At 37.2% G+C, this 72,089-nt stretch overlaps 3 protein-coding genes across 3 annotated transcripts; 2 read left to right on the forward strand and 1 right to left on the reverse strand.

Moving 5' to 3' along the window:
• The first annotated feature begins 23,413 nt into the window (after window positions 1-23,413).
• On the forward strand, window positions 23,414-27,248 carry LOC133802079 (cationic amino acid transporter 1-like). Its single transcript, XM_062240325.1, has 3 exons — window positions 23,414-23,573; window positions 23,855-24,275; window positions 25,728-27,248. Exons 2-3 carry the CDS (start codon window positions 23,867-23,869, stop codon window positions 27,104-27,106), a joined length of 1,788 nt encoding a protein of 595 aa, XP_062096309.1. The 5' UTR covers window positions 23,414-23,573; window positions 23,855-23,866; the 3' UTR covers window positions 27,107-27,248.
• Window positions 27,249-33,983: 6,735 nt separating this feature from the next.
• LOC133802080 (uncharacterized) lies at window positions 33,984-35,182 on the forward strand. The gene is made up of 3 exons (XM_062240326.1): window positions 33,984-34,127; window positions 34,202-34,707; window positions 34,795-35,182. The coding sequence occupies exons 2-3, from the start codon at window positions 34,223-34,225 to the stop codon at window positions 34,934-34,936; spliced, it is 627 nt and encodes a 208-aa protein (XP_062096310.1). The 5' UTR covers window positions 33,984-34,127; window positions 34,202-34,222; the 3' UTR covers window positions 34,937-35,182.
• Window positions 35,183-52,863: 17,681 nt separating this feature from the next.
• On the reverse strand, window positions 52,864-54,997 carry LOC133799486 (uncharacterized). Its single transcript, XM_062237500.1, has 2 exons — window positions 54,302-54,997; window positions 52,864-53,025 (listed from the first exon to the last, which is right to left on the reverse strand). The coding sequence occupies exons 1-2, from the start codon at window positions 54,995-54,997 to the stop codon at window positions 52,864-52,866; spliced, it is 858 nt and encodes a 285-aa protein (XP_062093484.1).
• Window positions 54,998-72,089: the final 17,092 nt, after the last annotated feature.

Here is a 72,089-nt window from a genome sequence, read left to right on the forward strand (position 1 = left end):
TAGAGGGTACTTATTCTTGATGGTCAACTTGTTAAATTCTTTGTAGTCTACACACATCCTCAAAGTCCCGCCCTTCTTCTTTACAAGAAAAACCGGAGCACCCCATGGTGAGTAGCTAGGCTTGATGAACCCCAAATCCAGAAGTTCCTGTAACTGTATCTTCAACTCCTTCAACTCTGCCGGTGCCATCTTGTATGGTGCCCTTGACACTGGTTCTGTCCCCGGTGCTAACTCAATAACAAACTAAACCTCCCTGTGCGACGACAGTCCTAGTAGATCCTCAGGAAATAGATCCAAGAATTCACAAACCAATCTAGTCTCTCCCAGCCCTACTGGAAAAACTCTAGTGGTATCCACCACACTAGCCAGAAAACCTATACATCCTCCCTGTAATAAATCTCTGGCTCTCAATGTTGATATCATGGGTACACGGGGTCCACATACCGTACACACGAACACAAAGGGATCCTCTCCCTCAGGCTCAAAAGTCACCATCTTTTTCCTGCAATCAATAGTAGCCCTATATCTGACCAGTTAATCCATGCCCAAGATCATGTCAAAGTCCTCCATATCTAGCTCAATCAAATCTACAGAAAGCTCTCTACTATCAACTATCACTGGCAATGCCCTAATCCACCTTCTAGAAACTACCAATTCCCTAGTAGGCAATATAGTCCCAAATCACGCAGTACGGTACTCACTAGGTCTACACAATCTATCAATCACCTTACTAGAAACAAATGAATGTGTAGCACCAGAGTCAATCAATACAATAAAAAGAGAGTCAGCGCTAGAAAGCTAATTTGTCACCACCGAGGGACTAGCCTCGGCCTCTGCTTGTGTCAAGGTGAACACTCGAGCTCGAGTCAAGCTATCCACCTTCCCTGCTTCCCCATTCTTCACTGTTGGGAAATCCTTCTTGAGGTGTCCCACTGTGCCGCACACAAAGCAAGCATTGGCTCGACACTAGCCCTGATGACGTCTTTTGCACATCGTGCATTCTGGGTAACTCCTCCATGCGTTATCACCTCCCTGACGGTCACCCTGAGTACCCCGACCCCTCCTCTCAGAACCAGGAGCAATCGAGGCGTCAGGGGTCTTCCTTTTCTTATCACTGGAGCCTCTGCCCCTACCAGACCCTGAATATGGAGGCATCGCTCTGCGCCCCTCTCGCCTCACAACACTCTCCCTCCAAATCTTATTCTCTGCTTCCTCATCGGTAAGAGCCTTCTCAACAGCCTGAGCATAGGTCGTTCCCCCAGGTACTGTTTTAATTCTCACATCCCGGGCTATCATAGCATTAAGCCCTCTGATAAACCTGTCCTGCCTAGCTGCATTTGTAGGCAAGAGATCTGGTGCAAACTTCGCAAGTCTGTCAAACTTCAAGGAATACTCAGTAACTGTCATGTTGCCCTGTACTAGTCCCAAAAATTCATTCACCTTTGCTGCCCTGATGGAAACATTATAGTACTTCTGACTGAACAAGTCCTTGAACCCATCCCAACTAAAAGTAGTAACGTCTCTAGTCTGTGATGCCACCTCTCACCAAATGCGGGAATCCTCTCTCAGCATATATGTGGCACAGGCCACTCTATCATGACCTCCTACCCTCATGTAGCAGTAATCATAGTCATCCACTATTCAGCCTTCAGTGGATCAGGTCCTCCCTCAAAGATTGGAGGATGCTGCCTCCAGAACCGCTCATATAACGGCTCCCACCTATTCCCCACTTCCACTGGCGGAACAACTGGTACCACTACAGGTGGCACAATGGGTGCAGCACTCCCTGACGGAGCCTGCTGCCTCAAAAGACGGATCTGTTCATCTTGGCTCTGAAGTCAGGCCAACATATCTGCCATAATTTGCTGCCAGTTCTCAGGGACTAGCGGAGGGTTCTGGCCCTAGTCATCATTTCTAGCCTCGGACCTGGCGCCGACTAACCGCATAGATTGCCTTGGATGCATAGCTATCCAAGTTAATCTGCAATCGACAACTTGGGGATCAAACTATGATGACAGGGTAATAGTCTTTCCATAATCCACCAAACACAAACAATCAAGACATAATAATTTATCCACATGCACCAGCAATGCTAATAAGCATGCCTCAGCATTATCATACAGCAATGAAAATATAAACATTTATCCATGTATTCATCCATATATCATAAATATGCAAGTAATCATTCCAGATATTCATTTACATGCATGGCAATGCTAATAAGCACGCCTCAATATTTTCACATAGCAGTCAAGGGCCAAGCCCTATCAGTATCTCATGCTCCCTATTAATCCAACAGATAATAACAATCGTAGCTCTTTCCAATCACTTTGGCATATAAACATTTACCAAACCTGAGTCGAGCTTGTCTTGAGCGGCGAATGTACAAGTCCAGCTGGTCTTCAGGAACCCTTAAACCTAGGACACTCTAATACCAAGTTGTAACTCCCTGGGTAGCCAAGACCATTACACTGTGTGTTTATAAAGGTACAAGACTTGCTAATCAAGTAGTTTAGTTGAAAACGTGCCACTAACTATTAATGAACTAGGGTTAAAAGGTTTTGGTCACAAAAGATACATTTCATTTAAATAAACGTGTTATACATGTGATCTCAAAATTAATTGAGTTTAAAGGACAGTTTACAAAATTTTCAGATATATACAACCACTGGTCGCTCTAAGGGCAAAACAAACATTTAAAGTTCTCCTGTTCTTGTCCATCCCTCGACCGTGGCGGCCGAGCAGTTGACTATGTATATTCCGCCTCTAGAGCTCTCCAAATTAGGGCTGATTAAACTTACCCTTGCCTTTACCTGCACCACACAGCACCCGTGAGCTAAGGCTCAGCAAGAAAACAATATTATCACAGCATGATGAATGCCAATAACCAGATAACTTATAAAACATAACCGTATACTCGATCATACATAACATTCACATAGTCAGACATTCGGCATACCCAAACTCATCAAATCAACATTAACAACTAAGTCATATAATAATCAGGGTCGACGTCCTTAGGCTGTACCCTCTGTTAACCCCACTGACTCTAGTCCTTTTAAACTGAGCTCAGTGAATATTAAGTTGTCCTCAGCTCCCAGTGACTGAGATGTGCCCTGTGCGCCAACATTTACTCCGGCACTCTTAGGCCATTTATTTTATATTCACATGGAGTAATACCATCATACAATAATGCATACAGGTATAGGGAACCCTTAGTCCCATCATAACTCACAACCGGGTGCAGTTTTCTTACCTTTAACTTCGAACGCTTTGATTACGAGAAATGACCCTTGAGCACGAGACCTTTCCCGAGCCATAGCGTACACCTAGTCACAACCAAGATAAGGAATTCCATCAATAATAATTAAATAAAGGTTTTCGGTCCAAGTTCTAGCCTTCGGAATATCGAGTTCCACCAAACACGGTAGTGGAATTGATCTCGAGCACCCTAGGTTAGGTCCTCGCACCTAAAACCTTCTCAAAGACAAAAATGCCCTTAAGAGCTGCGACCCTAAGCCCTCTGTGCCGCGGCCCAGCACTCCCCATGCCGCGACCCACCCTTCTTCTTCAACTCCCACCTGTTCTAGAGGGTCGCGACACACCAAGAACAGACTCGCGGCCCGACCCCTTCGAGCCTAGAAAAAATTACCATTTCTAACAGCCAAACCTCACTCAATTTAACCCAAAACCATCCCAATATCATACTTTAATTATCACAATAGTTCTAATATACTCCCAGCAACAAAACCCATAGGAAAACTAGCTTAAAAACTCATCAAAATCACATTTCAATCCTTAAAACCCCAAAGCTCAAAAACTATCTAGAACTGCCAAAAATTCCCAGAATTCAAGTGCTAAACCATAATTGGAGACTTACCTCTACTGAAGAACAAGTCCACTAAGTTGTTGCTAAGCTAATTCCCAAGTCCTTAGCCTCAATTCAATCTTTAATATCTAGAACCCAAGAAAACTTAATACCCAGCCAAAACTACAGAATTTAGAAAATTAAAATCGTAATTCAATGCTTACCTAAATTCTTGTCTGAACCTTCAATTTGCTACTGAGATATTCCCCAAAATTCCAGCTCAAATCCTTGAGTTTCTAGCTGAATCTTCCCTTGGTTTCCATGGTTTTCTTGAGAGAAAGAGAGTTGAGTGAGCTGAAAGAAGAGGGAAGGGTCGATTTAGGTGTTTCTACTGTTTTCCTTGGTTTTGTTTTTTCTATCCTTAGTTAATTAAGTTAATCCCAAGGCTCGGGGTACCAAAAACGTCCCCAAGGGCAAAATGGTAAATTTCCCCAATATTCCCTCCTAAACTCTCTAACTTCAAATATATCTCCAATTATTTATTTTCATAACCCGATAACCCAAATAAATATCTAATACCTAAAATACCCCTTGACTTGTTAGAGAATATATTTTATTGCCTCAATGGAATTATGGAAAAACCAAATACAACTCTATGCAAAAATACAATGGACAAGATAATATTGATTAAATAAGTATTACAACTCAATTGCTCAAAATACAAGTAAATAAAAAGATGTAGAAGAAGAAGATTACAAACTCAATACTATAACAATACAAGTAAATAAGAAGAACAAGAGGAACACAAGAATGAAAACACAAACAAACTCTCACACAACCAAAGTGTAGAGTAGTGGGGATCACCAACTTGAACAAGGTTCAAGACCTTTGTCCAAAAGCTTATTTCCCCCTATTCTCTAAGCACTAAGGGATCTCTCTAGGTTATAGCTCTCTGGAATTACCAAGCCTTTTGGTGTATTTTTCAGCCAAGTGCTTTGTGGATGAAAAATGGTGTGTCTTACAAGTGAGCATTAGGCTCCTATTTATAGAGTTTTGAGACACCCTTTGAATTTCAAATTCCACCAACCCCCATGGCTGTTACCAATGATTAATTGGATGTTTTATGGAATTAAAATAGAGATTTGGGAGTTACTTGGTTGTTGGAAACGTTCAAAATTGGATAAAAACCGAATTTGTATTAAGCTGTCAGCCACTAGCGCCACGGCCCTTGGTAATTTTCAGCAACCAATTTTTTTTAGTTTTTTCCAAAACGTTCCAATTTATTCCCACTTGATTTTGTAACTTCCATACACAATATGGGAGTTAAAATCACATCTCTATCAGTCATTTCTTGTATGGCTTTATGAAATCCAATCTCAAATGTGTAACATATAATATACACATTATTGGGTAATATTTGGGAGTTACAAATTTGTAACTGATTTTGTAACTCCAAAATATGTCACATTTGGACACACACATGTGCCCAATTTTGTGAATCTCAATAATATGTTACAAGGTGTGACAAATCACATTTTGTCACATTATTTAATCTAATATTATATTATATGAAATAATATAACATTCCCCCACTAGATTAAATAATCACTTTTTGCAACACTTATTTAGTCAATCAAACATTATATTAAAATATAATATTCCCCCATTTGATTAAACAATCACTCTCTATAGAAACCTTTGCATTGGTGCATAAAGTAAAATTTCTTTCGACTTGAATTTTACCTTAGTGTAATTATCACAAAGTTTGTTGAAATTTTGGTTGCCGAAGCATTGAACCACTATCCCTTGATAACAAACCGGTGATAACACACACACATTTGTTGTGTTCACTTGAGACCTCAATGTCTCGCTTTTGCACCGTTAATGGCCATGTGCACATTCCATTCATAGAATTTTCTTGAGAATGACTCCCAATTCTCATGAGGGGCGGCACCACCCCTAGTTCTATATAGGTAGAACTCTTACAGTATTTTTTTACCCTAAAATACTTGTCTTTTCAAGACTAAGTTCTATTAAAAAACCTTTCGGTTTTAACCCTCATTTTGGTAACACACTAGTACTCATATCTCAGATGGGACAAAATTGGAGTACTACTATCTATTCACTTGATTGACTTGTTATTACCTATTGAGCCTAATAATAGTTTGGTTACTAGTATTAAGATATGTTACCATCAACCGTGAATCTCTTTAGGGATTCTAAGTCCCACCCCTTGAGATGTAGAAATGATTCCATTTGAATAATTTCTTTTCTCATGTATGCATACTTAGACACTCTCATTATTTTATTCAAACTTTGTTGCTAGCCATAGTTTGATTAAGATAGTTACCCCTTTAAAATAGTGATTTTGACCATAGTCAACACCCCCACTATTTTATAGTTTTATATCCAAGATAAACATTTTCCTTGAATATTAATTCTAGAAATCTCTTTTGTTTCTAAAAATCTCCTTTATGTTTTAAATTGATTCATTCTTGAATCAAAATATTACAAATAGTAACTTTAGACACCAAGCATGTCTAGATTTATCAATTCTCTACATATATAGCCAATGTGATTTAGAATGTGGAATTCCAAATCACCTATTTGATAGGATGACAAAATTAATCAATTGATTAACAAGAAAATAAATTGATTAACTTTGGAGCATCACCCCCACATTTCTCATATAGTGACAATAAAATATCACTTTAAAATAGAAATCTCTTCATTTCTAATAAGTCATTTATTCTCCAAGATAAATCTAGACCTATGATTCTCAAAGTTCATCATGAGTCCTTAAGCTTCATGATAAACACTCAATAGATCAAGATAAAAAACCTCAATGTTTGTCTTGATTCATTTACTTGCTAAAGCAAGGCACACTTATTTGAAAGTAACTTTCACTTGGTTGCTTTCTTTTATATATTTCACAAAATAAAATGTGAACACAAGTGTAATGTGAGAATTTCTCAAACAAATAATCACATTATGAAACAATAGGTCTACACACTTACCTATTATTTTAACAAGTTCATTTTGAAACTTTGTTAATGTCTCACACAAATGTCTCATAGCAAAATAAAGAATCATCATAGAATAATACTTTAATTTCTTATGTTTTTTGTTTAAAATTATCTTCTCATTGAGATTAATTTAAACATATCACCATCTTTAACCAAAATGAATAAAGTTATCTTTTATTCACCATTGATGTAAAGATTCAAAATTGCTTCTCCAATTTTGAAAATGTCTCATCATTGAATATTTAAGAATTATTGTCACTAAATAATTCTCAAATATATTTAATTTGACCACACTCTAGACTATAAGTCTATTGAGTCAATATGTCATCCCACAATTTTTTAATCCACTTTGATTCATTTTTTTTGCAATGCCAAGACACTTATCATTAAAAGATGTAACCACCTTAGGTTTATCTTTTCTTATCTCATAAAATGAGATGGTCAACACTTAAATGAGAAATTTAATTTCTCAAATAATTCTCTTTATTTACCAAATAAATGGTAACTCATCACATTTCAATAATATATGATAAAACATATTTACATTATTATCACCTTAATAATCATATTATATGACATATCATAATAATCATGATAATTCTCATGTATAAATCAATATACATTTATATATTAACATAATTATGTCTCAAAGAAATTTCACACAATTTGTCAACATATATCCATAATATTAGCATGCATTGTTAATCTCATAATGATATTGTAAATATATCACAAATATCATACAATAATTCACATATCCACATATTGATATATTCTTTTGAAAAACAAAATCAATATATAGGCATGTCATATAAAACTCATAAATTGTCATCTCAATAATTTATCATTATCTCATAATAAGACAGTTCTATAACATGCTTATCATATTACCCAATAATCTACTAGATTATTTAAATATTAATCACATATAACAAAAACTCAAGATATTATATTATCTTCTAATCTAACCACTAAAAAACAAAGGAGATTAGAAAACAATGAATCTCATTTATAACTTTTCTTCTTCTCATTTCTATCACTATATGAAAACCATTAGATCTTCTAAGAAAACCAAAGAAGAGCATTACCTTATCTTACCATCTTTCCAAAGTTGGATCCTCATATGATCTCCATGGTTTCTCCTTCCATTGAAAAGGAAAATAAGCTTTTGATTGTTAGAGATTATATTTTATTGCCTCAATGGAATTATGAAAAAACCAAATACAACTCTATGCAAAAATACAATGGACAAGATAATATTGATTAAATAAGTATTACAACTCAATTGCTCAAAATACAAGTAAATAAAAAGATGTAGAAGAAGAAGATTACAAACTCAATACTATAACAATACAAGTAAATAAGAAGAACAAGAGGAACACAAGAATGAAAACACAAACAAACTTTCACACAACCAAAGTGTAGAGTAGTGGGGATCGCCAACTTGAACAAGGTTCAAGACCTTTGTCCAAAAGATTATTTCCCCCTATTCTCTAAGCACTAAGGGATCTCTCTAGGAAATAGCTCTCTGGAATTATTAAGCCTTTTGGTGTATTTTTCAGTCAAGTGCTTTGTGGATGAAAAATGGTGTGTCTTACAAGTGAGCATTAGGCTCCTATTTATAGAGTTTTGAGACACCCTTTGAATTTCAAATTCCACCAACCCCCATGGCTGTTACCAATGATTAATTAGATATTTTATGGAATTAAAATAGATATTTGGGAGTTACTTGGCTGTTGGAAACATTCAAAATTGGATAAAAACCGAATTTGTATGAAGCTGTTAGCCACTAGTGCCGCGACCCTTGGTCATTTTCAGCAACCAATTTTTTTAGTTTTTTCCAAAACGTTCCAATTTATTCCCACTTGATTTTGTAACTTCCATACACAATATGGGAGTTAAAATCACATCTCTATCAGTCATTTCTCGTATGGCTTTATGAAATCCAATCTCAAATGTGTAACATATAATATACACATTATTGGGTAATATTTGGGAGTTACAAATTTGTAACTCCAAAATATGTCACATTTGGACACACACATGTGCCCAATTTTGTGGCTCTCAATAATATGTTACAAGGTGTGACAAATCACATTTTGTCACATTATTTAATCTAATATTATATTATATGAATAATATAACATGACTTGCCCCGAGTCAAGTATTGGGTCTCGTTGTGACTTTCCCGCTAACTGGCTCCCTATGATCGCCTCAAGCCACATGCTGCAAATATATATCCACATAATAATGTGGTCTCCACAATTATAACATATAGTCACATAAGCATGCTTATCACAGAATCATGCATTAAAATCATTTAAATCACATATAAACCAATTATGCCCTCCCGGCACACTAATCAAGGCCCTTAAGCCTTATTAGTGAATTTTGGGTTGCTACACAACCTCTCAAATTTCAAGGCATATTCAATCACAGTCATATTTCCCTGAACCAAACTAGTGAGCTCATCCAACTTCGCTGTTCAGACAACATCATTGTAGTACTTCTCATTGAAAAACTCTCAAAATTTCTCCCAACTCATCAAAGCCACGTTCCGAGTCTGAGATACGTCATCCCATCAAATACAGGCATCATCCCACAACATATAAATGGCATAGGCCACCCTGTCATTACCTGCCACCCTAATAAAGTCAAGGATGGAGGTAATCATACTCATTCACTGCTTTACCCTGAGTGGATTCGAACCTCCCACAAAAGTTAGAGGGCGTTGTTTCTTAAACCGTTCATATAGTGGTTCCCATCTGTTTGCAACCTTTGGTTGTCCTTGAACTGGTATATCTACAGGTGGAGTGGGTGAGGTAGCATTCCCTAGTGGAACCCGCTGTCTCAGCTGCCTGATCTCTTCTTTCAGTCTCTGTAATCTTGCTTGCATATCAGCAAGGACCTGTTGCCAATCCTAAGGAGCGGGATGAGGGTTCTGGCCCTGATTATCATCTCTAGCCTCGATATTAGTGTTGTCTAGTCTGATTGACCGCCTTGGATGTATAAATTCCAAGTACGTCTATAATCAATGACTCGGCTTATCAACCAATGATAACATATCCAAAAACCGTCCCATAGTCCAAACCGAATAAACAATGTATACACATGCAACAACAATGCTAATAATCATTTCTTTTACATTCACATTAAATAACAATGCTAATAAGTATTTCTTGTTAGTGAAATATTGTTTTGCCTCAATGGAAATGATCATAATATTACAACTCTATGCAATAATATTACAAGTAAATATAGATTGATTAAATAAGGTTACAACTCTATAACTGAAAATACAAATAAACTAAAGAAAGGGAGAAGATGATGAAGAAGAAGAGAATAGTGAGAATACAACTCTAAGCAAAAGATTACAAGTAAAATAAAGTGTTTAGACCAAATGAAAAGATTACAACTCTTAAACAAAATATACAAGTAAATAGAACAAGAAAATAAGAAGAAAAGCAATAGAATAAAAAGAAGAACAGGAACACAATCAAACTCTCACTTACACAACCTAAGTGAAGAGGATTGGGGATCACCAACTTGAACAAGGTTTAAAACCTTTGTCCAAAAGCTTATTTCCCCCTAACTCAAGCACTAAGGGATCTCTCTCAGATATTGGAAAAGCTTTATGGAATTATCAAGCCTCAAGGTGTTTCTAACCAAGGGCTCTAGTGGATAGAAAAGTTGTGTCTTACAAGTGAGCTATAGGCTCCTATTTATAGAGTTTAGAGACACCCTTTGAATTTCAAATTCCACCAACCCCCATGGCTGTTACCAATGTTTAATTGGATTAATATGGAATTAAAAAAGAGATTTGGGAGTTATTTGGGTTTTTTGAGCCGTTCAATAAATGTTTTTTGGCCTGTGGCCGCGGCCACCCCGCGGCCATTGAATGTTGGTGGCCGCAGCCACTGACCAATTTCAGCACAAAAAATTGTGTTGTTTTTCCAAACGGTTCCAAATCCTCCCAAATGATTTTGTAACTCCCAAAACACATTATTGGGGTTAAAATCATATCTCTAACATCCATATCACATATGATTTTATGAAATTCATCTCAATATTGTGTAACAACAATTTTACACAATAAAGGGTAATATTTGGAAGTTACAAATTTGTAACACCAAATATGTTACATTATTTGGATATATCTCATATATCTAAATATTGTAACTCTCTATTATATGTTACAATATGTGACACACTTTGTCACATTTATTTAATCTAAAATATTATATTATAATATAATATAATTTTACATTATATTATAAAATAATATAACATTTCTTCCATATTCACCTAGCAGTCAAGGACCAAGCCTTATCAGTATATTTCATGCTTTCTATTCTAACATACAAATAAGGCATATAGCTCACTTAAGCTGTTAAACACATATTAAACACATTAGTTACCAAACCGTGAGTTGAGCTTGTCTTTAGCAGCGAGCGTACATATTCGACCGATCTTCAGGAACCATAAAGCCTTGGTAGCTTTGATACCAAATTGTAACACCTTACTAATTCAGGACTGTTACATTGTATGTGTTAAAATAATGCTTAACTCTTTAAGCGAGTCATTTGGACTCAAAAGTGTAATTAGAATTAAATTGAGGTTTAGTTGTTAAAAATTTTGGTCTAAAAGAATTAAACTCTTCATTAAACCTTTAAATATTTACATAGGATCCCTAAAAAGGTTTTTAAAAGTATAATTACATGCAAAGATACATAATAGTCGACCTAAGCGATAAAGTTGAACTTATAACCTAAGTCCTTCAAACTAACTCGACCGTGGCGGCCGAGCTAGCCGAACATGCAAGCACCACTCTAAAGTCCTCCAACTCATGGATGGTCGACTTTCCCCTTTCCCTTACTTGCACTATAGAGCATCCGTGAGCCAAGGCCTATCAAGAAAAGTTTCACAAGACATACATAATAACCACAACATGAACATATAACAATTTATATAAATAAAAAATTTCATAGCTCGTAAATCATAACCACATATATTCAATAATCATATTAGCATTCAATATCAACTATACCAAGTAATTCGCATCACCTATATCATATGTACGGTCAATGCCTAGAAGAGTGTGTCTCCCGGCAATAAAAATTATGGTAATAACTGCATAATTCGCATCACCAGCACCATATGTACGGTTGATGCCTAGTAGAGTGTGTCTCCTGGCACTAGGCTTACTGTAATAACTACATACTCACAATGAATCAATTACTAACAAGCACAACAACCAAAGTATGCAATAATGATACACAACCTTAGCTCATTTCAATTTATATGGTCATAATTGTTTCTAGGTACGATAGAGCCAATGGCCGCTCTATGTGAACTTTTCTTACCTATATTCCAGTAATATTGGCAAAGCCACACAAGTGCGATCCCGTTCGAGATTCTGTAGCCAAACCTAAACACAATCAATAAAAACCGATTAATACCAAGCTTAGCTTATACTTTCGTTTCCAAAATATTCACAACTAAACTTGTATTAGGTTATAGAACTATAGATCTTTTCACAAGCTTTCCAAAGTTATGATCTAAACACGAAATGCGAAAATCGTGACCTAAAACATGGTTGGGGCCTCGGCGCCAAAAAGAGACCCATTTTGAGTCGCGACGCCACAGAAGTTAGAGAGCGAACCTTACTCTCAAGGAAACATATCCACATCGTGGCGCTCACCCAGAGGCGCCACCGCGAAAAATCCCAGAAACTTGTGTTATCCCCTGCGATTTCTCATTCCCAAAATTGACCCAAACTCAATTCCAATAGGTTTCCCAGCAAGTTTTCACCACAATTAACCTCAATCTAGTCAGTATAACCCATTTATCACAAGAAATACCATCAAACAACCTAAAACACCTAAATACCAAAAATTGAAACTTTGAGTATTAAGTTTGAACCTTACCCTAAATCTGAGAATTCGAACCAATTTTTGGGTTTCAAATTTGAGTCCAAGCTTTAGAACAGCTAGCAATTTTTCTTCCACCACCAACAACAACATACAAACTCCCCAAACCTCAAGAACATTGAAGAACACCATAATTCCAATGAAAATCAGAGAATAAGGGGCTTACATATTTTAGTTTTTCGAAATCCCTAGCTTGTTGAAGAAGCTAGCAGCTCCTAATCCCTTTAAGGTACTTCACTTCTTCCTAGGAATTCCTCAAAATCCCAAGCTTTAGCCCTTGGCTCTAGTGTTTGTCTAGACAAGTTGGAAGAAAAGCAGAGGAAGTGTGAAAATGAGAGACTATGAATGGGAAGTGCTTCAACACTTAGTGTGTTTAGTCTAAAAAATGGTTAAATGACCAATTTACCACTTGCCTCATCTTAACCTCCAAACTAACTTCAAGGGCGTTTTGGTCTTTAGCCTAAACACATAATTATACCACTAATCTCTAAACTTATCAGCTAATCCATTAAACATGATTATTGCACCAATTTATTCCATTTACCAATAAATCCCAAAATATGCAAAATTCCCAAAATACCCCTAGGCTCGACCCAAGCCGGTCATTTATCCACATTTTGACTTTTTCGCTTAACCACTCGAATAGTTCCACTCATGTCGAAAATCACAAATATATCCACATAATAATGTGGTGTCAAGCACATAGCACATAATAATTACAAATATACCCCTAACGGGTAAAAATTACGAAAATGCCTCTTTTTAACAAAAGCGGCTCTTTAAACATATTTAATACACATAATCATGCATACTCAATCATATAATAATATGAATAGATTAATTCACATAATTATCTCACGTGTATTCCTGGCACGCTTATCAAAGCACTTAATTCTTTGGTGGCTCCATCGATTGTGTGTACAATGGCAAAGGAGCTTGGGAAGAAGAGCTAAATATGTAAGAACCTTTTAACTTGCATCCACAACCATAGTTGGGGCCTTGACGATCACCAAGCACTTTTGATATAACTTCTGACTCATCCACCCATGTATTTCCAGCTAATGAAGATAACACATTTTGTGTCTGAATTGCTTATTTTGGAAGCATATTTCCCGACAGTTTGAAAATAATAAGTCAATAGTAATATATTTAAGAGTTTCAATATGAAATTAAAAAATTTTTATAAAACTACTTACATAAACTTGTTGAGTAGCATCGTTCACAAATCCATCGACCTTATGATGCATGTCATGCCAAGCCTCGAGTAAGCTTGGCAATTTGTTAGTTTCAGGATTCATTTATATAATTCAAGTAAACATATATTAATGTAAAATTTAATATTTAAAGATATTTTAAACAAATTATTTATATTTACTTACTTTTTTCATGTTGAGTAGTAGCGTATGTTTTAGTTACATTAAGATTAAGAAATTGTTGTTTTGCTCAATTCATGTATTTTTCTTTGCGTGCTCCACATTCTTTGGATCAAGCTAAATCTCTATGCATTTTTTCCAAATCTCAGGATCCATGTCACAGAGTGGATTCTTCATGGCGTGCTCTGGGTTCTCATATCCACCCATTTTCACAAATTGTGCTTTCTTCTTCACTTTCCTGTCTTTATATTGATCGACACACTCTCTATCGATCTCGTTGGCAATCCAAGTCCACTCCGGAAGACTATGATCAAGAATGAAATACTCCTGCAACAACGACAAAAAATAAAGTGATAAATCATTTTTTTTCAAATTATATGGAAGTACAAATGAGTGATAAATTTACCTCAAGTTTTGGCATAACAACCATCTTGTACTCGGTAGGAACATCCTTCCAACTTTCATAACATAGAGCAATGTTAAAACCAATGATATTGCTTAATAGTCTAGTAAACTTCGTAGCAAATTTGCCAACAGGATAATATGTCCCATCTACTTCATCAAATAAAATGGAAAGAGGTTTGCCTCCATTCTCTTCAATATCCTTCTCCACATTCTTTGATCTTGATTGAGATCTTCTTTTTATTGATTGTGCTACATTTTAAAATATAAAAGTAATGTGAGTATAATATTAAAACAATGATATTAACACACATATCGATTGCAAGTATAGTACCTATCTCACACGATGTTAGTACTCGAGTAGATACTGGAGGGGGATTACAAACATCATCCAGTGAGATTGGACAAGAGCAACATACATAATTTCATTATTTATACAAGTTATTAGATTGAGAATAATAAAGAATATGTAAAGTAATTATATAAATTATTGCATTAAAAATTGCAAAAAAATATGAAGAAATGCATTTTATTATGAAAACAAATACAATTTAAAGTGTAAATCAAATACAATCACAAAATAACTAATCTAAATCAACATCATCATCAGTATTTTCTACATCATATAAACTTTAATCTTAAATAAAAAATATAAACACATAAACTATAATCCTAAAAAATATTCTTATTATCTAAAATTAACAACCTAATATAATATTAATTAATTTTTTTTTTTTAAAAAAAACACACACAAATCAATCAAATAAACATACCTATACTAATTCTTCAAACTTTTTAAACAGAAATTTGAAGAAAAATTTACATTACACAATTATTAAAAAAACATTAAAATATCCACACATATGTATATATTCATTTTTGTTTTCAAATTTTTTCTCCTAATCAATAACTAAATGAAATCAATATTCTCTAAATATATTAAGAAATTTCTTCAACAACAACAAAAATTCGGCAACTATGTCCATCAAATTATATATACCATTACAAAACCTATTACACGTATTCATCAATTGCAAAAAAAGAGTGAGAACAGAGGAAAAAACGACTCTAGACCATAGGCAAAATGCAGAAGAGTAGTGGGCACAAGTTTAGCAGCTAAAAATTTAAGATAGCAACCTATTTAAAAAAAACCGAAATATCACAACAATATCAATTGAAATTATAAAAACTTAATTGCCACACGCGGAATGGGGAGGAGGAACGCCTGTATACCTCCGGCGGTGGCTGAGATGGTGAAATCAGACAACTAACAGCATGGGGACAGACTATCTAAAGCTCTCTCTCTATGGAACTTAGAGAGATTTGGGGGAAAAAAGACGAAGAAGACCACGATTTTTGGGTTATATCAATAGAGCCTATAGCGACGATTGTTCCTATAGCCGCAACAACCATTTTGCTTTAGTGAAATTCACCTATATCCACGACAATGTCGTCTCTATAGGGTATTAAAAAAATCTGATTGATATTGAAATCTATTGTCAAATTTTTGGCGTTTTGTTTCCCAATAATTTTTTCAGAACTCTACAGCAACGACTTTGTCGTCAATATAAGGTAATAAAATAATTAATTAAAGTAAAATAACATTTACAGCGATGAAAAATTCATCGCTATAGGAAGACCAATTTTATGTGTGGGCCATTCCCACACTAATTTTATGCATTTATCAAAGTCGTCGCTAAAGCATAACAAAATTAAACAAATTATCGTCGCTATAGGTGAATATATTTTATTTTGCACCTTAGAATTGTGGGAACATTCCCACCATGGTGAAAGACTATGTTGTTTAATGTTAGCAATGACTAAGTCGTCACTATAATGATTTATTTGTAAAAAAAAATTAAATTTGTTGGATTCATGGTTTTAGTTGTCTAAATAAATTACCAAGTAATTGCCAACTTACATTACATGCGGAATTGTCTTAAGCAGATATGTCAAACATACGATCTGATTAATTGGACATGGATACCGATAGTTCATATTTAAACTAGTAATCACAAGAACAATAAAAAATCAACACAAGAGATTTTTACATGGTTCGATTACCCTAATCCATGGATCGACGCTTAGAGAAGAAACTCATTAGTAGAAAACACAAATACAAATGCAATGTCTTATACACAATTATACTCTCTCTATATTGTTGTCACACTCTTTTGTATCACACCACCAATCTCGTTTGTGCAATAGTCAGTGCTTCACTCGAACTCCCTTTGATGGTGACTGATACATTTCTTCCTCCTGAAGAAAGATTTACTTGGCTCCTCTCCCAAAGGCCTTGACGCTTTCTTCCTCCTGAAGAAAGACTTTACATCTTTCCTCCCGAGGACTGTATAAGTATCAACAATTGAAATTACACCTTAAATCCTAAAGTGTATCAATAAAACGTGCAACATGCACTACAACACAAAACTAAGTATTTCCACTCTTAATCTCACACAAATACAAATTTCACTCTTCAATAATAATAAAACAATATGGACTGTGAAGGAGGGAATTTTCCCTAGCTGCAAAGACTCCTATTTATAGCAGGCAGAAGACCTTCTTTGGTAGCTCACCAAATCAGGGAAGAATATCCCTATAAGGAAGTATGTCTGTGTAGAGTCCAAGAATTTTACTTAGCTAGTTAGACAGTAGTAGTAGTAGTAGTAATAGCTACTAGTAGTTATAGTATGTTTATTACTGTGGATTTTGGTTCAACCCGAGACCTAGTTGAACACTCGTAGCAACACTTACAGATTTTATAAGTTTAACTTGTAGTTGAAGAATATTAATTACAACATAAGGTTTGATTAATATAGCTGATCATGAAGATGATATTTATTATACTATAAGGTTTAGATAGAATTAATAAGATCATGACACTTGTCATGTGCAGGTTTATTGAGAAATTAAGTATTTTTATGGAATAGTTTTATAAGAGAAATATTTGAAAACCCCAGAATCTGCCAGCAGCTTTAAAATCGTTTATGACTTAGTCAAAGCTGTTTATTCAAATCAAATTAGGCTGAAAAAATGCAATTACGTGTATAATATTTTAGCGTATGCCGATATATCGCCACACAGGGAATACGAAAACACGTAACTTCTCATGAACACTTTGACGAGCCTCGGGAATATAAGCCCAGGCGATATATCGCCTACCATGGGCGATATATCGGCTCTAGGGAAGAGTTTCAGATGGTTTTGAAACTGAGTTCAATTCAACACATAACCTCTTAGCAAGCCTCTGAATCTTTTGACCGAGTCTTAAGCCTCTTCTGAACGAATATTCAAATGTTTTTCAATTAAATAGTCATTATTTTATTCAAGCTAAAAGAAGATCTTTTCATTCTTGAACTCTATAAATAAGACCTAGTCCCATCCATTTCTTTCATTCTTCAAGCTGAGTTCAGAGCCTTCAAGCTGCTAGGTTTACTTTAGAGTGTTAAACACTTGGGTTGGGGTTATAAGCTTTATCATCTTAAGCTTATTAAACACTTGGGAAGTAAGGTTAATAGTGTGTTTTTTGATATCAAGGTGTAGTTCGGTTATAGTGCATTCAAAGGTATTCCTATTCCTAGTTCATTTCTGTATGTTTCATTAGTTTCTTATAGTCTTCTCTACTCAAATCCTAACTCGTTGTTTTCCATTCTTGGTTAGGCATTTAAGTTCTTTGAACTTGAGGTTTCTTTTCAGTAAGCTCTTCTTCTCGGTGGATTAGACTCATTCCTTTTCATCTCCTTCTTTTAGAAATACTCACTTTTCTATTGTTGGTTTTAGGAGTGTTCCAAAATCCCGTCCTTGCTCTCACATCCCGGTATTGGTAAGGAAAATATGATAGATTCTATATGTTTATATATAATATGTTATGATAATTTTATGTTATGTTATGCTTTTATCTAGGGCTCATAGTTGCTTAGTTAGCAAGCCCTAGTGTTTATTATTTTCATGTTTAGAGTTATGATATACCCTACCTCAGATATTAGACAGGGGACCTAGATGGGTTATCATATACTATCATGTGATCTAACCTACCTCAGATATTAGACAGGGGACGTAGATGGTTTATCACATGTCATAATGGTCATTAATATTGTAGTCATATATGGTATACGTTTTTATAGTCATATGTTTATAGTTTATGTTTATGTTTATATGCTTTTAGTAGATTTTCCTTACTGGACATTAGACTCATTCCTTTATTTTTGTATATGTGCAGGAAAATAGTTATGGTGGCGTAAAGATTCTTGGCAGCCTGAGATTGTGTATTGAGGAAGAATGGATTTGGTGGACTGCGTGAACGATTCGAGGACGACGTTGTTTTTAGTCTTTTTAATTATGCTTTCTATGTATTTCCGCACTTGATTTTTTAACAAATTTATTTAAGTTAAAGTTATGCATTATTTTTCAAACAATGGGATCCCATATCATACCCCGCATTTATATATATTTCAACTTTTACTTTATGATTTTTTTTTATAAAGTTATGAATGTTTCGTATGTATGTTTTCTTAAGAATAATGTCTATTTATAAGAAGTTTTAATGGTCTAAAGTCTATAATTAGTTGGGTCATTACAGTCTGTCGGATCTGTCAATTACCTAATATGCTCAGTCAGTTAGACAATCTGACAGCTCAACATATACTTGGACAGACTAAGAAAGAGAAACATGCCACCATCCGTTGATAAGAAAATCACAAGGAATTTTGACATAATCAATTCATAAAAATCAAACATAAATATAGAGAATTGATGTATGAAAGGTGATATAAAAGACATAATAGAAATCACACTATTTAAATAAATAACCAAAGATATTTTATTTCCATAAAAAATCTTTAATTAAATAAAAAATTGACTTTGTGAGATTTCCATAAAATGAATTGAGTAATATAAAAAATTATCAAATACAAGTTTGCCCGCTTATAAATTTTACAGGTCTCATCACTAAAAGTACAGTTTCTTGTAGTGCCAATTCGCGCTTAGCAACAACCTTTTCTTCCACACCTTGCAACTCTTGCAGCGACTAACACTTCCTTTTGTTGGATTCCTAGTTCTTGTAATAAATCTACTAACTCTCTTGCCTAAACAAGTAAAAGTTGGAGCTTCTTTTTTAATCCTTTTTTAATTTTAATTTGTGTTGTCCTGACCACGTAAACCAACTTATAATAAATGAAATTCCATTTGCGTGACAAGCCAAAAGTTGTTTATAATCGGCTATACCTATACGACAATGTGTACATATAGAATGGTACACCTAGTTTTTCTATGCATATATCATAACCAACATATAATCAAAAGTCTAAAATAATTGTTAAAGAGTAGCTTTACAACTCCAAGGTTGGGACCTATCAAGTGGAACCTTTTCACATCTAAAGAGAAAGCAAACCCTCTACTTAGGAATTAAATCATGGCCGTTGGATTTGAACTCTTTTCACTTTTACAAGTATGAGAAAAAAAATATATGGATTATATGGATATGGCCAAATCCTTTTCGATGATGACATTTATGTTGACTTTTTTTATTTAGTTTGTTTTGGACTCTTCATAAATAAAGAATTTGAGTGAAAACGGCAAGGAATCATTTTCTTCAATCCATTCTAATTTTTTTGGTCTATAGTGCCAATAAAAAATAAGAAGTCTCTATATTCATTAAATAATTATGATGTGATAAATCATGAGTTATTAGTTTTCACATTATATTATATAATCAGTTACATCAAATGATATTCAAAATGTTTGTGTTTAAGAAAGAGCCATTATACTCTTTTCATAATATAGTTTAGGGTAAAAAGCATGTTTGTCATATGTTATAGCTAACCAGCTACCACTCGGTTAAAAATGTATTTATACTACCACTAGATACAAGATACAAGATACAAGATACAAGATACAAGATACATTTATTTAGTTTTATTTATATAATTTATTAAATATGTATTATTGTTATATAAATATTTTAAAAAAATAAACAATATTATATATATAAAAATAACATAATATATTAAATGAAAAATTAAACCAAAACACTGATTATGATTTTTTTTAAATATATATATAATATGATAATATTTTTAAATGATAATTTTTTAATAAAAATTAAGATTATATATTATATATTATTATTATAATATTTAAATTTATATTGATATAAGTATTAAATATCTAGTTTTATATTAAATATTATTATAATAATAATATTTTATAATATTTGAATTCATATTAATATAATTAATATAAAAATAAGATTATATATTATTATCATAATAATATTTTATAACATCTAAATTTATATTAATATCATTATTAAATATCTAATCTTGTATTATATATTATTATTATAACATTTGAATTTGAATTTAAATTTAAATTTATATTAATATAATTATTATTGTTATCTCCATTTCCTGCATGGGCTCGGGGCCTTCGTCCTGGCCCAGTGTCAGGGGCCAGGTCAGCACGCGGGCCCGGCCCAAGGCCTCTTGGTATGGAGAGTGCCCAAGGGGAAGGGTATGGACCGGGGATTCATGTCTGGGACCATTGGGGGGGTCTAGAATGTCCCTTTGGGTCTGTCCTCTGCGACGATAGTTCGGGCGACGTACAGGGCGTTCGAACTGCCGCGGCCTACGCGTCCCGATCCCGGACCCTTGGCACTGTCCGGGCCAAGGGTAAACGAAGCGGGACAAAGGTAAATGGACCCGGATCACCTCGCCCCCGGTTGAGGAGGCCAGGCGTCTAGGATCCTGACGCCACCTCGCTCCACGTGGGCGTTGTCCCCCACTTTTCACCTGCAGAAAAGGCCACCTTGGGATTGCACGCCGATGTGTCAGGACTGCGCAGCCAAGTACTCTGACTGGTCTTGTCTCCTGAATCTGCCTCGTGACTCGAAGTGATCAGACCAAAAGCGCCGTTTTGTCGGGCGAGACGTAGTTCTAAGGTCAACCTATTGGGCCTTAGCTGGTTTGGACTCCATGTATTTTGTATCTTTTTGTATTGGGCCTCCACTAGAAAGGCCACTTATATCCATTTCCCTGATGGGCCTGGGTCGGATCCGGCCCAGACCCGGTATTCCCATACGCCTATAAATATAAGCTACAGAACACTGTAAAAGGGGTCTCCTTTCACGAAAAAGACAGGAACTCTGTCAAAATATAGAGAGAAAACTCCATTGTAAAAGCTTCTTCAAGCTCTAATAATATAGACTCGTGGACTAAGGCTAGTTAACGCCCCAACCACGTAAAAAACCCCGTGTCGATCTTCTGTTTTCATTATTATTATCAGTAAATATTACTCATTAATAGAGTTGTCGAAAATCTCGGTTAACAATTATATATGTAATTTTATAATAAATATTATTATAATAATGATATTTTATAATATTTAAATTTATATTAATATACTTGATAAGTATCTATTTTTAAGTTAGTTTTAATGGTATATTCGGTTAAATATTTAGAATATTTTTTAAAATATATATAATATGATAACTTTTTTAAACATAAATGATAATTTTTTTAATAAAAATTAAGATTATGTATTATATATTATTATTATAATATTTAAATTTATATTGATATAAGTATTAAATATCTAGTTTTGTATTAAATATTATTATAGTAATATTTATAATATTTGAATTCATATTAATATAATTAGTAAAAAAATAGGATTATATATTATTATCATAAAAATATTTTATAACATTTAAAATTATATTAATATAGTTATTAAATATCTAGTATTGTATTATATATTATTATAATAATGACATTTTATAACATTTGAATTTGAATTTATATTAATATAATTATTATATATGTAGTCTTATATTAAGTATTATTATAGTAATGATATTTTATAATTTTAAATTTATATTAATATAATTGTTAAATATTTATTTTTAAGTTAATTTAATATTTAGAATATTCCGTTAAAGCTAACATACCAAATCTAAACTAAGAATTTTCATATCTATACACTTATTATATAGAAGGGATATAATCTCATCTAAAAAAGGAATCTCATCTAAAAAAGGAATCAGTGGCAGATCCAACATTTTTTTTATCAAAAATTTAAATAATTATATTGAATATATAATATATATTAATAAAAAATAATTAGACTAAATATTTTAAATATAAAAAATTATATGTAAAAACTAAATAAAAAAATTAGCAAGAAGATACACTATAATTATAGATATTATACAAACTAAAAATAATTTAGTTTGTATAAAATTGGCTACCAATACACTAGCTTAATTCGTATCCGGATCCTATGTTCATTCAGTCATTTATTTTGTGAAATTAAGTTATCACTGATTCAATTCCTATTTGTTTGTTTTTCATTTCTTTACAATTTGTTTAAGTTAAAATTATCACTATAATTTTAGTTAAAGTTTTTAATGAGCAATTAGAATGGTAATTATCTGGGCACCATACTTATTTGGAAAAAACAAAACAACTCCTCAGTTTAAAAAAAAAAGAGAAAAAAAGCCCTGATTATTATTCCAAAAAATTAATTAATCTTATTTGGGGAATAAAAACAAAAAAAATTAAAACAGTGACTAACTAACTAGTGTAATTGAGGAAAAGATCGAAAAAAAAAAGTTATGTTTCTAAATCCGTGATTAAATTCTCTGAATATTAATACGTCATTAATATAGGACGGTATAACAACGAATTAATAAAAAAGAAATGAAAAACGAGATTCCCGAAAAAAGAACAACAACCAGCTGTGATTGGGTTGTGACATACGGTTTTACTATTTTACCCCTTTGTTTGGAAAAAAGACGGTCAGATTCGGAATCCTCCTCTGATTCCGGTCAACATAATAACTGCCCGCACTTTCTCTCCTTGTATATATATATACACACGTTATACGAAGACTAGCACATATAGACTCCGCCCTTAGACACGTGGCTGCATAGCACACGATTTTTCCCGCCTCCCAAAGAGTCTCCCTCTCTTTTTCTTTCACTTTCTCGGAAAATACTAGCCGCAAACTCAGATTTTTCTCGGAGCTTAGCCGCTTCGTAAGTGTGACTGTATTTTTCGATTGTATATTTACTGTCCAAATATTTGTTTAATTTAACCAATTCAATGTTTCTTGATTTTATTTTCCTGAAAAACAAACGATTTTTAGTGTCTATATATGATAATTTTCATTTATATATATATACATATATCAATATATGTACAAAGCGCATCTATGTTTTCAATCTAAGAACTTATTTTCTTCATTTTCTAAGTAAAAAAAGGGTGTGGATTCAGAATGTTCTTTTACTTATATATTTCTATTTATTGAAATGTGAAGAGAGAAGTAAAGATGGGGGTGGGAGGAGAAGACGAAGGGTTGAGGAGAAGAGGATGTTCGTGCACAAAAGACGATTTTCTCCCTGAAGAGTCGTTCCAGAGCTGGGGCAATTACGTCCGAGCCCTGAAAGAGACTCCGACCCGTTTCATCAATCGGGTCACGACCCGATCATTGGACAGCGCGGAACTGGTTGACATGAAGGCTCGGAGCCAGCACGAGATGAAGAAGACGCTCACATGGTGGGACCTCATGTGGTTCGGAATCGGAGCCGTCATCGGCGCCGGAATATTCGTCCTGACGGGCCTCGAGGCCAAGACGGATGCTGGCCCCGCCGTCGTCTTATCCTACGTCGTTTCGGGCATCTCCGCCATGCTTTCTGTTTTTTGTTACACTGAGTTTGCAGTCGAAATTCCCGTTGCAGGTATGCTCTCTATAAATTAAAAAACATATATTTAAATATTCATTTCTATATTTTTTTAGTAATAATTTATTTTTTTGATATTCTGAAAGTAACAAAAAGATGGATTATTATTACTATTATTTAAGCTACTTTTGTTGATTTTGGACGTTTTAGTTTGAAGTTTGTTGTTTATTATGATATGTTGAAATTATTGTATGCATGATATCATGTATTGGACTTATTTATGCCTCATGTTAATATCATATATATTACATATATATTTCTTTCTTGACTTAATTTTTTAGATCTAAAAAATTCCTCGGTTTAAAATGTGAACTGATCTCTTTATGTGGATAACTACTTTTCTGTACAAATCGTAGGATAAAGACTGTATAATAGTCAAATGTATCAAGTGTCAAATGTATCTGTCCAAATCTCCCACAGAAAAATTGGATCAAGTCCCCTTTTCCCGTAGTAATGGACCATTAAACAAAAATTATCAATTTTAATGGATTTAATTAAAAAAAAACTAATTATCAATTGTATTCCGGCCATGGGCTTATTGATTCGCCTTATCTGAATGAGATTAAAGCACGTACATGAAGTCAAGGTCTCTATTTTAATATACAATTTGTAAGTAACTGGCCCATCTCATGGACCCCACTCATTTAAGTTTATCTTGAAGACTTTTCTTGAGTTTTGTCCAATATATAATAGCTGCTAGGATTTTTTATTTTTTAAAAAACAAAAATGTTGTCTAGTTTTTTCGCTCTGCTGTATGTGGGCATGCTCAATTTGACCGAGTGATCCTCAACCTCACCTATCTATGAAAAAAAAACAAAAATGGAGTGATCATAATAAATGAGTTAACTGACATAATTTTTTTATTACTATTTTCATCACCACAAACTAGAATAGGAATCATTTTTGTGTAAATCATGCATTAATTCTTTTCTGGTATGGTATATAATTGTTACTACAATTTCATATAGCTATCATTATTATTTAAACCACTATCATAATTCATATATATATATTTGTGATTTTTTTTAAATACACATTTTTTTTCTTTTTTTTTTTTTTTACTTTTTTTACAATTCTTATTTTAAAAAAAAATAAACATTCTAAATTTTCAAAAATAAGATTTTCAAAGTTTCATAATTATGAAAATATGATTTTTAGAAAAAAAATTAAAAAATTACAAAAATAATATATATCATAACAACTAAAAACAACCTAAAAAAACTTAAAAATCACTTGAAAAAAAAAATAGAAAATCATAAAAATATAAAAATTTCTCTAAAATCATAAAAATTTTAAAATTTTTTACGGTAAAAGTCTAATTTTTTAGCAAAAATTAGTATATATATATTTGAAGTTGATTAGAAAATACATAACTAAATTTCATATGGTTCCAAATTTTATTTTTTTAAATTAGTAATTATATTCCATGGTTTTAAAATTTTCTTTCAGGCGGCTCCTTTGCTTATCTAAGAGTAGAGCTTGGAGATTTCGTTGCCTTCGTTGCCGCAGGCAACATTCTCCTCGAATACGTAATCGGTGGCGCGGCCGTGGCCCGATCATGGACCTCCTACTTCGCCACCCTATGCAACCACAAACCAGACGAGTTCCGTATCAACGCCGTGGGTGCTCTCTCCGAAAATTACGGCCACCTTGACCCGATCGCCGTCGTGGTCATGGCCTGCATTTGCGTCTTGGCTGTGCTCAGCACCAAAGGCTCATCCCGACTAAACTACGTCGCTTCGATTGTCCACGTCCTTGTCATTCTCTTCATCATCATCGCCGGTCTTACGAAAGCCAACATTGATAACTACACACCGTTCTCACCCTTTGGCCCACGTGGTGTCTTCAAAGCCTCGGCAGTGCTCTTCTTTGCCTACGTAGGATTTGACGCTGTTTCGACCATGGCTGAGGAGACTAAGAACCCTGGTAAAGACATCCCCATCGGGCTAGTTGGTTCCATGCTCTTCACCACCGTCGCTTACTGTCTACTGGCTATAACCCTTTGCCTAATGGTACCATACCAACTAATTGACGAAGATGCTCCCTTCTCGGTTGCGTTTGAGACCGTCGGAATGGGCTGGGCGAAGTACCTCGTTGCGGCTGGAGCCTTAAAGGGAATGACGAGTGTTTTGCTAGTCAGCGCAGTGGGCCAGGCTCGTTACCTGACACACATAGCTCGGACCCACATGATGCCGCCATGGCTGGCCCAAGTCAACCAGAAGACTGGTACCCCAGTCAACGCCACCATTGTCATGATCACAGCCACGGCCGTCATCGCCTTATTCACCAAGCTGGATATTCTCTCCAACCTCCTCTCCATATCGACCCTCTTCATTTTCATGCTCGTCGCAGTCGCCCTTCTCGTCCGGCGGTACTACGCTACCGGCGTGACTACTACGGCCGACCGGAACAAGCTGGTTTTCTTCCTCGTAGTGATTCTGGGCTCTTCGGTTGCTACCTCTGCTTACTGGGGCACCAGCGATGGTTGGTACGGGTACGCCATTACTGCTCCGCTTTGGTTCTTGGGGACACTAGGTCTTCGAATCTTTGTTCCTCAGGCGAAGTTCCCTAAACTTTGGGGGGTTCCATTGGTGCCATGGTTGCCCTCGGCTTCGATTGCCATCAACATATTTCTTCTAGGGTCAATTGATAAGGACTCATTTATAAGGTTTGGGGTTTGGACTCTGATTATTTTGGGCTATTACTTCCTCTTTGGGTTACATGCTTCGTACGACATTGCCAAGGAGTTTGAAAAGGAGAAAGGGCTTGGAAACGACAATCATTTGAGAAATGCTGAAGAAGGTGGTGTTGCCGTACCCAATAATTAGTCCTTTAAATTAGAATTGTGAGGTTCTTTTCTTTTCTTTTTTCTGAAATGTTGTTTGTAGTAAAATTTTTGTTATATAGTTTGATCCAAGTATTTTTATGGTTTTTTTTTTGTTTGAATTAAAATGGTTTGTTTTGATATCATTTTATTAGTTTTTTCTGTTGTAGACACATATTATGCCCTGTCAAAAAAAGTTCACGCACACATTCGACACATGATATCATATCAGCAACCAACCTATTTAGCAAATTACATAATATACCTTTCAAGTTTATTTAGGAATTAAACATTTGAGTAGTCTCTTTACCCACCTAATATAGCATACTCCTTATATCTTTACCCCAAAAACAAACAAAGATTTTCGTTATAACTATAACAATGAACACTGGAATGAATCCTCTAAACCTTTTTGGTTTCCTTAATTTATTGAGCTCAAATTTGATTTTAAGTTAAATTACTTTTTACACAATTAATGAAAATGTCATTAATTTTACAAATAAATGAAATACTAAAGTTTTTTTTTTATATAAAAAATTCCCTCCTCGACTTTCCCTCTCGAAGACATGGCTTACCATTGTTGATAGAATACTCGTAACTCCATAACTGATCGATAATAACATGAAAATGTAGTTCAACTTTATACCAAAAACAAGAAATTAGAAAAAAACTCTTAAGATGAAAACACAAATTCAAGAGGTTGTTTTTTTTAAGAAAAAAAAGCCTAACTTTGAAAGAAAGAGAAGTAAACATTAATTCTGGACATTGAAGGTTTTTGCCTATTGCATTCCTCATACCTTTATGCCCTTTCAAACCATTGGCAAAGTTTACCAAACACTGCTGATCTCGATGCTTCGCAATATCAAATATATGCCATTTCCAAGGATACCCGCCTCTTTTGTCGCCCATGTTGTGAAAAATAACACAACTAATATGAATGCAATAGTAATTAGGGTTTATACATTTTTGGACCCTGTGTTTTTTTTCATTACCTGTTTGGATCTTGTGTTTTGACAAATTACTTTTTGGACCCTATGTTTTGTAAAATAGTTAAAATAGAACCCTAAACTCAATTTTGATGAAGAAAAAATAAATATAACAACACAATTTTTAAGCAGAATGATTTTATTTTTGTTCTGAATTGTTAGTTTGGTAAATTATTTGTGATTTTAGTTGAAAAAACATTGACCACAATCGGGTTTAGGGTTCTATTTTAACAATTTTACAAAACATAGGGTCCAAAAAGTAATTTGTCAAAACACAGGGTCCAAACAAGTAATGAGAAAAAATACAGGACCCAAAAAAATATAAACCCTAATAATTAAGTGCGTAAGCTTTTAAATATTGTAATACAAATGTAAATACTCTAAATAAGTCCCAACGCTAGTAAACCCACTATTTTTTTTTTAAATCATTACATGTTACAACAATGAAATATACCATGCATAACATGTCAATGATCAATCCCACTCTAAATACAATATATTGACTCCCAACTAGACAACAACCTACCAAAAATAATGCATCTTAATCATAATTTTGGGAAAAAAGTGTCGATCTTCTTCACAATGAAAGGATAGGTTATCTAAAAGGAGAGAAAAATACAAAATATCACAATAACAAACTTCAAACAAATTTATAAGGGAAATTTGACTTTTAATGCATTAAGTGACACTACATTTAAAAAATACCCTATCACTATATGACTCTCATTTTAGTGCTACTAGTGACCTTACTACCCAAAATACCCCTGGCATTTTTTCTCACAGACTCTCCGTATTCTCTCCCAAAGTCCCGAAGCAAGCAAACTTTGTAACACTTAAACCCGGTTGAACCCGCAGAACCCAACCATTGTCTTCCACGACCACGAACAAGGGCTCCCAAAGGGTCGGAGTTGACGATCGGAGAAGGGGAAGGAGAAAACGTCGAGCAAGCCGACCAAACTTTTAGGAAACAACCCCAAAGAAAGCGAAGGTGAGGGATTTCGTTTTTAATCTGCAATATGTGTATGTGCCTGGTTTTTTTTTTGTTGATTTTTGTTCATAGGATAGATCGGGGATGAGGAATGAAGAAATTTGGGTTTTTTTTTCGAGATTTTTTATGCACCTCGATAGAAATCGATAGGACTTTGTTATCCCCATTTCCTGATGTGGGCCTGGGACGGCGGTCTAGGCCCATGGACTGGGCTTTCGAATGTGGGCCTGGCCCAAGCCCGCTTTGTACCGGAATATCCAAGGGGCACGACCCTAGTTCGATTCTGGGCCCAGACGGTGTCCGGGATGGTGATCCAGGACAGTTGTTTAGGAGACAAACAGAGCTCATAATCCCGTTGAAGTATACGTAGAACGGTCCCGGAGTCTGGCAACGGTTCAGGCCTGTGGTAAACGAAGAGGGACAAAGGTAAACGAACCCGGATTAGGTCATCCCCGGTTGGTAAGGAAAAGCGTCCGTGACCCTGAAGCCGCCCCACTCCGCGTGGGGGTTTTCCCCACTTTTCACCTGCGGGATTGCACGCCGCTGTTTCAGAACTGCACTGCCAAGTACTCTGACTGGTCTTGTCCCCTGAATTTGCCTCGTAACTCGAAGTGCCCAGACGTTGACCTGCGGCTCCAGCTTGTAGAAATATAAGACTTCCGCAGGGGTCGGCTCCGTGATCTCCTATGCGGTGAAGAATACTCGCCATCCCGCGAGTAGCCGGTACGCTGCGGCAGGAGCTGGAACGGTGCGATTCCCACATACGTTAGGAACTGCACGAAATAGTCATGAAGCAGGAGCGTGGCTCCCGTGCTGATGTGGCCGGCGCTCCAGGCCCCGAACCCTTCTACGGACGTGTGCGCCCGCTCCTTGATCCTGGCCAGGCAGTTGTGGAAAAGTCCGGGAGTGGATTCGATGCCCAGACGCTTCTCCAGGAGGTACATCATCTGGTAATTCCGGAACAGGTTGGGCACCACGTCCATTTCCCACCTGTTGCTTGTAGGTGTCCGGGACCCAGGGATGACGACAGGGGCCCTATTGACTTCTTCCTCAGAGTGGAGTGTGACGCCCGTTGTCATAGTTGATGATCTGGGAACAAAGAAAGAAAGCCAAGCAGTCAGTACCTAAACCCAAGAAAGTCGGTTAAGGTACGGGGGGTCTCCTAAGGACTGCTTGGAGCCCCTTCAGATTGGGTCCGGGATCACTAAGGAACCACGAGACCCCGATTGGGAACAAAAAAAAAAAAAAGCTACTAAGGCTCCGCCATTTGTCCGGGAAGCATCCAGATACGGAGCAACCCAAGCCAGGCGGCCTTCCTAACAACTCCTAAACGTAATCAGATTCTAGCATCCTAAACATGCAAATTAAAAGAACAGCCTAAGTTCATATATTCATCAAGAAGGTCAGAAGGACTTACTGTGAGTTGTTGACCGTAGAAGATGGTGGTTGTCCGACGGTAAGAACGGCAGAACTTTGTTCTTGAAATGGTGAAGCCGGTTCAGCAATTTGTCCATAGGACAGACACAGGACGAGTTCTCAGGCAGATGGGCAGACGCTGGGGCCGTAGGGAATAGACGACGGCGTAGAGTTAGCAGACGATGGTGGATGTCGCCGGCGATATCGGACATGCAAAGCTTGGGCAAAGCTGATCAATTCTTGAGATGGCTCGAGAGTGTAAAATTGTCAAATGAGCGTCTGTGGGGTATTTATAAAGGCTCAAATCCTGGCCTCTGATCCAACGAACAAGTGTCTCCTCATCGGACTGTCCAGAATCGTGCAGGGGCATTTATAAGCCCTCTCGGGCTGGATCCTCGCCATCTCAGATCTGACGGCCCAGGAGGGACGGATGCCAAAGGTCGCCCCATCCTACGGTCCACCTCAACCGAGAAGTATTAATGATGGACCCCCGTGCGGATGGGACGCTTCGAGATCTGTGCTGACACATTAGCCTAGGCCTAGCGACCCTTGAGATGGCTAGGCGACCTTGAAAGGTCGAGACCCATCCATGCAGCAGTCACCTGGTGACACGTGTACCCCTATCACGAAGCGGGACAAAGGTAAACGTACCAGGACACTGGTAAATGGTCCGGGCCCAGCATACGACCAACGTCACTGCCATTTGTCACGGACCCACGATTCCAATCGAGAACTGGGAAGGCAACCGTGGATCATCCGGGAGCAAGGAAAGCCTCTACCTGGCGGCCCCAGGCGAAGGCTTGGGGGGTAAATGTTATCCCCATTTCCTGACGTGGGCCTGGGATGGCGGTCTAGGCCCATGGACTGGGCTTTCGAATGTGGGCCCGGCCCAAGCCCGCTTGGTACCGAAATATCCTAGGGGCACGGCCCTAGTGCGATTCTGGGCCCGGACGGTGTCCGGGATGGTGATCCAGGAAAGTTGTCCGAGAGACAAACAGAGCTCAGAATCTCGTTGAAGTATACGTAGAACGGTCCCGGAGTCTGGCAACGGTCCGGGCCTGTGGTAAACAAAGAGGGACAAAGGTAAACGAACCCGGATTAGGTCGTCCCCGGTTGGTAAGGAAAAGCGTCCGTGACCCTGAAGCCGCCCCACTCCGCGTGGGGGTTGTCCCCACTTTTCACCTACGGAAAGGCCACCTCGGGATTGCACGCCGCTATTTCAAATCTGCACTGCCAAGTACTCTGGCTGGTCTTGTCCCCTGAATCTGCCTCGTAACTCGAAGTTACCAGACCAAAAGCACCGTTTTGTTGGGCGAAATATAGTTCTTGGGCCACCCTGTTGGGCCTTAATTAGTCATGAATCTATGTATGTTTTATCTTTTATATTGGGCTTCCACCAGAGAAGCCAAGAGTATCCATATCTCTGATGGGCCCAGGTAATACCCGACCCAGACCCAGTGTTCCCATGAGCCTATAAATACAGGCAATAGAACACTGGGAAAAGGATCTCTTTTGGACATATATACAGTTACTTTATCAAAGCATAGAGAGAAACTCCATTGTAAAAAACTTTCGAGCTCTAATACAACTGACTCGTGGACTAAGGCTCATTAACGCCCCAACCACGTAAAAATCTTTTGTTAATCTTCTATATTTCATATCATTATTCTTAGCTAATATCTATTAATGTGGTTTTCGAAAATCTCGGTAAACAGACTCGATAGTATATGCTAGGGTCTGGATTTGACTGTGCCTCGATAGGCCTCGATGGGACTCGATAGGACTCGATGAAATTTTAGGCTTATAGAAATTTTAGCATATACCTTGATAGGCCTCGATAGGACTCGATGCTATTGGCCATATGGCCTATGTAGCCTTTGCCTCGATAGGAATCGATAGGCCTCGATAGGACTCGATGATACGAGGCTTTGAGATTTTTAGGACCTACCTCGATAGGAATCGATAAGCCTCAATAGGACTTGATGATACGGGGCTTTGGGATTTTTAGCACCTACCTCGATAGGCCTCGATAGGACTCGATAGTAACCAGATGATATCTTGCTTTGGGATATTTAGGACCTACCTCGATAGGCCTCGATAAGACTCGATAGTAACTCGATGATATGATTCTTTGGGGTTTTTAGAACCCACCTCGATAGGCCTCGGTAGGACTTGATAGTAACCCGATGATATCATGCTTTGGGATTTTAGCACCTACCTCGATAGGCCTCGATAGTGACCATATTGTTTTACAATTTTAACATTTTTTTTTTCCAGATGTCTGACCTTATTGTGCTGTTGGAGAAGCATTTTCCTGGCCGTGTCACGTATAGGGGTAGTGCCTACTTGTGAAGGCCTCCACAAACCTAGAAGATGCATTTAAGTTGGGTTTGTGCTATTTGATAGAGGGGGTACTGAATGCCCCAGAGAAGAAAATGACGATATGGGGAGATTCCCTGAGGATGGTTGAGGATCTTGATTACTTTTTCAAGTATCCATGGGGGAAGTTGTCATTTAATAAGGTTAGCAGAGGAGTTCAGAAGGACATGAAGAAGCAATTGAAACACTACGAGGAGAAGAAGAAATAGGGGTCAAGCAAAAAATAGAAGATGCTTAGCTGGAGTAAGTTCGGTGAGAACAGTGGGAACCAGATACCGAGGATGCTTAGCTGGGCTACGAAGACTGATATCACTATTTTGATAGCTCAGTTGGTTCCTATATTCGCCAACTGTCGAGTAAGTTCCATTTTGTCTTGTTAAATGTCACAAATTAATTGATTAATGATTTATTTTATTAAAGTTTTCCTGACACATGTTATTCAACCATGTAGTTAGTGGTATTTTCCATGCTGAAGCCACGTCCCGGTGAGGAAGTCTACTACAATAGCCTCCCAGAAGTTGATTTCAGGTTATTCCCTGAGTTGGAATCAACTGTTGGGGAGACTGGGACTGCAACAGAGGAAGTAGTAATACATGAGAAGGAGGCAGAGAAGCTGGCAAAAGTTGCAAAGGAAGCCTCTATTTTTTACGAGGATGTCCCAATGGTTGAGGAGGGCACTTCACAGGCCTATGCAGCTTCATTTAGTCAGGTTGCCCAGCCTGATTATGAGCAATTGATGCAGAGGCTTAAGAGGTTTGAGGAGGGCCAGGCAACCTTACTACAGAATCAGACTACAATCATGGCTCAGTTGGCCTAGCTGCTTTCAGTGGTCTCAGGTCGATCCACCGACGTAAAATCAGATACAAAGTCTGATATCTTGCCTGCAAACTACGAGCGTGGTAATCAACCCTCCACTCCACAGGCCCATACATCTGTAGTTGCCAGTGATGCTGACAGTCCCAGTGTGCGAGTACTGCAGCCCGAGGAGGCAGCTGGCCTTGAAGTTGTCAGGAAGAAATGCAGGCCCAAGCGTTTTGATGACTTCACCAACCCAATGAAGAAGATCAGACAAGATAAACATGGGCTAGTTGCTGAACCATTGAGGAAGTGTGACCCACAGCAGGAGAAGAGCTTCCATAAGTGGATCATCGGGAAGATCAACAACAAGAGAAACTGGAACGTCTATACTGGGACACACTGTGTGGCATGGTTCTTTCAGTTGCACACAGTCCAGACTTTGCTTTGGGATTCAATATGTAAATTACATTCATGTTTTAAATTCAATCTTAAAATATATTGATGGTACTAACGAATTTTCATATTTTTTCAGCATATTGATGCCGCTTTGCACATGCTACGTCGCCGGCGCCACTTTTATCATGCTGCATTTCAGCTGGATGCTGCGATCATGAACACCACCTTCCCCCAGGCGTGCCTAGGTCGTTGGAATCATTTCATAGAGACCGTCACTAAGTATACATGGGACGACAATGTGCTAAAAATGTTGAAGGGCGATGATAATCAATTCCTTGTATCATGGCAAAATGTGAGTGAAGTATATTTTGCATTGCACGTCGAGAAAGCCACACATTGGATCGCCATTGAAGTCTCCATTCCAACGTGGTGCATAAACATTTATGATTTTAACCATAGCGTGCTCAGTCCCACTCTGATGGAGGAAGCGATAAAGCCCTGGTGCTTATTGTTGCCTTCGTTGTTATGGTGTTTTGGCATGTTTGACGACCATGAGGACCTCCAGGTATCTCCTGAGCAGAATGCAAAGCCTTTTTCATATTGTCGTATTCCTCCAAAGGAGTGTCCTCAGACTAAGATAAGGTATTCCTCTATTTAATTAGTGTATTTTGAAATCTGAAAATTAAAGTTATTTTTATCTTCTATTGACACAAAATCGATTATATGCAGTGGGGATTGTGGTATGTTTGCCATCAAACATATTGAGCATTTGGTTGTCAGGCTACCACTCAATACCGTTATCGATGAGAACATCCAGCATTTCAGGACCAGGTGGTGTGTGGACCTATTCTATCAGAATTTTTCCCCGTGATGCTCTTTACATTTTCTTCATACACATCTTGTATAGTATAGCATATAGTTAGTTTTGTATATTATTTTTTATCAAACAATATTTTTTGAAAAAGTTATTAAATAAAAAAGTACTAAATTCACATAATGTGTCTGCCTCGACATCCAAACCAACAAAGTATTAGAAGAAGTACTCCATATAATAAATGCAGCAAAATCAATTAAATAATTACATAACACAATATTTTAAATCCTAGCCTTACATGACTTCCTATTGTGCTCACTACCACCACATCTGCTACACTTACGTGGCTTGAAAATCTTTTCCCCGCGTGAAGCATGGCGATTTGTCTTTCGCCTACCCACTTTCTGCTTCCTGGGCCTTCCTACAGGGGTTTTCTCAACGGGGACGCCGACAACCGTATCTCTGATATGATCAGGGATTACCCATTCATCCTCATTCCAAACAGGGTAAATAGTATCTTTATAAGTGTCCTTCAATGCCTCGATTCTATAGTAAGGGGAACACAGTAAGTAAATGTTTATGCTTCTTTTTCTGGCTGCAGCAAAAGCATGTACACAGGGTATCCCAATGGTTTGGAACATGCCACAAGAGCATGATTTTGTGGCCAAGTCCACCTCACCATCACCATTACCATCGACCACAAGAAATTCGTGATGACCAAAGACTTGGACATCAAAAAAAATTGCTTTATCACCTATTTGCTTCAAATCCTTTTCCATCTCAGATGATAACACAGTTGTTGCTTTTGTAGCTTTTTCCCATGATGTCTTGCACGTGGCCAGTTTTGAATTTTTCCACAACATTCATACATATATGATGGTAACATGCACCGTGATATGCATCTGGGAACACAAGCTCCAAAGCATGATTAATGCTTTTATGCCTATCCGATACAAAAGCAAGGTTCTCAGCGTCCCCTATGGCTTCCTTCAATTTTCTCATGAAATAAGTCCAAGAGTTATGGTTCTCATTGTCCACCAATGCAAACGCAATTGGAAACAACTAGTTGTTTGCATCCAATGCAATAGCACAGAGTATGTGGCCACCATACTTATTCTTCAAGAATGTGCCATCCACACAAATTACAGGACGACAGTACTGGAAACCACGTCTAGAAACACTGAGGGAAAAGAAGCAATGCAAGAAATGACCATCTTATGCTACAAAATCAATAATTGTACCTGGGTTCTTATGCTCCAACTGACACAGGTATCCAGGTAACTTGGAGTATGATTCCTCAGGTATCCCTCTGACATACATAAGAGTCTTTTCTCTGCATCTCCATGTCTTCTCATAGCTCATTTTGACCCCAAAATGGTGCTTCATGTCCTCCCTTATGTTGTTTTCCATGTACCGAGTACCATCGGTAGCAAATTTCCTCTTGATTAGGTGCCCAACAACCCACGGTGATGCTTGGCGGTGGTCCTTATCTCGAATTTCTTGTGAGCAAGTGTGTACTTTGTTGTATATAGTAATCTCGAACATTTCAGATCGCATTTTTCTCTTACCCCTCAATCTCCAACCACAATCAGGATCCTTGTAGGTAATGTACCACACATCAGTCCCAGATTTCTTCACCATAAACTCAAAGTTATTCTTCATCACAAATATGGATGCTTTGGTTTTCAATTCAAGCTTGTTCTAAAAGAGCTTCCCAAGGTGCAATTCTTCTGAAGCTTTGCTAGTTGAGGAATGATGTTGATGTGAGGCCTCTATATCCTCTTTGGTGAACATGGGAGCACTCCATGTTCTACGATCTTCACCTAAGTCCAATGGAGAACTCCATCTAAAACTATCATCGTATCTACTTGGACCTGGACGACTACTGCTAGTCCCAGGTGTTTGTCGATCTTCTATTCCGCGCTCCTCATCTACCATAACATCTGAACTCTGTGTTGGAAAATCTGCCCTAACATCTGGCCCACCAAGATCTGTTGCATCAGCAACAGGATCGTCGTTGACATAAGGATCATAGCCATAGGGATCGTAATCCGCCGTGTCATTCAAAAATGGCAGATCTCTAACCGGGATATCATCATGGACTATGACGTCTGGATTTGTCTCGGAAACACATGTTCCAACGTCACCTTGAGTTCCTTTGAAACCATGACATGGAGGAGAAATGTTCTCTTCAAATCGAACTTCTTTATTAACACTGGCAAAAGCCGATGCATTTCTTATACCTCCCTTCTTAATCAATGTCACACATAGAGGAATGAGCTTCTCTACATATTTCGATGCTAACCCAATGAATGCACACACATGCCTATCATTTTTTATAATGGTAGGTTTGACGGATTGTGATAGGCATGTGTACAGGACCTCAATTTTCAAGTCATGCACACATTTATCCACTTCAAGCTCATCGTACAGAATGTCAAGCAGTTACTCATACGTCACACCCTTCTCCACGGGCAGAACTTGATTTTCAACATCTCTGAAAATCCAATCCCTATTTTCGAGTTCCCAAACACTAGGAGTGAGTATCGGTCGGTTTGGGCGGTTTTTTTCATAACATAAAATCCAGAATTCGGTTTTCGGTCCGGATTGGTGCAATCCAAAAACCGACCGACCAAACCAGTTAAAAGAAAAAACCGACCGTTTTGGACCGCGGTTTGGTTGGTTAAACCGACCAAACCGAATTTCTTATTTTTTTAAAATTATTATTTTTTTTTAAAGTTTTAGTTAAAAAAACTAAAATTTTTGGATTGTTGGAATCAATTTTTGTGCATTTTTAAAACATAAATATATAGACCATAATTTCATATTTTTTTGTATTTTTATTTAATAATTAATAATTATATAATATTATATTATTATATATTATATTGTTCGGTTGGTTTCGGTTCCGCCGGTCGGTCTGAACAAAATTTTCAAATTGACCGAACAGTAGCGGTTTGTGCTTTTGGCGGTTTTTTCGGTGTTCGGTTTAATCGGTTTCAGTTTTTTCGGTGTTCGGAAGGTCGGTGTATACGGTTTTTTCGGTTTTTTGGATTTTATGCTCAGCCCTACCAAACACCATTGAATGCAACAAATATGGAAACAGTCGAATATGCAACAAAAAAACAAAAAAAAAATGTCAAAAAGTTAAACTACAACATAAAACAGCAAAATATCGATTTCTATCGATATATGTCAAGGCATATCGAGGTCACATTATTGATGTATATTGAGGGCAATCGAGGCCTATCGAGGCAAACAATCCAATTAAATTCTTATATACCTATCGAGTTTTATCGAGTACAGTCGAGGACTATCGAGGCAAACAATCCAATAAAATTCTTATACACCTATCGAGTTTTATCGAGTACAGTCGAGGACTATCGAGGCAAACAATCCTATAAAATTCTTATACACCTATCGAGTTTTATTGAGTACAGTCGAGGAATATCGAGGCAAACAATCCAATTAAATTCTTATACACCTATCTAGTTTTATCGAGTACAGTCGAGAACCATTGAGGTATTAACATCCTAACACTATTGAGGCACGTCGAGGTCCATCAAGGACCATCGAGCCAACATGCATGCAACACATCGAGGCCTATCGAGTTTCATCGAAACTCATCGAGGTAGGCAAAAAATCCAGAAAAAACGCACGAAGTATCCAAAATTCATTCCAACAGTGAAAAATTGCAATAAAACATGAAGGCATACACAGATCTGTTCGAAATAAGACAAGTAATGTAGACAGACAAGTTTCCTCACTACATATAATAAATATATACTTACCCATACGATTTTTGCCCCTAGATCCGAAATCCAAAATGAAGTTTCTTGACTTGAAATGACTCACAACTTGCCCCTGGATTCGAAATCCAAATTGAGCTCGAAAATTAGTATACATTAAGATAATGGTGGCTGCCTTTTTTTGTGTGTATGAGAGTTTGAGAGATAGAGATGGAAAACGAAGAGATAGAGAGCGAAGACTGAGAAAAAAGAGAGGGAAACTTATTTCAGGGGTATTTTGGGAATTCAGGAAAATACTAGCATTAAAATATGATATTTTTTAAGCTTGGTATTATTTTATCATTCGATCCCTTTATATGCATCAAAAGTCAAATTTCTCATTTATAATTCCCCAGTATGGACAACACCAAGGACGAATTCCTTATAAACCGCTTAATATATATATATATATATATATATATATATTTACATTGTTTATGAGTCTAGTCTGCAAGTGTTTTTGTTAAATTCTAGAAATATTGCTTCAATATATCTCATTAAAATATAGAATATATTTACATTTACCATTTGAGCTGTTATTATTTTTTATTCCGTACGCGCATCCTTTATTTGGTGATGATTCGGTTAATCAAAACGACAAATATTTTAATAGTACTTAATTTGTTATTATTCATATCGAGCCATTTAAACAAACAACTTAAGGATTTTAGAAGTAATAATCAAGTATATTGGACTTCCGTTTGTGTGAGCATAAAAACTCATCATAAATCGCTAACCCAGACAGTAACTAGCTAAAAAGTAAAATGAGTATCATGAAGGTTAATTGTGTGTAAGTGTATTTTTATCATGCATTAAACTTCATATTTAGTTATGCATTTTCATGTTAGCACATTGGAAGCTCATTTTATTAGTCACGTCTTTTTTTTCTTTCTAATTTTGAACATTATATTAAGACATGCATTTGAATGTTGAGATATCAGAAACACTGAACAAATGATTTTAAATTAGCTCATGTTTTTGATGAGTTGTCTTTCAATAATAGTGCCCTAGTATACATATATTCTTTTTGTGGATGTTTACCCTACTTTTTTTAGCCGCTAAAAAGTGGTTTCTTCAAGAAATAATATCTGCTAAAAGTTTGAAGCATTCATTGCTTTATTGTCATTGCCCATGGCTATTTGGTGAGAGTTCACCAATCAACTTCGACTTTTCTGGTGCAAGGCTTGAAGGGAGTTCAAGCTAGACTTCGAATGGAGCTCGATTTGAAGCTGAAAGGAATCCACCAACTGGAGGGAGTTCAGCAATCATTAAACCAGCGAGAGGCTAGATGTTTGAAGAAGAATCCAAAAGTTTTCTTTGTAGTCATCAAGTTCTTAGGAACAAAATTAATTGAGAGTTTTAATTTGTGTTTCTATATTTGAACTGTTTGTAATGAAACTTTGATTGTCAGTGGATTGCTTCACCTCTAGACAAGGTCCTATGGATGTACATCATGAGAAATCATCACTACAAGAAAAAGGGGCTACGAATTCAGTTTTTTAAGGTTGAACTACTTTGGTTTTCACATAAATTCGCAACCGAGAAGTTCAGGGCGAAATAAAAGGTGGTGAAAAACCGAAGTGGAAAATAGACTATCCACTTTGGTTTTTATGTATCAACCGAAGTAGAAATAGGGTTTCTACTTCAGTTTATACATAAAAAGCGCAGTAGAAAGGTTTGAACAATTGAGCATGCGACCTATATAAAACAATCTACTTCAGTTTTTATTATGATTGGTTAAATACAAAAAGGTAAGTGGTAAAATACAAGTTAGGTATAAACACTTAGTGCAACGCCCTACTTCCTTAAAGCCGTTACTAAGTGAGTTTAAAACGTGCATTTAACTCGCTAATCGAGGTTTTAGGTTAAAAGTTTAACTAAATGATAAACAGAGTTATAAACTTTGAAAATAATTTCATTTACTGAAAATCATAAAGTGTTTGACATTTGGGATCCCAAAATACAGTTTAGAAATATATACAACATATAAGTACACACAAAGTTGACTAGACGACAAAATCTAGGCTTTAGTACAACCATCTCCCAAAATCCACTAGCTGTGGCAGCCAGGCAGGCCAAACATGTATGCGTCGCTTCACGCTCTCCATACTCATGGTTGGCCAACTTTTCCCTTACCCTTACCTGCACCACAGAGTACCCGTGAGCCGAAGCCCAGCAAGAAAACCCTCACAAGCAGAACACATATACATAATAAAAACTTAGCATATAAACAGGCCATCAATAGGCAAAGCACATACGGCTATGCCGTCCCAGGCGCTGTACCAGGCCCTGGGTTCGCGGTCCACACCGTGAGGATATCCCAGGTATCCTTTAGGGTCTCGCCCTGGCAACTCGCACTCCACGTGCTCAACGCTGCTCCCGGCCGCTTGCTGCACTCGGCCTTGCACTCCATGTGCCTAACGCCATTCCCGGCCCCTGCCGAACTCGGCCTGCGCCGTTCCCGGCTCTTGCCGAACATTTACACAATTGCATTCATAACATAATAAATCATATACTGAACATGAACAAATTCAAACAAAGGGCTACTGTTGTGTAAATTAATTTGATTAAAATGTGCAAGTGTACACAGTCACAAAACAAGTAATAAAGTAGTAAGTATTCAAGATCGTCTCCACAGGGATTGCAAATTAAAAAGTAAGCAAAACAATTACTAAACAATTTTAGAAAATTAAAAGTCAAGTGGTTGTTTATAGACTAAGCAAAGTATTAAAATAAAATAGAAAAACTGAAATTAAAAACTGAACTGAACAAGAAAATTGAGAGAAATTTATGAATTGCAAAATGGACTTGAATTGTTGAATTCCCCTATATTATTCGTCCTGAACAAATTGCGAACGTATTGCTGCAGCAATACTCTAGCAAAACTCCCAGGATAACAAAAAGTTCATTTAACACGCATAAAACTTTCCCAAATCTTATGACCTTAATTCTTCTATCTAATTAAACATATTCCTATGCAAAATCAGATTTAAGAATGCACTCACAGTTCACTTCTCATAGGTTACACAAGGTAATTAACATATCCCTATATTAATTACTAACATAACCTAACCTAGATTATGACTTGTGTCATCCAAGTTTTTCCTATTACATTTAACCTTTCCAGCATTAAATATAATTAAAATAACTTGCCATTGCTGGCCAAACAACAACAAGAAATTAATTTAAGCACACTTGAATGATCAAGGGAGATTTTACTAAAATAAAGTGCAAGAAATGGATAGATTATAACATAGGGTTCATCAACAATCCAAGCCACCAAGAAATTAGTTCATGGCTGGTTTCATAAACAGTAATTCACAATCAAAACAGCCCATAATATTCAGATTTAGTATCTAACTCAGAAATTAATAATAGAAAGTTTAAGAAAAGAAGAAAGAACAAATCCAAATGATGCTTGAGCTTTCAATGCTTGAGCTTTCTATGCTTGTCCTCCTTCTTCCTTGTGGGTATCTCAGCTTGTTTCTCTGTTTTTTTTTTCTGGTTTTTCTTTGCCAAAAATGGCTGCTGGTTCTATATTACGGCTGGAGCATTCTTTTGGTATATTAGGTTATCTTCTTCTCCTCCAAAAGTACCATAATGCCCCTCTTTTTTCTCAAAACATCAAGTCTTCCTTCTCTTTTGTCCTTTTCTCCAATATGCTGATTATTTCCTTCTGCCACTGCCACATCGGCTGAAATGTAAGCTTGACTCTTGACTGCCATGTGTTCCCTCATCCAAAATACACCTGATCACAATGCTTCAGTTTTGCTGCAGCAATCCTGAATATTCAGCCATCAACACATAAATTCATCACAATAAATTCATATGCTAACTCATTCCTTTGTGCACATAATTATCCATGAAATCATTATCTTTAACCCAATAGCTATTAAAAAACTAAAAAATAATTACACTTAATTAAAATAATGAAAACATCAAAGATAGCTACAAAAACTAAAAATAAACTAACATCACTCATGATTTCTTCACAATTATAAGTTCAAAAGCACATGAAATAACTCTTTATTCAAGAGTTATCAGCTACGCCCTGCAATACAACATATTGGGCTCTGCCCTGCATACAAACTCTATGGGAATAATGGTTTTATTACCTACGTCCCGAGCTTTCCAAGCATCGATGCCCCGAGCACAATTCCCTAGTCCGAGCCTCTCCGATGCCCTAGTCACAACACATTAACAATGTCCGCCTATCAAACTCTAGTCCAATAAATAGTTTCAAACCATAATTCTATCAATCCGAGTGATAAAATCCATCCCGAGCCTAAAACCTCTTAAAAACCCAAAAGTACCTTAAGCGCCACGACCCTAGGGAGCTCAACCCGAGGCCTAGCCTTAAAATTTCCCACACGCGCCGTGGACCTTGCTGAAGGGTTTCGCGGCGCGCCTCCAATTTCCTGACGCCCCATGTTCAAAGGGGCTGTAGCTCAGCAAGAACAGAGCCGCGACCCTACCCCTCGAACCGAGAAAAAATCAGCCTTTTCCACCTAAAAAACCAGTCCAATTTCCCCCAAAATCAAGCCAACAATCCAGATTAACTATCACAAAGATTCTAACACATTCTTAGCATTAAAACCTAACAAAGACCAACCCCAAAACTCAGCCAAGCAAGCAAGAACAAATCCAAACTTAGCTAACATGCAAACTCTAATATTCAACCTTAAAACCAGCTGCAAATTGACACACTTTAACATATTAGGAGCTTACCTTGATGAGTTATGTTTCTGTGTAGATTCTCTAAGTTCCAAGCTTTAATCTCCCAAAAATCCCAGTTGAATTCCTTAGCTTCAAGTTAGCTTCACCTAGTTTTCCCCTTGATGTGCCTTAGAGAAAGAATAAAGGAAGGGAGAAGTGTCTAAAAGTCGATTTCTACAAATTTTGAAAGCTTCTTGTGTTTTGTTTTATTCAACTTAAGTCTACTAGGTTACGTCAAGGCTCGGGGTACCGAAAACATCCCCGAGGGCAAAATGGTAAATTTCCCCAGTATTCCCTCCTAGACATTCTAACCTCAAATATATCTCCAAATATTTATTTCCATAACCCGATAGCCCCATAATACATCTAATACCCAAAATACCCCTCAACTCGCCCTGAGTCGGATTCTCAACCCCGTTGTGACTTTCTGGCTAATTGCTCCCTAGAACTGTCTCGGGTCGTGCTACACAGATATATTACAAACATATCACATTTATCACATTTATACTCTCAACGGGCTAAAATCACAAACATACCCCTAATATCCAAATGAGACCCACATGCATATTTAATTCAACTAAACATGCATCTCTAACACATATTCACATATTATATCCATAATTCACTTATTGCCCTCCAGGCACGCTAGTCAAGGCCCTAAGCCTTATTAGAAAATTTGGGTCGTTACAACTATCCCCTCCTTACAGAAATTTCGTCCTCGAAATTACCTAAATAACTTGGGATACTGCTCCCTCATCTCTGATTCAAGTTCCCACGTCGCCTCCTCAACCTTGCTGTTCCTCCACTGCACTTTTACCAAGGCGATAGTCTTGCTCCGGAAGAATTTATCCTTCTGGTCAAGAACCTGAATTGGCTTCTCCTCATAGGACAAATCCTGATCTAGCTCCAAATTCTCATAACTCAGAACGTGCGTCGAATCTGACACATACTTCTGGAGCATGGACACATGAAAAACATCATGAACCCCTGATAAAGATGGAGGCATCGCTAATCTGTAAGCTACCTATCCAACCAGTTCCAAAATGTCAAAGGGGCCAACGAACCTAGGGCTCAGCTTGCCCCGAACACCAAACCGTTTCACTCCCCTCAAAGGTGAAATCCTAAGAGACACATGATCACCAACCTGAAATTCCACGCTCCTGCGTTTCAGGTCTGAATAACTTTTCTGTCGTCTCTGGGAGGCGAGCATTCGCGCTCTAATCCTTTCAATCGCCTCATTGGTCCTCTGAACCATCTTTGGACCCAAATGTCTCCTCTCACCTGTCTCATCCCAATGGATAGGTGATTTACACTTCCTTCCGTAAATCATCTCATACGGAGCCACTCTGATGGTCGCCTGATAACTGTTGTTGTACGAGAACTCAATCAAAGGGAGATACTTACTCCAAGATCCCCCAAAATCTAGTACACAGGCTCGCAACATATCCTCCAATATCTGAATCGTCCTCTTAGTCTGAGGATGAAAAGCAGTACTAAACCATAACTGCGTGCCCATAACCTTCTGTAGATTCTCCCAAAACTTGGAAGTGAAAGTGGGGTCCCTGTCGGATACTATCGACCTCGGAGCCCCATGAAGTCGAACAATCTCCTTCACATATAACTCTGCATACTGCTCCACATTATAAGTCGTCCTAACAGGAAAAAAGTGGGCGGACTTGGTATACCTATCCACAATCACCCACACCGAGTCATGCTGTCCCACGGTCCTTGGCAAACAAACCACGAAGTCCATGGTAATATCCTCCCAATTCCATTATGGGATCCCCAGAGGCTGCAGCAACCCCGCTGGCCTCTGATGCTTAGCCTTAACTTGCTGACAGGTTAAGCACCTGGCCACATAGTACACCACATCCCTCTTCATACCCGACCACCAAAACAAAACTCTCAAATCCTGGTACATCTTCATTGTACCCGGGTGCAAAGAATAGGGAGTGGTATGCGATTCATCTAAAATCTCCCGTCGGATATCAGAATCCATCGGAACGCAGATCCGACCCTTGTACTTCAGTAACCCCATCTCTGAAATAGAAGAGTCCTTAGTCGCTCTGACTAAGACATCCTCTTTGTGACCTCTCAACTGGGAATCTTTCCCCTGCGCCTCCTTAATCCTCTCAAGGAGTGTAAACTGAAGAGTGATGTTGGCTAACCGACCAACCACCAACTCTATGCCCGCTTTAGTCATCTCCTCGGCTAGCTTATCAGATATCTGTCTCGAACTAAACAACTGTCCTAGGCCTTTCTGACTCAATGCATCAGCCACTACATTAGCCTTCTCAGGATGGTATAGGATATCACAATCATAATCCTTAACTGATTCCAGCCACCGCCTCTGGCACATATTCAGATCCTTCTGTGTAAAGAAATACTTCAAGCTCTTATGATCGGTGTAAATCTCGCACTTCTTGCCATAAAGATAATGTCTCCAGATCTTAAGTGCGAACACCACCGCTGCCAACTCCAGATCATGCGTGGGATATCTCTGCTCATACTCCTTTAACTGTCTCGATGCATAGGCTATCACCTTACCAGCTTGCATCAACACACACCCCAAACCCTGTCTGGATGCATCACAATAAACCACAAACTTTTCATTATCTGTCGGCAGACTTAACACTGGCGTGGTGATCAGTCGCCATTTCAACTCCTTGAAACTGTTCTCACATCTGTCCGTCCAGACATACCTTGTCTTCTTCTTTGTCAGTTCAGACAAAGGCGTAGCTATTCTGGAGAACCCCTCAACGAATCGTTGATAATACCCCGCTAAACCCAAAAAGCTTCTCACTTCAGGAACACTGCTCGGCCTAGGTCAATTTCTTACTGCCTCAATCTTACTTGGATCAACCAGAATCCCCTCCTTACTGACGATATGGCCCAGAAATGTAAACTACAGTAACCAGAACTCAAACTAACTGAACTTAGCATATAACTTATGCTCCCTCAACCTTTGTAAAATGAACCGCATATGCTGCTCGTGCTCTGTCTCCGACTGAGAGTACACCAAGACGTCGTCGATGAACACAATCACAAACTTATCCAAATAATCCTTGAAAACCCTATTCATCATGTCCATAAAAGCTGCTAGGGCATTGGTTAATCCAAAGGACATAACCAGGAATTCATAATGTCCATACCTCATTCGGAAAGCGGTCTTTGATATATTCTGCTCTTTAATCCTTTACTGATGGTAACCTGATTGGAGGTCTGTCTTAGAAAACACCGTTCTTCCCTGTAACTGATCAAATAAATCATCGATCCTAGGTAGTGGATACTTATTCTTAATGGTTAACTTATTCAGCTCCCTGTAATCAATACACATCCTGAGAGTTCCATCTTTCTTCTTGACAAACAGCACTGGAGCACCCTATGGCGAGAAACTCGGTCTGATGAACCCCAAATCAAGTAACTCTTGCAAGTGAATCTTCAACTCCTTTAATTCTGCTGGAGCCATTCTTTAAGGCGTCCTAGATACTGGCTCCGCTCCTGGTGCCAACTCTATACAAAATCAATCTTCCGCTGCGGCGGCAACCCTGGCCGATCTACTGGAAACAAATCCGGAAACTCACACACCAATCTAATCTCACCCGGTCCAACCGACACCACCCTAGAGGTATCCACAACGCTCGCTAGAAATCCCATGCAACCTTCCTGCATCAAGTCTCTAGCCCTCAATGCTAAAATCGTTGGTACTTGTGGTCCACTAACTGTCCCCACAAACACAAAGGGTACCTCCCCTTCTGGTTCAAAAGTCACCATTGTGCGCTTACAGTCAATCGTTGCCCCATACTTCGATAGCCAATCCATCCCTAGAATCATATCAAAGTTGTCTATCTCTAACTCAATCAAATCAACAGACAATTCCCTACCATCTATCTCTACTGGCAATGCTCTAATCCATTTCCTAGAGACTACCAGTTCTCTTGTTGGCAACAAAGTCTGAAATCCCCTAGCATACACACCACTAGATCTACAAAGCTGGTCTATCACTCTAGCAGATACAAATGAATGGGTAGCCCCCGAATCAAACAATGCAGTATACAAAGAACCAGCACTAGAGATCTAACCTGTCACAATTGAGGGGATAGCCTCCGCCTCAGTCTGAGTCAAAGTGAATACCCTGGCAGGAGCAAGACTGTCACTCTGCTTCAGCTCCTCTTTCTTGACTTGAGGGAAATCCCTCTTCAGATGACTGGCACTCCCACAGACAAAGCAGGCCCTGATCCTACACTCACCCTGGTGTCGACGTCTACACCATGGACACATTGGAAAACTCCTCCAATTGTCATTTCCGCCCTGACGGCCAGTAAAAGCACCCCGTGGCCTCCTATCTGAACTGGGAGGAACAAAGGAATCTGGGGCCTTCCTTTTCTGCTCACTAGAGCCACCACCCCGACTAGATCCAATAAAAGGAGGCATTGTCCTCCAGACATCGTGCCTAATAGCGCTTTCCTTCCAGATCTGATCCTCAGCCCTCTCAGCTGTAAGGGCCTTTTCTACAACCTGGGCGTAGGTAGTAGCCTCTGGATCCAAAGTGATCTTCACATCACGGGCAATCATAGCATTCAATCCCCGTATAAATCTATCTCTTCTTGCCGCGTCAAGCGGCACTAAATCTGGCGCAAACTTTGGCAATCTATCAAATCTAAAAGCATACTCAGTCATGGTCAACCGATTATGAGTTAGGTTAATGAACTCGTCAACCTTCGCAGCTCGAACTGCCACACTGTAATACTTTTCATTGAATATATTTCTGAACTCTTCCCAAGTCATAACTGTTATGTTTCTTCTCTGAACTACCATGTACCACCAGATGCGGGCATCCACTCTGAACATGTAGCTAGCACAAGCTACCCTCTCATTTCCCTGAACCCTCATAAAATCCAACATTGAGGAAATCATATTTATCCACTGCTTTGCACGCAGTGGGTCTGATCCACCTTCAAAGGTGGGAGGATGCTGTTTCTTGAACCTCTCATACAAAGGTTCCCACCTGTTCTCCATAACAGGTTGAACCGGCACCGACGCCATAACTTGCTGAACTGACAGCCCAGTGGCCTGAGGTGGGGCCTGCTGCCTCAACTATCGAAGCTCTTCCTCTATTCGCTGCAGTCTTGCTTCCATCTCGGCAAACATCTCTTGCCAATTCTGTGGGGCAGGTGGAGGGTCCTGACCCTGATTGTCATCCTCGGCCCTACTACCATGGAGTCTAGATGATTGTCGAGGCATCTCAACAAATATGCTTGCAACCAACGACGCCACTCATCAGGCACGATAACAACATCCAAAACCACCTCCCAATCACATCAACCAACCACAAACAGTAATTCACATAATGTACAGATAGCATATAACACACAGTGGGACATGCCCTGGCATCATGCATATGTTAACTCATTCATCATGCTCTATATGAAATAAGTAGGCAAACAAGGCATTCAGGCACATATTCAAGCATACTAGACAATCATACCAACCAACCCTGAGTCGAGCTTGTCACTGACAGCGAGTGTACATGTTTGGTCAATCTCCAAAACCATAAACCTTGGCTCGCTCTGATACCAAGTTGTAATGCCCTACTTCCTTAGAGTCGTTACTAAGTGAGTTTAAAGCGTGCATTTAACTTGCTAATCGAGGTTTTAGGTTAAAAGTGTAATTAAATCATAAACAGAGTTATAAACTTTGAAAATAATTTCATTTACTGAAAATCATAAAGTGTTTGACATTTGGGATCCCAAGATACCGTTTAGAAATATTTACAACATAAAAGTACACACAAAGTCGACTAGATGACAAAATCTAGGCTTTAGTACAACCATCTCCCAAAACCCACTAGCTGTGGCAGCCAGGCAGGCCAAACATGTACGCGTCGCTTCACGCTCTCCATACTCATGGTTGGTCGACTTTTCCTTTGCCCTTACCTGCACCACAGAGCACCCGTGAGCCGAAGCCCAGCAAGAAAACCCTCACAAGCAGAACACATATACATAACAAACACTTAGCATATAAATAGGCCATCAATAGGCAAAGCACATACGGCCATGCCGTCCCAAGCGCTGTACCAGGCCCTGGGTTCGCGGTCCACACCATGAGGATATCCCAGGTATCCTTTAGGGTCTCGCCCTGGCAACTCGCACTCCACGTGCTCAACGCTGCTCTCGGCCCCTTGCCGCACTCGGCCTTGCACTCCACGTGCCTAACGCCATTCCCGGCCCCTTGCCGTTCCCGGCCCCTACCGACCTTGGCCTGCGCCGTTCCCGACTCTTGCCGAACATTTACACAATTGTATTCATAACATAATAAATCATATACTGAACATGAACAAATTCAAACAAAGGGATACTCCCTGCAATACAACATATTGGGCTCTGCCCTGCATACAAGCTCTATGGAAACAGTGGTTTTATTACCTGCATCCCGAGCTTTCCAAGCACCGATGCCCCGAGCACAGTTCCCTAGTCCGAGCCTCGCCGAAGCCCTAGTCACAACACATTAACAATGTCTGCCTATCAAACCCTAGTCCAATAAATAGTTTCAAACCATAATTCTATCATTCCGGGTGATAAAATCCATCCTGAGCCTTAACTAGTGAATTCCCGAGCCTAAAACCTCTTAAAAACCCAAAAGTACCTTAAGCGTCGTGGCCCTAGGGACTCATGCTGTGGCCCCCAGCTCAACCCAAGGCCTAGCCTCAAAATTTCCCACATGCGCCACGACCCATGCTGAAGGGCACCGCGGCGCGCCTCCAATTTCCTGATGCCCTAAGTTCAAAGGGGCTGCGACTCAGCAAGAACAGAGCCGCAGCCCTACCCCTCGAACCCAGAAAAACTCAGCCTTTTCCACCTCAAAAACCAGTCCAATTTCCCCCCAAATCAAGCCAACAATCCAAATTAACTATCACAAAGATTCTAACACAGTCTCAGCATTAAAACCTAACAAAGACCAGCCCCAAAACTCAGCCAAGCAATCAAGAACAAATCCAAACTTAGCTAACATGCAAACTCTAATACTTAACCTTAAAAACAGCTGAAAATTGACACACTTTAACATATTAGGAGCTTACCTTGATGAGTTATGTTTCTGTGTAGATTCTCTAAGTTCCAAGCTTTAATCTCCCAAAAATCCCAGCTGAAGTCCTTAGCTTCAAGTTAGCTTCACCTAGTTTTCCCCTTGATGTGCCTTAGAGAAAGAATAAAGGAAGGGAGAAGTGTCTAAAAGTCAGTTTCTACAAATTCTGAAAGCTTATTGTGTTTTTTTTATTCAACTTAAGTCTACTAGGTTACGTCAAGGCTCGTGGTACCAAAAACGTCCCCAAGGGCAAAATGGTAAATTTCCCCAGTATTCCCTCCTAGACATTCTAACCTCAATTATATCTCTTAATATTTATTTCCATAACCCAATAGCTCCATAATACATCTAATACCCAAAATACCCCTCGACTCGCCCTGAGTCGGATTCTCAACCCCGTTGTGACTTTCTGGCTAACTGCTCCCTAGAACTGTCTTAGATCGTGCTACACAGATATATTACAAACATATCACATTTATCACATTTATACCCTCAACGGGCTAAAATCACAAACATACCCCTAATATCCAAACGGGGCCCACATGCGTATTTAATTCAACTAAACATGCATCTCTAACACATATTAACATAAATTCACATATTATATCCATAATTCACTTATTGCCCTCCAGGCACGCTAATCAAGGCCCTAAGCCTTATTAGCAAATTTGGGCCGTTACACTTAGTAAATTTCACATAGTGAAGATGTGAAATTTAAGCTTTAATTGTAGGCACTTTAAAAATGTGTTTTTTGGTCCAAAGTGATGCATGAAGGTATCTAAGGGTTCCCAAAAAAATTGGTCACATTATTTGGAGTAGTTTTAGAACCTTTGGAAGTGTCCAAAAAATAGAGAGGGCGGCAACACATCGCCACCCAAGAGACGTAGCATTGCGTGATGCTTAGGGTTTCAAAAAACAATAACAGGCGATACATCACCTGCATGCAGGCGACGCGTCACCTACAAGTTATGTGAAATGCTTTTATGACGTGTTTTACTAGTCTAATCTTATTGGTTAGACCTAGTGACGGTGCCTATTCTATATAAGGGTCAAAATAGTATTTTGGAAGACTTGATCACTCTCTCCAATCTCTCTCTACCCTCCTTCTCTCTCTAGCTCCAAGAATCTCTAGTTTCCTCCAAGAACTCTTAAAGAAAGTGCTTATAATTAAGCTAACTAATCAACTTGGCATAACAGTTATGGACAACTAGAAACTGTAAATTAAGCAACATGTCTAGAACATTCATGTAAGTCAAAGCATTGCATAACATACTAAGAACATATAACTGAGTCATCGAGTTATCTATGGGGTCATGATCCCCATGTGGCCTCCACGGCGCAGAGAATACTTATCTCTCGTACCAAAGGGGTACACTCTGCTAAAACACGATGAATTTACCGTCTTGGTGGATAACCCCAGTGTATGGCTGTATGGGACCCACCCTCATAAGGTTTTCCTCAGCAAACACAAATATCTCACATATTGCATTCACGATACCTTACTGAACTAAGTACATTCAACCCCGCCAGATGGGTACAACTATGCACATTCAACCATGTAATCATACATATATAGCAACTAGAGTTTAATTGGCAATATACAAACATGCAAACAATTAACTAAAATCACAATAAGCTAAGTTACTCTTGGTGTATACTTCCTTACCTTTTGTCCTTAGCTTTCGTGAATTATGTCCTTGTGAGTATTTCTGATCGCGTTTAGACCCTATAATCATATTGGGAAAATATTCCTTAGTTTATGCTTTACTAAGATTTTAAATATATTTAAGGGATTTAAAATAAAAAACTGGAATTCCCGACCCTGGCCCAACCCGAGTCCTTGGGATAAAATGACCACAATACCCTTCTCAAAATTTCGAACCCAACTTAGAAAATTATTATTTCCAATAATAATTTTATCCTAGACTACGCTTGAAATTTCAAGTCAAAACTCAAATTATTTCTTAATATCCCATTTTTTGGTACCCGAGTCCAAAACACGAGTCCCGAACCCACTTCTTGATCTGAAGACTTAAAAAAAGTAATTGTACGTCCTAAAATATTTTCTAAGATCTTGAAAATATTTTGTAGGTTCAAAGCCAGCAAATCTAAACTTTGGAACTAAACCCCGAGCCTAGAATTTTCTTGAAGGTTAAGTAATAATTTCTTAGCCTTGCTCATAAATTATTATACTTGGACATTGCTTAAATAAATATTCTAACCCCAACCCTCAAAAATCAGGTCTTAGACTTTGGGGTACCTAATCCCGAGCCTCGCGACAAAATTCCAAAGTTTTGGGACCAACTACCATTCTAGTCCCTTTGGTTACAAATCTGTAACCAGCTGGGTCATGCACACACATGCATGCACGTGACCCCAATTATCCTCATCACATATTCATTCATGGCCACTCGAACCAAGGTTTCTCACCATGGTAGCCACGAACTCACTCCCTATACCACCATGCTCACAACTTCGGCCACCACTAGAACCACCATCACCACCACCGACCTCCACCCGTGACCAACAAAGCCACGCACGACAACCACCATTTCCAACCTTTAACGACCACCAACATATCTCAAACCTCAAGATCACACATATTAAACTATCCCCAACCCCTTAATGTATGTTTCTAGTCCCAAAGCACCAATTAAATCCATGCAAAACAGCCCATAAATCCATAGCCAACCTAAGAACAAAAATGAAAAATAATCGGTACCTTAAACTACAAAGGAAATTCATGGATTTGTACCTCTTAATGTGGCTGGTTTCTTGTGCTTCCTTCTTACCCCACCTTTAGTCCACAATACTATGAACACCACCAAACTGTTCTACATGAATTTCGTACTCAAAATCTAAGAGAAAAATTAGACTCGTACTTACGTTTTTTCTTCGGACCGTTCTTGTGCCAAAGTCTCAAGAACACTCTCTCTTTTCCTTTGCTTTCTTCTACAAGAGATTGAGAGACTCTAAGAACTTATTCAAGGTCTGTAATTCAATGGAAACCTAAAAAAATTACTCACCTTGCTCCCTTCTTGTTGACTGTACGAGCACTTCACAAGTACACTATGCACTTCTTCTTCTTCTCTCTCAGCCTCTCCCTAAGACTTGATATGGTCTGAAGTAAATGGAAAACTGACCCTAACTCCCTCTCATCCAACCTCCAATAACTTCCCATGACCACTCAAAAGATTTTGTTTTCCCACCCAAACTTAGTTTATGTGTTAGGCTGAGAACTTAAGGGAGAAACACATTGAATCGTGTGTTGAAATTTACATGCATTTTATTAAAAAAATAATGCATTAAATCAATGCTTAAAATAATTAAAAATAAACTATGGTCTTAGCATTAAATAATGCAACTTTGGTTTAAACTTATGTCTATGATATCATGTGAGTCCTTTCAACATAAAATCAGGACTTTAATCCCATAAAATTCCACTTGAATTATTGATAGGCTCTTAGTGAATAAGTCATAAAATTATAGTCTAAAATGAGTCTATGATTTTATGTGGGTCCAAACACATAAAATCATATACTAAAATTCTAAAAAAAAATGTCCAAAATTCTCATGTGATACTAATTAAAATTCTAAGATTATTCTAGGGTCTTTAGTAAAATAAATATTTCCCACATCATATTTATTTCACATCTAAGTCCACAAACTATAGTCTAAAGCGATCAACTCACATTCCTTAATAAAAAAAATTATTCACGAATTATTTTTTTAATCTTTTCTTTTACACTTAAAATAAAATACTTCGCAACAATTTACATAAAATAAAAAAATGACTAAAATAAAATAATAAATAAAAAAAATTCCGGGTTATTACACCCTTCCTTAAAAGAATTTCGTCCTCGAAATTTAACCCAAATATCTCGGGGTACTTCTCGCGTGTGTCACCCTCTAGTTCCCAAGTAGCCTCTTCAACTGCATTGTTGCTCCACAGGACTTTAACTAGGGGTATCTTTTTAGTTCTCAATTCTTTGATTCCTCGTTCCAGTATTTTAACTGGTTTAACTTCATAACTTAAGTCCGGTTGTAGCTCCAGCGGTTCATAACTAAGCGTGTGGGACTGATCACACACATATTTTCTGAGCATGGAAGTATGAAACACATTATGGGTATTGGCCAATGCAGGAGGTAGAGCTAAGCAGTAAGCCACTGGTCCTATCCTCTCGATAATCTCAAAAGGACCTACATATCTCGGGCTTAATTTCTCCTTTTTCCCAAACCTCTTGACACCTTTTGTTGGCGAGACTTTCCAGAAAACCTTGTGTCCCACCTCGAACTCGATGTCCCACCTTTTGGCATTGGCATAACTTTGTTGTCTACTCTGAGCTATGAGCATATGCTTCCTTATCCTTTCTATAGCACCTATAGCCTCAACCACTAGTTCTGGCCCAGCTAGTCGCCTCTCTCCTATCTCATCCCAATACAAGGGTGAGTGACACTTCTTGCCATAAAGCATCTCGTATAGGGCCATTGCAATGGTTGTTTGATAACTATTATTGTACGCAAATTCCATGTGGTACAAGTACTCCTTCAAAGAACCTTTGACTTCTAAGGCACACGCTCGTAGAATATCTTTCAGTATCTGGATGGTTCTTTCTGACTACCCGTCAGTTTGCAGGTGAAAGGTTGTGCTGAGTTTCAACTTCGTACCCATTGTCTCTTGTAATCTTTCCCAGAAACCTAATGTAAACCTCGGGTCTCTGTCTGAAACTATAGATACTGGTACACCATGGAGTCTGATTATCTCTTTCATATATAACCTTGCAAATTGATCCACAATGTATGTCATTTTCAACGGAATAAAATGAGTTGACTTAGTACGGCGGTCCACTACCACCCAAACTGCATTGTGACGCTCTATAGCCATTGGTAGGCCAACCACGAAGTCCATATCGATCTCTTCCCATTTCCACAGTGGTATTGGTAACAATTGCAGTAACCCACCGGGTCCTTGGTGTTCTGCTTTCACCTGTTGACAAGCCAAGCACTTGGCTACGTACTCGACTATGTCCTTCTTCATTCCTGGGCACCAATACACGGACTAAGATCTTGATACATCTTTGTTGCGCCTAGGTACAATGAGTAAGGCGTTGTGTGTGCCTCTTCAAGGATCTTATCCTTGACCTCTTGGTCCCTAGGCAGACAAATCCTGCCCTTGTATTTTAATATTCGACATTCTGACATTGTGAAGTTTCCACTCTTTTCTTCCTATAACAAGGCTTCTTGCTTAACCAGATCGACGTCCAATTTTTTCTTTTCTTTAATCTCTTCCAAGAAATCTGATTGCAATGTGAGACTGACTAGCCTGCCTGTAACTATTTTATCTTGACTCCCACTATCTCTTTCTTTAATGAAGCTTCCACCAACCCTAGAGCTGCAACGATGCCATGAATTCGCTAGCTTAAGGAATCAACCACCACGTTAGCCTTTCTGGGATGATATAATATCTCGCAATCGTAATCTTTAACGAGCTCGAGCCACCTCCTTTGCCTCATGTTTAACTCCTTCTAAGTGAAAAAGTACTTAAGGCTTTTGTGATCCGTGTATATTTCACATTTGTCCCTGTAGAGATAATGTCTCCCTATTTTCAAGGCAAAAACCACATCAACCAACTCCAAGTCGTGTGTTGGGTATCTTGGTTCATATTCTTTCAGTTGTCTGGACACGTAAGCCACCACTTTTCCAGTTTGCATCAGTATACATCCTAACCCCATCTTGGACGCGTCACAGTAGACTACAAAATTTTCGTTGCTTTTGGGTACACACAACATTGGAGCAGTAATTAATCTTTCCTTTAGCTCCTGAAAGCTTTGTTTGCATTTATCAGTCCACATGAACTTTTTTTGTTTGCAAGTAAGGTTTGTTAGTGGCATTCCCAATTTGGAGAATCCTTCCAAGAATCTCCTATAATACCCCGCTATAACAAGAAAAATTCTTACATCAGTGACATTCTTTGGTTTTGGCCAATCCTTGATAGTCTCAACCTTAACTGGGTCCACTGCCACTCTATTCTTGGTTACTATGTGGCCTATAAATGCCACTTCCTCTACCCAAAACTTGCACTTCTTCAGTTTGGCATATAAATGTTGTTCTTTGAGCCTCTAGAGCGTCTTTCACAAAGGATCCTCATGCTCCTCCTTTGTCCTTGACTATGTCAAAATATCGTCAATAAAGACAATTACAAACTTGTCCAAATATTCTTTGAACACCCTGTTCATTAAATCCATGAATGTCGCAAGGGCATTTGTTAGACCGAAAGACATTACTAAAAACTCATAATGCCCGTAACGAGTCCTAAAGCTGGTTTTGGGTACATTACTTTCCTTGATCTTAAGCTGATGATATCCCGATCTCAAATATATCTTAGAGAATATCGCTGCCCCTTGTAATTGGTCAAACAAATCGTTGATTCTAGGTAACATATATTTGTTCTTTTTCTTCATCTTGTTCAGATACCTATAGTCAATGCACATCCGCATCGATCCATCCTTCTTCTTGACGAACATCATCGGAGCTCCCCATGATGAGTATCTGGGTATAATGAATCCTTTATCAGGCAGCTCTTGTAGCTATTCCTTCAACTCCTTCAATTCCAAAGGCGCCATCCTATACGATACTTTCAAAGCAGGGGTTGTTTCTGGTGCTAAATTGATCACGAACTTGATATCTTGATCCGGGGGTAAACCTGGTAGATCTTCTGGGAACACCTCGGGGTACTCACACACCACTTTAATGTCCTTAGGTCATTGTGGCGTGTTCTTATTTGTGTCCACTATACTAGGAAGGAATGCTTGGTACCCCTTTCCCATCATCCCATTTGCCTTGAGCGCTGAGATGATCGACGTTTTGGGTCCCGTAGTTTCTCCCTTGAACACGAACTTATCTTCCCCTTCGGGTTGAAACACTACGATCTTCTTTCTACAATCAATGTTTGCACTATACTTGGAGAGCCAATCCATTCCAAGTATCACGGAAAACTCATGCATAGTCAGCTCAATCAAGTCAGCGTAGAGTTCTCACCTGTCTATAGTCATCGACACCGCGTACCCATATCTTCTAGATGTCATTGTCTCTCCAGACGACAACATCGTACTAAAGCCTATCGGGAATACCTCCCTAGGTCTTCCTATTTTCTCTATCATGCACGTTGATATACAGGAATGGGTAGCACCCGAATCAACTAACACATTGCATAAAATATTGGCTATAGGAATTTGACCTGTGACCACTGAGGTACTGGCTTTAGCTTCTTTCTGAGTTAGCGCGAAGACCTGTGCCATTACAAACATATCATCCTGCTTAGGCTCAACTTCCTTGCCGCCTTGCATTTGGGGCAATCTTTCTTGTAGTGGCCCTCCTGTCCACAATTGTAGCAGCTTCTAGTGTGAGCTCTGTACTCCCCCGGGTGCTTCCTGTTGCACTTACTGCAACGCAAATATTCTTTCCTTGACCCTGACTGAGCTGGTCGATTCTAGAATCTGAACTTGCTCTTCTTTTCAGTTTGACTATTGTTTCCTGAACCTTTGGAGGTCTTTATTTTGTGGTCATTATTATGATGATTAGGTTTGTGGGCTTCCCTTCTCGCAGCACCATCTTTCCAAATCTTTTCCTCCATTCTTTATGCTTTCAATGCTCGCTTCAATGCCTGATCATAAGTGAACCTCTCAGTACTAGCCATTTCTACATCTCGAGAAATCGTTTGCTTGAGCCCTCTTATGAAATTATCAACCTTAGATTCCTCGTTGGCTACTAAATTTCAAGAAAACTTAGCTAGCCTGTTGAACTGTTGCGCATACTAAGCTACAGTAGTATCTCCTTGGATCAGGTTCACAAATTCATCCACATTAGAATCTCTGATAGTCTCATTGTAAAATTATTCGTTGAAAGCTTGAACGAACTTTTCCCATGTCATAGCTCTAACATTCTGGATATGCTTCATGTTCTCCCACCAGATGCGAGTGTCCTTCTTTAGTATATACGTAGCACATGATACTTTAGCTAGGTCTTCCAAGTGCATTAGTTCGAAAATGGATTCAAGAGAACTCATCCATTCTTCAGCTTCCATAGGATCCACGCCACCTTCGAAGGGTGGAGGGTGCAACTTTCGGAAATGTTTGTATACCGGGTCTCGTTGAGCAAGTTGTTGTGGCCTCACTTCCACAGCTTGTTAGGTTGGTGGCCTTCCAACCCTAGGTGCCCGACTAAGTTCTTGTTGAAGAAGAGTAATCTCTTCAGCGTGTGCCTGATTAATTCCCAACAGCATAGCTGCATCCATCTTGGCATTTCTTGGGTTAAAGTTTTCTGGTACCTGAGCCCTATTCACTCCTTGCCGCACAACTCTTTGTGGAGGCATCGCGATTCGTTCGAAATCCTAGAGCCAAATAGTTTAAACTACGAACGAGAAATCTTCTATCCATTTAGAAAAAGGCCTAACACATTCTACTTAGAACTCAAAAAAGAAAATACTAATAATATAAACTGAGTTCAAACCTAATATACTTTATAACAATGTACAATAAAGAGAAAAGAATAGAACAACTTGTCATTAATATTACTTCAAACTTAGTACATGATTTTGATACATAAGTAATTAACTGAAAATAAATGACATACAACAGTCTAACATCATAAAAAATCATGAAAACATATCCTAGAATAGGGACAGGGCCTGTTCACTCACCTATGGAAATAACTTCTAAATCCCAATTCTAGCCCTGGGCTGACTGTTGTTTGTGTTATAGACCACCACATGGACTGGGAATGAATCCTCGTATTCTTTCCTAAGTTCTGGAGGCAACTCCCTATTCACTCCACTGGGTAGTTTAGGGGTTCCTTGTTACCATCTTTTCTTACTATGGTTTACTTTCTTGATCCCTAAAGGGTTAAACCTAACTTTTTTGGCAACGTTTTCAACGCAGATCCTAGGAAATCTCTTCCCCATAGGCAAAGATTGATTTGGGGCTTGACCTTCTAAGTGAGATACCTCGCTCCAGGTCTGGTTAAGATCATCCCTAGCACTCTGCAACGAGAGTGTGTTCATTAGCACCTCAAAACACTCTGGACACTTAAGTATACTCCCCATCCACTTAATCTCATGTCACTACAAGGAAAAGACTCTACAACGACGACATCTATTGCGATGACTCCAATGTCGTCGCTGTATGTAGGAAAAATCCACTAAAAATTATTTTTTCTTAATTTATTAAAAAATAAGCTATAGCGACGACATGTCGTGATGTCGTCGCTGTAGGGTCGTCAACAACACACAACGATGCCCTCCAAATTCCTGATACCCTACAACGATAGCGCATCGTCACTGTAGGGTACTAGGAATTTGGAGGGAAAATGAGGTGGGGACTGACTCTATGGTGACGACATGTCGTCACTGTAGGGTCTTCGTAAAAAAAAGAGAGGGAAATTTGTTTGTCTATAGAGACGACCTGTCGTCACTATAGGATACTCAGGGAACTCAACCGCCCAGAGTTGGTTGCCTATTTGCACCCCCCTTATAGTGACGACTTGTCGTTGAGGTAGAGTCATCGTGGAAAAAAAGGAGGGAAAATGTTATTCTAGAGCGACGACATGTCGTCGCTGTAGGATAGGGAGGGAACTTAACCGCCAAGAGTTGGTTGCCTATTTTTCTTTTCCTATAGTCTTCGCTATAGAGTCCAATTTAATCCACTGATTAGTTATTTTGTACTCTATATGGACGAAATTTCGTCGCTATAGGACAAAAAAACGTGGGAAAGTGAACTGCCAAAAAAATTAAGTCAAATTTTAACTGCCTAGTCGTCGCTGTAGGGTAGACGTGTACGCACACGAGGGGATTTGTGTACTATTCACTACCTTACAGCGACGACATGTAGTCCCTATAGTGTTCGTCGATATAACCCCCATCCCGAGCCTTCTTCTTCATTTTCTGGAAAATTTCTCTGCAAAACCAAAGATGAATCGTCGCCCATTCACCACCCCTCGACAATCCAACGCCCCCTAGTCCAATTCTTGCCCATTTCTTCCAAGGTTAGGTAATCTAAACCCAATTTCTATCTATTTTAGTCTTTAAAATGTATTTTTTGTTAATATATTTATGTATTTAGTATTTGGTAGAAATGTGTTTTTGAAATGTTTTTTTTTTTGTTTTCTTTTAGATTAGAGTAGTGGAGCATCATCCTTAGCTAGAGATGCCTTTGGATAACCCCCGAGCCTTGGGTATTGTTATTAATTTTAATTTTTTTTTTGTGTTTGATTAATGTTTAAATTATGTTTTTAAGTGTGTGATGATTTTTTTGTATAGGGTTGAATTTTTTTTCATTTTAGATTTGTATATTTTAAACAGTGGTAAATATGTTAATATGTTAATTTAATTGTATAATTGATTAATATGTTAATTGTGTAATTGGATATTATAGATAATAATGAATATGTTAATGTAATTAAATGTTAATATGTTAGTTGTGTAATTTGTTATTTTAGATATATAGTGTTGAATATGTTATTTTAATTTACTTAAATGTTATGTTAGATATTAGTTGAATATGTTTATTTATATAAATGTGAATGTGAATTGTATTTTTAAATTTTATGGTAGATTATATTAATATAATTAGATGTTTATAATTAGTATATGTATGTTATGGGACTGGTTTTGCAGTTTTTATGCAAATTTTGAATTTTGGGATAGGTTAGAATGCAACTGTTATGCTGCCGAAATTTTAGTAGATTTAGAAATATTAAACATTACAAAATAATTTTAAAGTTAGTGTGATTAAGTTTTTTAATTAATTTTAAAGCAACAAATAAAATTTATAAAAAAAATCATAAATTCGAAATTAAAAAAATAATTTTACAATTATAAACTTTATTGTTATTTTTGAAAAAATAAAAAATTAAAATTAAAATAATAATTTGATAATTATCAAAGAAATTAATAACAATCATTAATTAATTAATAATTAAATATTTGTATATATAATTAAACTTTATAATACATTCATAAAATTTGATAATATATATTCATAAAATTATAAATAAGAAATTAAAATAATAATTTTACAATTATAAAACTCTATTGTTATTTTAAAAAATTAAAAAGTAGAAATTAATAATAATCATTAATAGTAAGTTTATAAATTTATAATTAAATATTTGTATATTTAATTAATTTTATAATAAATTATTAAATTTTATAATATATATTTCATAAAGTTTAATAACTTATTCATCAGATTCAATAAGATTTCACAATTTGCTTGAAAAAAATTAGTGTGTTTGGTGATAAAAAAATTATTAGCAAATAAAGGTAGTTTTTTATGATTATCACATTGTGATAATTTATTTTCCGCTTGAATCTTATGACGATTTGCAAGAATTGGATAACTAATAGACAACGTAACTCTGATGAGTTTTGGAATGGTCTTCAAGCATTTATACAAATGGCCAAGAATCATGTGAATGCTTCGGGAGAAGTCAGATGCCCATGCGTTCTGTGTGTCAATATGCTGAATCAGAAACTGGATGTGGTGGAGACTCACATACACAGATATGGGTTTTTGCAGCGATACGTGAAGTGGACCTACCACGGTGAAGTTGGTATGCCTCCAATAGTGGACGACGGGGCTCCAGTGACTGATGAGATGATTGACATCATCAATGATGTTATTGGTGAACAAGACAATAATGAAGAAGGCGTAAATGAAGGAATTTAAGATGGTGGTGGCAAGAGTGCAAAGAATCAATTTAATGACCCATTTCAAGAGGTCGAAGTTGAGTTATACCCTGGTTGTCCTTGGTTGTCTTCCTTGAATTTCTTGGGGAAGATGATGCACACGAAGGTTATGAATAAATGGACAAATAGTTCCTTTGATGAAATTTTGAAATTTATGAAATTTGCATTCCTGAAGGAGAATAAAATTTTGGCTTCATTCTATGAGTCTAAGAAAAAAATGAGGAAGTTAAGGTTAGGTTATCAATCAATTCATGCTTGCAAGTACGATTGTTGTTTGTTCTGGAAGGAGAATTCCCAAAAACATAGTTTTCCTGTATGTGGAGAGAGACGATGGGTTGACAAAGACACAAAGGGGAAAAAAGTCACCTACAAAGTGTTGCGGTACTTCCCTTTGACTCCTAGGCTGAAGCGTCTTTATGGTTCAAGGCATACAACAAACGATATGACCTGGCATAGTACGCGACGATCGAAAGAAGATGGTGTGATGCACCATCATGTTGATGGGGGTGCTTGGAAACAATTTAATTCCAAATATCCTAATTTTTTCAAAGAACCTATAAATGTTCGATTGGGTTTGGCTGCTGATGGTTTTAATCCATTTGGTAAAATGAGTCTATCTTACAGCATGCGGCCGGTAATATTCTGCACGTACAATATGCCTCCTTGGTTATGCATGAAAGATCATCATTCATGCTGAACTTATTGATTCCCGGTCCAAAATTACCTGGGAAGGACATGAATGTCTTTTTGAGGCCTGTGATAGACGAATTGAAGGAGTTGTGGGATGAAGAAGTTCAAACCAGAGACACTGCAATGAACAGTGTATTCAAAATGCATGCAACACTATTATGGACTATTAATGATTTTCTAGCCCGTAGTAGTTTTTTTGGTTGGAGTGGCCAAGGATAAATGACATGTCCTTCATGCAACGAAGACACTCCTCCATCTCGGGTAATTAGGAAGACGATTAATGTTGGTGATAAATATTCTTATTTTCTATGCATAAGTGGACGGAGAGTCGCTTTTTGATGGGAATTATGAAAAATGACGTCCTTCAAGAAAATTCAGTAGTCAAGACATACTCAAACAATTAGCGTATGTTCCAGATCGTTTTCCGGGTAAACATGTCAGTTTCAGGGGTGTGAAAAGAAAGCCAGACCCAAAAGAGCTTATTTGGAGTAAAAATAATATTTTCTTTGAACTTGATTACTGTTCCGAACTTGAATTGAAGCACAACTTATATGTGATGCATGTAGAGAAAAATGTTGCGACAATTTACTCGGTATTTTTCTTATGAATGAGAAATCTAAAGACACCACCAATGCACAAGTAGACTTGAAGAATTGGGGTATCCGAGAAGAGTTGCACCTCAAGGAAGACGGTATGAAGTTGATCAAACCACATCCTTTGTACTCTTTCACACCGGATGATAGACGGTTTTTTTGTCAGTTCGTAAAAGGAGTTAGATTTCCTGATGGCTTTGGTTCAAATTTATCGAAGAAAGTAACTGACAATGATGGCAACATTGTTGGGTTGAAATCCCATGATTATCACATTCTTATGCAACGTCTGCTGCCGGTAGGAGTTTGAGGCTACTTGGATAAGTCTATTTCGAAGACAATCATTGAGCTTTGCAATTTCTTTAAGCAAATTTGTGCTCATACATTGGTTGTTAAGGACATGGAGAATGCAGAAGATCAAGTGATACAAATTTTGTGCAAGTTGGAGTTAATTTTTCCTCCAGCCTTTTTTGACACAATGATTCATTTAATTCTTCATTTTTCACAAGAAGCTATCCTCGGAGGACCAATTTACATGAGGTGGATGTATCCATTTGAACGATATATGAAGAAGTTGAAAAATTATGTCAGGAATAAGGCGCGCCTTGAAGGTTCTATAGCGGGGGGTTATGTTGCCAATTAAGCTTTGACTTTTTGTTCGCAATATCTTCAGGGCGTACAGACTAAATTTAATTGTTAAAAAAGAAATGCGAATATTGTTATTCGTAAAAGATAGTTGGCAGTTTTTGAATCACTGTGTCGTCCAAGTAGAGATTTTTTTTATCCCTTGACTATCTTCATTGAAATGAAGCAGAGTGGTTTGTACTAAAAAATTTCCCTGAAATCCAACCATATATGGATTAAGTCGCTCAACACATATATGAATTCATTAAATTTAATTCATGGCAAACTGTTATCTTACCTTAATCCTTGTGCTATACAGTGAATGCCTTCGAGAAAATTCAAACATAAATCTTCAAAAATATTTCCATATCTAGTTTTAATTAAAGGTAAATTATCGAAACTGTAGAATTCTTACAAAATTCGTATCGATTAATACTCATCTCATTGTGTGTTTTTTGTGTCATACTCTATAGATGGGTCGTTTGCGACAAGTACAGTCAACTGAGTATGGTGATGAATTATTTGCTTTAGCAAACAGGTCCAATCAGAATGCATACACCTACACGGCTGGCAATATTAACAATGTTAAGTTTTTGTTGGGGTTTTATGCCCTAATTAAAACCCAAATTCTTTGTAATCTCATTTATTATCAATAAAAGAATAGAAATTATTTTTTGACTTGGTCAATCACTTTGCTCACATGTTTTATTTTCATGATTATTTGTTTAATATAAACTTCTATTAAATCCCGAGCATATAGCTAATCGTATTTATAGTGACATAATCACAGTGGAATATAAATATGATTATACGTTCAAAATAAGTTAGTCCTAAGATTAGTCAGTGCACAAGATTTACACTGACTTGCCAATCTACGATATGATCTACTTACACATTACAATGTTATGCTCTTTCCAGAACATTAGCGAAGTAGATAAGATCGGATGTATTTGTTACATCAGACATGACCGATATTGACAGTTGATAAGATAAGTAAACATACCGTTATTATCTATTTTAGTCATATCATATAGTTGACCATAGGTCAAATAAATCTCAATTATGAGTGGTTAGTTTTCTAACTGATTATATTATTTGAGTTCTTTGACTTGTTCGTTACCAGCTTACGCTACGGACTAGCCCATACTTACATCTTGGGAACTCGGCAGTATAATTGAGTGGGATTGTTAATCATAGATATGAAAATCTATAGCTTCTTATGAAAAAGTGAAACGATGGTTTCCTTTTAGTTTGGTTCAAGGTGTTAAATGATAGAGATCTCATTTCAGTAATTAAATTAGTTTACTGAAATATCATTTACAAGGAACTAAGTGTTTTAAGGATAAAATACAATGAGGGGTAAAACGGTATTTTAGTCCTACTCATTGTAGACCGTCTATAGAGGATTAAGTGACAATTATGGTTGTAACAATGGATAATTAATAGCGTATCTATATTTGTTATAGAGCGTTCTATGAATTCAAGAGTGCAATTCCGAGTCTATAGTGGAGTCACGAGGAATTAATAAGTTAGTAAATTTATTTGTTAGATTTATGATAACTTATTGGAGCCTGATTTTTAAGGCCCATAGTCCCCATTGTACTTTGGATAAAATCATCTAGATAGTCTCAATTAATTTATTTAATTATCAATTAGAATTATCAAAGTTGGCAAGGTCAATTTTGGATAGTTTCACAGAATTATATAATTTAGAGAATAAAAGATAAATTAAGGCAGATTTATTAATTAAGATAAATTAGTATCTAAATTAATAAATAAGTTTAAATCAAGGTTCAAATTATAAATAATTAATTTGATAAATGATTTAAATGATTATATAATTAATTAAATCAATAGAAAATAATACATGCATTGATTTTAAGTCCAATGAGCTTATAATCAAATGGGAAATTTCACGGGCCTAAAGCCCATGATAATTTCGACCTAGGGCTTCAAATTGGCAATTATTTTATTGATTTTTTAATTAAATTAAATGACCTAATTGAGTCTATAAAAGGAGATCTTATAGAGAAGACAATATACAAGTTTAATCACTTGTTTTCTGATACAAGTCTATTTCTAAGCCTCTTAGTTATTTTCTCTTCTTCTCTCTGTATCTATCTCATGTGTGGAGAATTGCCTACTCTAGTTTAGGTGATTCTAAGGATACCTTGGAAGACTATGAAGATTATAGAGGAACGGTTCAGCTTCTTGATAATACTCTGCGACAGAGAGGATACAATGATTAGAGAAACTGAAGGGAGGACTCACTCATTCCGTTGCGTATACTGTAAGTATTCTTATCATTGTTTCTCTTTGAATTCAATTTTAGAAACATGTTCTAGGTAATCTCATATTAATTTGTTTAATATTAGTTCTACATGAAAATAAATAAAGATCATGTATGAGTTTTCCTAACAACTGGTATCAGAGCCTTTGGTAATCTTTATTTTCATGCATGAACATATTTAAAATTTGATTATTTGATATGTTTGAATAATTGGATGGTTTTCATGTTTTTTATGAAGCATATTGATTTTATGTGAGTATTAGCAATTTTTTGGTTATTTTGTTGTGTAATCTATGCTATTAAATTTTATATATGTTTTATTTTGTGTAAAACATGTTAAAAATTAATTAGAAAATGGTTTTGGTTTGAAAAATTACTCAATTTTTTTTTTTAAATTTGGTCTGGCTGTCATTCGCGTGAGCACACGCGTGTGCCCCGCCCGCGCACCGTGCGCCACCCGCGCGCTCCAGCCACTAGATGAATAGTACTCGTGGTACTATTCATCGAATTTTTTTAATTATAGAAATAAAAGTGTGAAAATTAATTATATATAATCAAAGCCAAAAATATCATTTTTTTTTTGTATTTAAAATTATTTTTTAAAATAAGATATTTTTGTTAGTTAAGATTTAAATAATTAGATATTTTCTACAAAAATTCAAATTCAAATTTAAAAATAGACTAACAACTTAATTTTAAATCTTTTTATACATTAAAATATTAGAATTAAGATATCAGATATTTAAGATATTTTATTTTAAATTCTTAATATTTTTATTAAATCTTTATTTGAAAATATAAATATATTTTTATTCTATAGTTTTTAATATTTAAATTATTTGAAATTTGAATATTATTAGTTATATATTTTTATGGATATTTGAATTTGATTAACTGTTTTGAGATATTTTAGGATTGTTATAACTATTAATATTTTATTTATTTTTTGTTAAAATATTAGTTATAGTTGTCACAACACAATATATTTTTTAAAAACAGTTAAGATATTGATTTTAAAATTTAAAATTGGTTAAATTTTGAAAAATATTTTTTTCAGCCAATTAATAAAATATTTTTTTTAATAAATGATATTTAAAATATCTTTGGTCAATTGTTGATAAATCCTATTTAAATTAAATTAATATTTTTTTTTCAAATTCACCTAAACAAAGTTGATTGTTGATAAATAAAATTTAAATGAACTATTGTTAATTGTTGATAAATTTCATTTAAATTGACTTAATTTTGTAAAAATTTAATTAATTCGAATTTTTGATAAATTCTAGATAATTAATTGTTGTATTTTTGCAAATGAAATAAATTGTGGTATTTTTGCATAAATTCATAGAATTGCTCATATAGTAACATGATTAGGCCCATCCAATTATAACATGTCTGTTTGCACTATATGAGGTATTTTGCAATTGGTCTTAGATGCATATGTTGGCCTATATGTTTGTTAGATATATGGATTTTGCCAAATAAAATATTCATAAAATGATAGGTTTTATTTGGGTCCATTAGATATATGGGTAATTCCACTTGTGAAGGCTCATTTGCTTTGCATGACTATAGTGGGCCTAATCAATTAATAACAATTAATAAAACGAATGTTTAAATTCGTGTCTTTTGGACCTTGTATGGAAGATATGGGGCATTTGTAGTGGGAACGACATACTAGACCCAACCCTCCTCCATACAAGTCCAATTGTTAAGGCTCATTTATCCGAGTTTGACTTAATTGTATATGTTCATTATATTAGTTAAACCTAAATATTGATTAACAACAAATTAATTCTAAATGAATTGAATTTGTTTCAATGTGACTCTCTAGAATTAATAGGAAATTATAGGACTTTGGTTTTAAAACAAATAAAATAAAATTTAATCTGTTTAATTTTTTTTGGAAAATCATAGTTATTAATTTTCTAAAATAAATAATTAAAATACTATTTTTAATTTAAATTCGATCTCCACCGTTGGTTTAACATAGTCAATAGCTTAATGAGGCCTCGAGGCGCTTTGATTCGTCCCCCTACGGAAGGTGTTCATTAGTTATTTTGTCAAGGTTAGATTTCGAAAGAAAGATAATTATAGGTCAAATTCTACTAGACTCACCCCTATGGTGACTACTAGAACTATATCTATGATTATCGAAACCGTGAGTCTAGATCATAAAATAATAGATTTTGTTTTATTATTTTGATCGAATAGTAGGTTGTTAATAGTGGTGTCCATTATTAAATGGGTTTACAACTCTATTTAACTAGTGGTATTTTTGACTCTCGCCAACCGAGACAAGGATATCATAGATTAGTTAAAAATCTAAAGAAATAGAGATATGATTATTTTTGGTATTTTTTCTCATATCTTACATATTTTTGGTATATGTTGTGCTATTTCTTGAAATTTGTGCGAATAGAAGTTTTATTGAGCAAATGTGATTGATTTCTATTTTATTGATAATTTGTAGTTTTAAGTTAAGTAGTGTCTATTTCTACTCCCATATTTTCTCGACTTTCGATGGAGAAACTCATTGGAGAAAACTTCCTTAATCGGAAGCAAAATATCAACATAGAGTTGAATGGTGAAAACTTTGAATTCGTCATGATTGAGGAATCCCCATAACGAGCACTGTGTCCGCACGTTCGTGATGGCACTGTCAATGCTTGTGATGGCACCGTAAATGCTTGGATAACACCCTCTCCGGACGTGATGGCACCGTGAATTCTTGGATGGCACAGTGTCTGCACGTTCGTGATCAACTCAACTATGTTCAGACAAATCTCATGAACGAGCTTCATATTTTTTAGCCTATCATGGGTGGACCTAGTAAAGGAGGAGAAAATAAGACTATTGTAGTTGCTGCTGATCCAGCTAAGGCTGAAGCTAACCAAGCTTTGTCTTCAAACGCTGGAAACAAGAGGAAAGGTGGACAAAACAACAACCCCAAGCCTGCAAAGGCTGCAAAGACGAGTGAAAAACCAAATGCACATATGCCTAAGGGGAAAAACAAGAAAAATAGGAAAGGTAAAGGTAAGTGTTTTCACTGCAAAGAGAAGGGGCATTGGAAATAAGATTGCCCGAAGTTTCTAGCAGCTAAAAACAAAGGTAATGATTATAGTTCATTTATCTTGGAAACATGTGTTTTAGAGAATGATAAATGCGTTTGGATTATTGATTCCGGATCTACTAACCATGTTTGTAACTCTTTACAACTTCTTGAATCATGGGAGGAAGTGGACGAAGGCGGCTTAAAGCTTAGAGTAGGGAACAGAGCATTCGTTGCGGTCCAAGCTAGAGGAAGAGCTCGTTTGAAGTTGGGAAATAAATTTTTAATTTTAAATGATGTATTTTTTATTTCGGATTTTAGAAGAAATTTAATTTCAGTTTGCATGTTGCAATTAGAACAATTTGTTATGACTTTCACAAGTTCTAATATATCTATTTCTTTCAATGGATCACAATTGTGTATTGCATGTTTGGAAAACGAGCTTTATATTCTGCGACCTAACGAACCCCTTGCTCTTAACAATGATTTATTCAAAGTAACTAAACCTAGGACCAATAAACATCAAAAGATCGATAATGATAACATGACGTATTTATGGCACTTGAGACTAGGTCATATTGGCTATGATAGGATTCAAAGACTTACAAAGGATGGACCTTTGAGGGAACTCACCTTAGGTGAATTACCTATCTGTGAATCTTGTCTAGAAGGCAAACTGACCAAGCGTCCATTCTCTGCAAAGGGTGATAGGGCCAAAGAACCACTTGGACTTGTGCATTCAAATGTTTGTGGATCTTTGAATGTATAAGCCAGGGGTGGTTTTGAGTATTTCGTCACTTTCATTGACGATTACTCTAGATACTCATGTCTTTACCTAATGCATAGGAAATCAGAAACATTTTTAAAGATTTAGGAATTCCAAGCAATGGCTCAGAACCAATTAGGTAAAACGTTAGAGATCTTGCGATCTGATAGGGGTGGAGAATATTTGGTATGCAGTTCCAAGATCATTTAACTGAACTTAGGATTTTATCACAACTTACTGCCCCAGGTACTCCGCAACAAAATGGTGTAGTGGAACGCCGGAACAGAACTTTATTGGAAATGGTTAGATGCATGCTTAGTTACTCAACTCTACCAACTTCGTTCTGGGGGACATGCAATTGAAACCGCGAACGACATTTTCAATGTCGTGCCGTCTAAATAAATTCCCAAAACTCCTTTAGAACGCTGGAATGGTCGTGAACCTAGTTTACGCCATTATAGAATCTGGGGGTGTCCCATCCACGTCCTGAGGAAAAAGGAAGGAAAACTAGAACCGTGAACTGAAGTTTGTATGTTTGTTGGCTATCCTAAAGGTACTTGGGGTGGACTTTTCTATAGTCATTCATAAAATAAAGTGTTTACTTCTGCAAATGCTACTTTTATGGAAAATGACTATGTCCAGAACTTAAAACCTCGCAGCAAAGTAGTTTTAGAGGAGATGGTTCAAGAATTGACTCCAACCAATGTTCCATCGTCATCAACGCGAGTTGATGATGAACTTCCCACTCTTCATGTCTAACTGACACAAGTCGATTTTCAAATGAAGAAAGTACCACTGTTCCTGAGCAAACAGTCACAGAGCCTCATCGTAGTGGGAGGGTTTCTAGGAACCTTGTTCGCTATGGTTTGGATGGTGAAACCAATATGGTTGTTGGTGACACTAATGATGATGATCCATTGCCTTTCAAATAGGAAATGGCTAGCCCTGAAAAGGAACTATGGATCGAAGCCATGAAACAAGAAATGGAGTCCATGTACTCAAATTCCATCTGGGATCTTATGGAAGCACCTAGTGACTTTAGGGTCATTGGGTGCAAGTGGATCTACAAGAAGAAATGAGGTGTTGATTGAAATATCGAGACTTATAAAGCTCCATTAGTGGCAAAGGAATACACCCAAAGAGAAGGCGTGGACTATGAGGAAACTTTTTGTCTGGTAGCCATGCTCAAGTCCATTCGCATCCTCCTATCTATAGCAGCTGCTCTCGACTATGAGATCTGGAAAATGGACGTCAAGACAACTTTTCTTAATGGAAAGCTTGACGAAGTCATTTATATGGATCAGCCAGAAGGATTTAAAGTAGCTGGACAAGAAGGAAACATTTGCAAGTTGAATAGGTCCATCTATGGACTTAAGCAAGGTTCTCGTTCTTGGAATCTTAGGTTTGATGAAATAATAAAAACCTATGGCTTTGAACAAAATATTGATGAGCCCTGTGTTTACCAACTGAAGGCAAATCAAATAATGGTATTCCTGGTTCTTTATGTAGATGATATCTTACTCATTGGAAACAATGTTAATAAATTATTAGATGTGAAGAATTGGCTTAGCACTCAATTCCAGATAAGGATTTGGGTGAAGCAAGTTATGTTCTAGGTATCTAGATAATCAGGGATAGAAAGAAAAAACTCTTAGCTCTATCTCAAGCAGCTTACAAGATCAAGTGCTTGAACGTTTCTCAATGACAAATTCCAAGAAAGGGCGTCTACAGTCCCGCCATGGAATTCATCTTTCAAAGAAGCAATCTCCCCAGACTCCTAAAGAGGAAGATGCAATGAGAAAAGTTCCTTACGCATCTGTAGTTAAAAGTCTGACGTATGCCATGTTGTGTACTAGACCAGATATCTG

The sequence above is a fragment of the Humulus lupulus genome, chromosome 9, assembly GCF_963169125.1.
Source record: "Humulus lupulus chromosome 9, drHumLupu1.1, whole genome shotgun sequence".
In the NCBI taxonomy this organism is placed as follows: domain Eukaryota; kingdom Viridiplantae; phylum Streptophyta; class Magnoliopsida; order Rosales; family Cannabaceae; genus Humulus; species Humulus lupulus.

Coding starts and splice junctions, on each gene's coding strand:
- LOC133802079 (XM_062240325.1), top strand. CDS start 23,867: ATGGGGGTGGGAGGAGAAGACGAAGGGTTGAGGAGAAGAGGATGTTCG. Junction 24,276..25,727: donor AGTCGAAATTCCCGTTGCAG/GTATGCTCTCTA, acceptor ATTTTCTTTCAG/GCGGCTCCTTTGCTTATCTA.
- LOC133802080 (XM_062240326.1), top strand. CDS start 34,223: ATGCTACGTCGCCGGCGCCACTTTTATCATGCTGCATTTCAGCTGGAT. Junction 34,708..34,794: donor TGTCCTCAGACTAAGATAAG/GTATTCCTCTAT, acceptor GATTATATGCAG/TGGGGATTGTGGTATGTTTG.
- LOC133799486 (XM_062237500.1), bottom strand. CDS start 54,997: ATGGAATTTGCGTACAATAATAGTTATCAAACAACCATTGCAATGGCC. Junction 53,026..54,301: donor AAATTCTTTTAAGGAAGGGT/GTAATAACCCGG, acceptor TGGTCGTTAAAG/GTTGGAAATGGTGGTTGTCG.